Source organism: Megalops cyprinoides, chromosome 1 (assembly GCF_013368585.1).
Source record: "Megalops cyprinoides isolate fMegCyp1 chromosome 1, fMegCyp1.pri, whole genome shotgun sequence".
Taxonomy (NCBI): domain Eukaryota; kingdom Metazoa; phylum Chordata; class Actinopteri; order Elopiformes; family Megalopidae; genus Megalops; species Megalops cyprinoides.
The window spans coordinates 9,781,545-9,853,633 of NC_050583.1; the positions used below are offsets into that span (position 1 = coordinate 9,781,545).

A 72,089-nucleotide genomic window follows, 5' to 3' on the forward strand; every position below is an offset into this window, starting at 1 on the left:
CTTTTCGCTCTTTTTTTGTGAAATGTGAAAGGTCGAGTCTGCTCGATTTGATACTAGATGAAAAAAAAAAAACTCACTTGGAACTGCTTTATTGAACGAATAAAACAACAGACATCCTTCCTCACGATCTATGAAAGTGTAACCTTTTCAAGAGTTAGCAGTGGATTTTACTTCATTTCTTCAGAGGACTTATTTATTTTTGTGTTCTCATAATGTGGGGTATAATCAGCCATAGCAATTGGCTACTAGCTACCAGTGCTGGTTGAGGGGGTCTCCCAAAATGAAAATGTGGGATCCCCCTCCAGGACATATTGTAATATATTGAGTGTTTAGTGCCAAGGATGTATTCTGTGTGATCAAATATATTCTTTATTAGACTACAAAACGAACAAACAAACAAAAAAATCACTTGAAGGTGCTCTGGAGCGATCTATTGCTTTACTGCTCTGGGCAAAAATTTCAGGTAGAGGCAAGAATTTGAGGTGACCTGATGATTAAAAAAACATTATTTTCTAAATAAAAAAATGAAATTGAAATGACTATTGCTATGGTGCATTTCTTTGAAACAAAATGCTGACTGATGCCCTTCAAAACTGGTCACATACCATTTTATTGCTGAACCTGTTATAATAGCAGTTATACACTGTGCAAGTTGGTACTCAAAATCTGTTTCCTTCAAACCCAATGCAATGTACATTTGTCTTACAGAGGCATACACATATAACTTCTTATCACTCGAACACTGCAAAGTCAGTCACTGTCAATATTTCAGTATTGCAATGCTCCTGACACACGTGGCCTTCATCTACGTGCCCTCTCCTGTATATGTTTGGGTATACCTCTGTGTGTGTGTGTGTCTGTGTGTGTGTGCGTGCCTGCATGTTGGTGTGTGTGTATATGTGTGTGTGTGCATGTGAGCATGTGTGTTTGTGTGAGTGTGTATGTGTGTGTGTGCATTTGTGTGTGTGTGTGTGTGTGTGTTTGTGTGTGTGTGATCTCTGTGTGTTTGGTTTCTGGAGGTGGGGAGGATTTTAATTTTATTATAAAGACACAGGCACTGCAAAATTTCTGGTAATTTATCAGTGCGTATGCTACTTATGGTATGTGTTATTTCAGTAGGAAGGATACTGGGAGAAGAACAGCACCCTACATGATGATGGTAAGTTTATGGTGCTGGAGATGAGAGGTGGATATAATAAGGATGTGCCCATGCAGGTGGTACAATGATTCAACATGTCAACAGTGTGGCATAGTGGTAAGAAGCAGGGCTTGTAACCAATGGGTTGCTCATTCGATTCCTCACTAAGTAAGGTAAGGTAAATGACAATAATGTACTGTCTGGTGCCTGTTGTAAAATCCAATTGCATTTTATTAATTCTGTGTCTGCCTTTTTACCTACAGACACCATGTATTATATTATATTATATTGTTTTAAATATGACCACACTGTGGCTTTGCCTATGCCCATTAAATCCAATGTCTAGGCCTATGACCTCTTTCATATTCTTTCATGACTGTCCATGTTATGACGTAAAAAGTTGAAACCTAACAGTTCCCATGCAAAAGAAATTAGGTCATATAAAGACAGATAAAAAGAACCATTATATAGCGGATTAAGAATAGCAGACGTTAGCATTTGCAGTTAGCACGCATATAACGTAGCCGCCATGTTATAGCAGAGAAAAAAGAAATTCTCTCGTCAATTTGTCGTTTTTTAAAGACTATAGGGAGACGGTAAACGAGAGACTGAGTTGAACGAAACCAGTATGTTCACTAATTAGACAAGTTTTGTACTGGATGGGTTTTATTTAAACACCGACTTTAATTGCATGTTTTGTGTGTGAATTCCAGAGAGAGGGCTGTGCTTACATCGTTGATGTAATTGAAGAATGCCGGGGATTTTCTCGTAAATGCACATTTGGAATCGTTTTTAACCAAGTAAATGAATGAACATATAGAGACTAGCAGTTGAAATAAACGCATGGAAGCATTTGCCTGTGCTCTGAGACCGTAGTTGAAGTGCAAAGAAAAATAACAAACAGCAACAACATCATCAAATTTACAATAATTATGACAATACACCATGATAATCGGGGCTTCAGGTGTGTCGTTAACTGAACAACAATGATTATAAAATTATTGATACAAATGCATTTTTCCTGGTGTTCGTAGGCCGTTGATAAAAGGTGACATGCTTACGTTTGACCCTTGCTGGTTGACCATGTGTTGAGTGAATGTGAACAACCCAAAAGAAAAAAAAAAAAAGATGCTGAGGCTTTTATCCCGTCTCCAGTGCGCCACATTGACTGCAGGCAATAAATTGTGTCCTGTGGCTTTAAAAGAGCGAAGGGGTGGCGATTTCACAACCAAGAGAGAGCAGGAATAAAGCTACAGCTTAGTGCGCCATCACACCGCAGCGCGGACGGACGTCGCCAGAATTGAACTGCGAGGTTGAACGGTCGATTGTAAATTCACTCCGCATGCGTTCAGTAATCGCTGCTTCGTCAAAAAGATAAACAAACTGGGGTCACATATTCCCGAAATTACTTTGTAGTCGCTATTAATCGTGCTAGCTATCTGGAGTTGTTAGCCAAGGATTTACAAAACCACTAATACGAACTTGTTTAATACCCCGGAGCACAAGAAGAAAAGAACATTTTGTGAGTGCAACTGGCCAGCTGCGTACTGGGGTTATTTGTTGAAGAATCCCGCCGTCAGGATTACTGCCGAAAAGAAGGTAAATGAAACCTGGTGTTGCTGTTACAGTTTAATGTCACGCTCTGCTGTGGGCTAGAGGGTGTCCGAAACCGCAGTTGAACTTCATGATAGGAGCGCGGTGGAAGTGCACACCAGACGTGCGCATCCATTGCTTATTTTCTTATTATTTTGTGTGCTCTCTTCGGCAAACAGTTTTGTTTTCATAAGAGTTTTGTTCTGTTTTTTGTGTTGTGGTACGATACATTTTTGTTGTATCCGGATCACATGTCGGCTCTTGGCTTGGTACCCCAGCGCACTTTCAAATAGGTTCTGCACAATAAAACGGAGCCCGGAGGTTTTGTTCGTGAAAGAAAAGAGCATTTCGTTCAGGTTCGAATACCACAACATCCCAGCCACCCTGTAACAATGAACGTCTCGCATTCTCTCTTAGAAGGGAGTGCCTTTGGTCCGCATGCTGGTAGCAAGTAACTCTTATATTGTGCCCTTAAAAGCTCGTTTTTATTCATGGTGCGTTTTGGCTACATCTCGGGTCCTTGTGCATTGAGGCTTTTGTTGTGCGTGTAGAATTTTCGTCCCGTGTGTTTGATATGGTGGCATTCGGCCGGCTGTTTTTGATGATGCTGATGAACATCAGTTCTTTCGGGGGGTCAACTCTTATTGTTCTCTCGCATCGTCGGGAAATTTCCGTCACTGTCGCATACGTGTGGGGCTGTCCAACAATAACGCGGGCAGCGTGTGGCCTGATACTCAGCGAGGTGAATTATGGGGTGTTTTAGTCTCGATCTTGAGTTATAGTTTATATATTAAATGCGCCGCCCCGTCTCCCCAGTTACTTTTTGTGTTGTGGAAGAGTGCGTTCATGGAGGCAGAAAATACGCTCGCGTCAGTCAGCGTTGCATGTCTATTGTTACGCTGCCAGCCCCAAATTTCGAGTGCGAGCGAGGTCTACAGTACCACTCTTGTTTTGCATCGTGCGTTATGAAAGCAAGGCTGCGGCCACAGAAAGAAATTAGCACAACAATCGAGCCGGGTGTTCGCATTTCACCCGTCTGCCTTTGTGTTATGCATTTCGGGACGTCGCTAGCTCTTTGCAGGGATGCGGTGATGTTTTCTTTAAAGTTATTTTCAGGGCTCAAAAAAAAAAAAAAAAACGAGCATCACATTGTATACCGAACGTCCCGTTTGAATGTCCCAGCCACCACTCTGGCATTTCGGTAACCGCGCCATAAGAGTGGGGACAACCGTGCTTCGTCATCGTACCTGATTCAACGCTGGGATCAGGTTCACTGTATTAAGGCCAGTCCTTTCTTGAATAGTTAGCCAGCCTGGCTCAAGGCATGTACTTGATTCATTCACATGCAAGGTAATCTCCAAATGGTGTCTGGGTTTGTTTGTATGGGTGGGTGGTGATTTGGGGGGGGGGTCTAATTCGGGGCTTGTTGTTCCCCTCCTTTGATGTGCCTGCCTGTCATTGATGCTGCCAGCTAATTGGTTAATGGGGGGGACATTGGGACCTACAGTGGGGGCCCACAGGGCAGAGAAGCTGAGGATGGCTCATTAAAAAAAGTGGAGCAGCTATAAAGTTAATGGGCGCACCGTTAGCTGTTTGCACAGGGACAAAAGACCCTGCTTCGCTGAGCCCAGCAATTTGAAGCCGAGTGGTGAGAGAAGTGGGGTCTGAAATACTAGACTTTTTTTTTTTTTTTAAGTGACAAAATGGGCTGCAAGGGGAGTACTGACTGTCATTCAGGGGGAAAGTATGTTTCTCCTTGTACAGAAAGACCGCCTGCATGAAGGAAGTTTTAAGGGGGGAAGAAGAGACAGCAAGCTGTAGTCTATTTTTGAACTGCCTTTCGGCGGATTATAGTTCAGAAAAAAAACGGCTGTTTTCATCAGTTTTTCTCTACCGTCTTTCAGAAGCTCTTGGCCTGTATCTGCTTTATTGGTGGGTCATTCCTCTGTGCACAGAAATACCTTATTAGTGCTTCAGGGTGCAGCAGGCCTGAGTGAGTGAGTGTGTGTGGTTGATGGTCTGTCAGGCATGTTTATTTGTAGATTTCAGGCCCTAAAGGCACCCATTGGGATTTACCGCCATGTTTAAAAGGAGATAAGGCAGCAGCAACGCAGCAGTCCTAAGCTCACGCGGTCAGACAAATGACCACAGTTTGGGGAGAACAGATGGCTGAGTGTTTTGTCAATGTCTGTTCAATGGAAGAACGGCACACAGGTCAGCAACGGCAAACAGTGTACGCACAGACGCACACACACACACACTCTCAGGCACACACGCACAGACATGGACGTGCGTGTTATTGGGATCCTTAGTTGCGACGCTTGCATTTTTTTTTTTTCTTTTCTTGGAAGGGGATTGGGGTTGAACATTAACAAAGTTCTGCCGGATCAGATGGCGCACAGAGCGTTGGTGGAACACCGCTGACCTCACACAACCAGAGGGAGAAATTCATAAGAGCGTAAAGGAACACAGAGGGGTGGCAGTGTAGCATAGTGGTGATGAGCAGGGTTTGTAACCGAAACGTTGCTGGTTCCATTCCTCGCCGGGGCACTGCAGTTGTACCCTTCGGTATTGCCTCAGTAAATATCCAGCTGTATAAATGGATTAAAAAAATTGTAACCTATGTAAGCTGCTCTGGAGAAGAGCATCAGCTAAAGAGCTATATGTAATGTAATGGAAGAACCAACAGATGAACCCAGAGAGGGGCCTTCATCTTGCCTGCCACTGCTTAACCACTTTTTCGAGAAAGTTTAAACAAAGTCTCACAGTATGTCTCATATACTGCCTGCTGTAGTCAGATGAGTGGAACGGGTTTCTGACACACACACACACACACACACACTCTCTCTGTCACACACACGCTGTCTCTCTCAGCACCGTGCCAGTCAAATTGCGGCCTGTTTTCCAGTCCATTAGCGATATGCCCTGAGTCTGTTTTCATAAACCTGGCATTCCCCCTGTACTGTATAGCGCTGTGTCGCGTACGCTCGGTGAGCTGGACTTGGCTTCACGCGTCATTACTTTGAAGGTAGGCTGCGTCATTTCCCTTTGCTGTTTGTTCTGTTCGCTGACTGCACTTGCTGCTGCGTTGTCAAACGCTAACCAATAACCTGCAATCATTGCCGGATTCCTGTTATCATTCATTTTTTTTTTTAAATAACAGGGAGCAGCATGAGCTGATCTTAAAAAAAAAAAAAATAAATAAATAACAAACCAGTGTAGGTGCACATTCACTCGCTTCATGTCCTGGCCTGCTTCGAGACGTCATTGTTATGAGTTGTCTCGTTTTGTTATGGAGACAGAGTTTGACCTTCGACCCCGAGCCCTCAGCAGACACAAGACTCGGCTCTGTTAACAGCGGCCCCTGTGTATCTCCGGCCGACCTCCGTGAACCTGGGGGGTCACCGCCTGCCATTTAGCAGACTAAACAAACCCCCCGACACCCAGAGATTATGGAGACGTGCAAACCGCAGGCAAACACCGCAGCGCTATCTCCGCCGAGGGCTTCCTACCGCCGTGAATAAAGGATTTGTGTTTTCCTTCTAAAGGACGGGCCAGGGGGAGATTTGGGACAAGGTCAGACTCAGCCTGCGGTTAGGTCTCCTGCTAGACCAATACCTCTGGCTGCTGCGCCCCTCTCTCTCTCTCTCTTTCTCTCTTTTTCCTCTCCTTCGCTCCATCTCTCCCTCCCTGTGCCTCTCTCTCTCTTTCTCTCCCTCTGTCTCTCCCTCCCTCCATCTCCAACTCCCTCCATCTCCATCTCTCTCTGTCTCTCTCTCTCTCTCTCTCTCTCTCTCTCTCTCTCTCTCACACACACTCCATCTCTCCCTCCCTCCCTCTCTCTCTGTCTCACTAACGACCCGATCGCTGCCTATGAGCTGCATCAATACCCAGTCTTATTAAATATGACCAGGTGCTCCCTTGCGCTCTTCAGGCTCAGGTCACATGTTTAAGTAGCAGAGCGATGTTGCCAGTTACCCTTTCTGAAAGCTTTTCTCAATCCGCCGCCTCACAAAGGCTGCTGCTGCAGTCTCAGCCGGACGGCGTGCCAAGAAGTCTACCGAGGTACAGTAAAGACGGGAGCTGGCCGATCGCCCGGCAAAAGCTCCTCTGAGGTCACTGTGATGCAGTCTGAATTTCAGATTTTGGGGGGAGGGGGGTGCAGGGGTGCTGACTGGGACCTGCGGATGGGCTGTTTCTCATCAAAATGCTGAATTCGGTTAATTCCATCGTGGAAAGTCCGTGAGGAGTGTTGGCAAGGCCTCGTATGAATCCGGTCCCGGGAGACTCTGCGGAGTGAGTCAGTAGTTTCAGCTTGTAGTGGGTCAAACAGAAAGCGGATCATGTTGCTCGGGCCTGCTTTTACTATGGCCTGGAGGCTCGATTTGGCTTTCGCTGACTCCTGGCAGGGCCTCTTGAGGTGAAAGTACGCTTGGGTGTTTCAGTAGGTTGAACGTGGCCGCCGTTAAATAACAAACAGTAGAACCTACACGCCAGTGTCCTCAGGTTCGCGGTTTCTGGAAGGCAAACTGAGACGGCGTGCTTTTTCTGTGTAAACTGAGAAGAGGGAGCAGAGCAGATTTTGGCCGTCCTGCTGTTGGGCCCCCTAAGGTGAAAGGACGCCCCAGTCTGGCTCCTGCGGCGTCCTCACCTTGTCCGTTTTAGGTGGCCGTTTACGCGTTCTCGCGGTCGTCGCCGTGCCCCCCTCCTCCACAGGCCAGGAAATTCCAACATAAACTGTTTGCTTTTGCTGGAATTCTCTGTGTTGGAAAGGACAGTGACAGGGTGATGTTTGTACGTTAGGAAGGAGGGGGGTACAGGTTGGGGGGGTGGGGGTGGGGGTGTGAGGCGCGGAGCAGGGGTTTAGGGTTTCTGGAGGAGGTTAGCATGAGGAGAATGCGGGGTGATTATTTTAAGTGACCAACCAGGACAAGCTGATTACAAACCTTTTATAGGCTACGTGCCCACCACCACGGATCCTGGTTATGGAGCCTTGGCTTCAACTGACCAGGGCGTTGCATATTTGAACTTTACACATCGCTTCACAAAGCTGCAGTATTGTTGTGCTTTCATTATGCATGCGCGTCACATGCAAAGCAATTCATCAGAAGCTTGTTAACATTTTCATGCTTGTGTTTTCTGATTGAGTAGATAATTATTATGCAATAATCTCCTTAATGTGCAGGGGTCTGTGCCGTGCAAGTGTGAAGGATTGTGTTGTGCTTTAGGCCTAGGTCACTGAAATGCCTGGAATTATCCATATAAATAACCATACTCTGCCGTGCACCCTTGACCCTTTCCGGTCACGAGTTCAAAGCTATTACCCTTACCTACCTAACCCCTAACCCCCTTGCCCTAAATGCGTAAAAACCCTTTGGTGTGTTGAAACACAAAGATCTGTTGTAGGTCACTGGGTTTCTATTTTCTGCTTGAGCCCTTGGGTAATATTAGCTGTCTAAACCAGTAAGCCAGTAAAGAGAAGAGAGCGATCCGGTCAATCGGCCTGGTGTTACAGTCTCTCGTGTCTTTCTGTTGTTTATGGAGGTGTGGTGCGATCTATTTTATGGATTCCCCAGTGGAGAGATATTGTGCCGGGGACAATGACCGGATGCCCCTCTCTCACACGGTGAGCACATCCCTTTGAATTCGGGACGTCCCGCTGTCGGTTTTCAGACCCGCCTCACTGAGCCTTATTAAAACAATGGCTTCCTGGAAGAGGGGAAAGTTCGTCAAGTTTCAAGCGAAGAACCGTTCAGCGAGAAGGCCGAGCGTGTGAGAGCTGCCAGGTAATTTTTCTGAAACTTGACCGCATTCCTGCTCCCGCTGCTGATGGGCAGTAATCCCATGATCCTCTCTGGGCCCGTATTGTTTGCCTCAGGCTCTGAAACCCAAGTCCCGTGTGTTTGGAGGTTCGATGGATCATATTTCGCCCAGTTTTATCGAACCCTCTCCGCCCCCGAAGGCTCGTCATCTGATGCGCCGCGACTCGGAAACGCAGCCGATGTGGGCGGCGGAGTGGCCTGTCAGTCATTTGCATTCCTGCAATCTCAGGTCATGCGCTGGTTTCTGTTCATGAAATGCGACCAATACAGTGATTAGAAACCGGTTTGGCCAAATCTCTTGTGAAACTGCAGTTTGTAGTATAACAACCTGCTAGGCTATGCATTCCTGCCTTCTGCATGAGCGCATTATTCTATTTTAGGTACACAGTAATATGTATCGATTTTGAACATTCCCGTTCAGCTAGGCTTCTGTATTTCAGAATGGCTCGTTTTGAGGTATCGAGCTCTCTGGGCTGCTGGTATGGTATGTCTTCGTAATGACAGTGTCATCAGCGTACAGGAACAATTTTTTTTTTTTTTTTGAAAGCAGTGAGACCAGTTTTGAGAGAGCCGTTTCAAAGCGTGGAAGCTTTGAAAAGAGGCATTTTTTTCTGCAGTGATTGTTGTTTTTCTGAGGGTGATTTGTACGCTTTTCCTGACGGTTCCAGAACCTCGAGCCAGGTTTCTGTTGGACCATCCTCTCGTTTCTTTCCTCCACCCTTCTGTCAGCTGAGGCACCTGGCCCATCCATCTGAACCTCGGTGATGTCAACAACCGAGCAACACCCTTGTGTTTCGGAACGTTCCTCATAGCTACCGTCTGACTCAGCGTTGCTATCGAACAAGGTATTTGAAAATCGAGTTCTCGGCTGGCCTCACGGTTCATGCCGTTCACCCCCACGAGCTACGGGGTGTCACCTCTCGGGGGTTTCGGGGTGGTGCTGCGAAACGCCTGGAAGGATGCCATCCAGCTCTGTAACGTGAGTAGAGCTCTGAGGCCTGTTCGTGTTTGGTCTCTGAATGCGTGTCTTTGGTCCCGGTCTAGCTCTGCTCTCTTGCCCCCTGTAGCTGCTGCTTTCCCGCCCAGTTGAGCAGCTGCCTGCCCTGTTGCCTATTGTCGTGGTGCTGTTTTCTCACCCTCTCGCCCAGGGTAACAGTGCTTTCCTCTTTTAATGGATGCAGAGCTGCTACTCCCTTGCCTGGTTTAGACCTGCTGCTGCTCTCTCAACCAGCCTAACTGTACTTCCTCTAGCTCATCACGGTGCTGCTTTTCTCTCTCTCAGCCTTTGTCTGGGGTTGCCGGTTCGATTCCCTGCTGGGGCACTGCTGTTGTACCCCTATGTAAAGTGCTTAATCCAGAATTGCCTCAGTAAATATCCAATGGTGACCTTGGCAAGATGTAAACATAAATCAGCATTCTTTTGTGAATATCACCCCTCTCTGTTGCTCCGGCTCCAGCCACTGAGATTAACCATTAACTGGACCCGCTGCAGGGAGCTAGCTCCTGTTTGTCCGCCGGTTGCACAACACGTCTCTGTTTTTATGTGATTCATCGCAAAAGTGCATACAATCGCACGCATGGACGGACAGACACACGCTGTCGGAGTGCTGGACCAGCCCTGTTAAAACCCAGCGGTTCTTTCCTGTTCTTCCTCTCCCGGTGCGTGTCCGGGAGCAGGTGGACGTGCTGCCGTACCCGAGCAGAGCACCGTCCCAGGGGAGCCCACATCACGAACAGGGGCCCGCAGTCTGGGAGCAAAGGCACAGTGACACCATACTCCCAGCGCTCCATCAAAGCCCTGTGCTGCTTGCCCTGGTTTCGGCCTGCTTTGTCCCGACTTCCCCTGTGTGCGTCAGGGACTCTTGAAAGCCGCCCCACTCTTGGGGTATACTCTGACCGCGCGGATAAAGGCCGCACCGGCCCATCAGGTCCCCCGCGGTCCCCCCCCGAACCCGATAGCGGAGCCTCCCTGGGCGTGGCGAGCCCTTTGTCGTGCGGATTTCCTGCCTTCTTTGTTTCAGGCTTCTCACCGATTCGCGCTTGTTGTTGAACTAGCTGTGATCTCGAGGCTCTCGCCTGTTGTCTTCGGTTCCGCTCCTTTGTCGTGGCCCCCAGGACGAGCAGGGTGCCGGCCTTGAGAACGTCAACGGCGGAGGGGACACCTGGGGACAGCGGCCTCATTGACCCTGAAGTGGGTGGAGCTACCATGCACCAATCGTAATGTTTTGTCATGTAGGACAGTCCTCACTGGTTCAGATGGGCCAGTGACTGACAGCAGCTGGTAGCTGCCGGTAGGTATTGCGAGTTCTTGAAACCACATTTTCCCATCAATAAAAGATGGTGGGGGAATTACAACTGTGATTACAGGGAGGAGCACCAGGCAGCTCGATGGCACTGTGCCTGCTCAATGCACCCGAACAGGACTGTCAACAGTGTCAAATGATTTGTGGAGCTGTTGATGGACTTTGAGATCATACGCACACACACACACACACACACACACACACACACACACACACACACACACACACATAGGTGCAAAGGCGTGCCTCATATGCGGTGCGCAGCTCCTCTGAAGCGGAGTTCCGTCTTGGCTGCTGTCGTCTGTGAACGCAAGGTGGTCTCCCGGATAGCGAACCTGTTTGTTGACTGCGGTGCTGAATGGGAAAATAGAGGGAGGTAAACGGACGATAAGGTAAGCAGACTGTGGTGTACGTCAGTAAGGAGACCTGAATGCCGTGTACAGGAGTCACGGCGTCTTTGCTGATAAGGAGACTACACTGACTACAGTTACACGCCAGCATCATGCATTAGCACTACAGCAAAGCAACATGCCAGCCTTGATAATGAAGCATTATCAAGGTTATTTTCCTTTCTTGTGTTAACTCCTTTGTGAGGGGAAAAAAAAAAGAAACCACCTCTGGCTTTCAGTTTGGAAACTGATATGTTGTGAGAGGATCGTATGTGTGAGAGGAGCAGGTGGCAGTGTAGCATAGCGGTAAGGAGCAGGGCTTATAATCGGACGGTTGCTGGTTCAGTTCCCTGCTGGGGCCCTGCCGTTGTCCCGTTGGTCAAGGTACTTAACACACAATTGCCTCAGTAAATTTCCAGCTGTATAAATGAATAACATGACAAAACTTCAACCTATGTCAGTCCCTCTGGATAAGAGTAAGATAAATGTAATGTAAAAGATAAGGTCACAATCCAAGTTGGATATACCATGTTAGTTTTTCCAAATGGAAGGGTTACAGAAAAGCTAGGAGGTGTGTGCGCGCATGTGCATTTGCGTGTGTGTGTGTGTGTGTGTGTGTGTGCATGTGAGACAATATCTGTCTTTGTAATGCAGTTACTGCAGGGCACCATCATATCAGCAGAGTTTTAGTCTTAATCCTTTGTGAAAGAAGCGTGTCTTTGTACGCGACGCAGGAAGCGACAGTGGGAGCCGTGGTATGCAAACTCCTCGGCCGCGTGTTTACAGTGCACAGGTTGTGGGGGCTGGCCCCTCGCTCGGCAGTGTAAACGTACTCAGCCATCTGATATGGTGGAGGAAGTCCTTTGATCCCTTGTTCAGCAGCTGTCTCATCTGACCTGTCTTCCTCACAGCAGCTCAGCTGCAGAGCTCCCAGTGTTCTCTCTCTCCCTCCTCCAGGAGATCCCAGATCTGCGGAGATTTCCGGTGTCACTTTCCGAGATATCTCCTGTTTCTCTTCCAGCCTGTATTTTTGATTGTGAAACCGTGGTGGAGATGCCAGCCCACCCGCTGTAGTTCGTGGTGTCTGCCGATGAAGTTAGCCAGGCTGTAGATGAGCAAATGATCTGATCTTACTAATGTCTGCCATCCTGTAGATTACCGTGATGCAGTTCACAGCTCCATCCTCAACCTGTGAGGTCAGCATGGTGAAAATAACAAACTTTGTATTTTTATCAATTAAGACACCGTGAAGGACCTTGCAGCTGCATGCATCTTTCGCACTAACTCAGCACAGCTCAGCTCTCTTTAATGTTAGGCAGAATTGTGCAAGGTTAGGGAAGCAACTAGCTTATCCAGTTGCCTGAATGACATTCAAGCGCCAGAAGTCCCTACATTTATGTCTGGTGACAGATTCTTAAAGATGTCTTTTTCGCATGCTATCCTTTGATCGACGGTGACTCATCACCATTTGCCACCTTTGGAGAGCAGCGCAGAGCTGAATTTGCTGGACACTGCTTGTGTACCAAAGAACAAGTTGTCTCAGACCTTGTGTTATTGAGTCTCCCCTGCCCTAACAGGGGTAGGAGACCTCTCTGTTACGCCAGTGCCACTGTCAGAGACCTTCGGCTGCCAGCGGAAGATCTGGCCAGGCTAATGGCGGGCGGGGACACCTGGAGGCTTCAGGTGACTCGGATCCCCGCTGCGGCCGAAGGATGACGATGATGACGGCGATCCTACGACGCAGCTGGGTATTTACCGAAGATACTTCCATACTGGTTCCTTCGAGGGTCCCGCAACAGTGGCCCGGCCGGGATTCAAACCGGTAACCTTCTGGTTAGGAGTGCGGTTCCCGAGCCGTCTCTGCACGCTGCCACCGTCCTGCTGGAGCGCAAACCCACGTGTGTGTTTTCCCGGCGTCGAGACACCGCTCTCGTGTCAGTCACTCGGGTGTAGACAGATGTTTTAATCTGGTTCTGCTTGTGAACCGTGATTAACAGTGTGCAGCCGGTGCATTGTGCTTGAAAGGAACATTTCCATTTTAATGTCGGATTGAATAATTAATACTCTCCCGAGAGCACCAATTAGGAAGCCTTTCATTTACATCCAGTGGCTTAGTGTAAATTTCACAACAAAGGCTTCTGCCTGTGAGCGTGTGTGTGTGTGTGTGTGTGTGTGTGTGTGTGTGTGTGTGTGTGTGTGTGTGTGTGTGTGTGTGTGTATATGTGACAGAGAACATGAGTGACAGTGCCCGTCAGGCTCATCAGAAATAAAACTCTGCCTGACCTTCCCCTGTCGGAGTGTCTCCCTCCCCGCGCCCTCCCTTTCCTGTGTGAGCACGCCTGTCACGCCCATTCCTCCTCCCTTCCCATGATGCTCTCTGTCGGGCAGGCTGACCCCCCCCTCCGCCGTGGGCAAGGCGTGTGTGCGTTTTCTGTCAGCTGTAACTGCTGTGTCGGCAGAGTGAGCGCTGCCCTCTGCTACCCTGGTATCAGACGCTTATCTTTGTGGTGATTTGGCACATTTTTTCCCCCCTGGGCTGCGCTCTGCACTGAGCTGGTGAGGGTATAGCTCTCTCTCTCCCTCTCTTTGTCTCTCTCTCTCTCTTACTTTTTATTTCTCTGTCTCCTTTTCACTGTAGGTCTCTCTCTTTGATTCTGCCCTGCTTTCTCTCTCTCTCTGTCTATGGCTCCTTTTCTTTCTATGTGTCTCTCTGTCTTGCTTTCTCCTTCTCTCTATTTTTCTGCCCCTCTCTCCCTTTCATTCATCTGCTACTCTCTCTGTCTCTTTCTGTCTGTTTCTCTGCTTCTCTTTCTCTACTTCTCTGTCTCTCTGTTTCTCTCTCTCTCTCTCTCTCTGTCTCTCTTTCGCTCTGTCTCTGTCTCTCTCTCTCTGTCTCTCTGTCTCTCTCTCTTTCTCTCTGTCTGTCTTTCTCATATCAGTTGGAATGAGCTTTACAGGAGTATTGTTCTCCTCTGTGCCATGCCCTCTCCATGTACACAGTCATCAGGGAGGGGTGTGAGGACCAGGTCGGGGGACTCCCTGCACCCCTTCCCCTTCATCTCCTGAGCAAACGCATAGAGAAAAGCGTGAGGATTCTCACGGGAGCCGGGGCTTCAGACACAATGTGTCCTCTGTAACCGCCCCCCCACCCCCACCCCCACCCCTTTGGTGTTTCAAGAGGGCTAATGAGGTTTGGGAACATTCCAGAACATTTTGGACGACCGGCACTATCCCATGCCCCTCCATCCTCCAAAGCGGTACTTTGCGCCCCTCTCAGTGTGCGTTTCCCAGAATTCCAGGGAGGTGCCTCCCACGCCTCTGTGTGGGCAGGGCTCCGGTGGGGGGGTTGGGTGTCTCCGGTCGGCCCCACGCGGGGATGGGCGGGGCCGCTGGCGGCGGCAGGAGGAACGCCTGCGGGGAATCCCGGCGGGATAAAAACTTAATCGCCCGCTTGATTACCGGTTTGGTGGAATTTCCTGGCCGCGTGTGGCGCAGGTCCTCGCCCCGCCATTCAGAGGCTCACGCTACATCGGGCACAGGGAGAATAACAGCCACGGCGAGGAAATAAACACAGGATCGAAACGCCGGTGCAATTACGCTGTCAGCAGCGTTCGTGGAAGGGTGCTGTCTTTGAAAGAGCATTTCAGACTTACACAAATAGACCTCCCTGGCAAGGTGAGCCGCTGTAGGTTGTTAGAGATGTCACTGATTATCAGGCAGAACACACTGAGGTGAAACTGAGATTAAGAAAGGTGGTGTTTAGAACAGGACAAGGGATGTGAGACCCCCCCCCTACACAAACACACACACACACACACTCACTCACTCACACTCACACTCTCACTCACTCACACGCACGCACAGACCCGCTGGGTTTATTTTCCCCGGTGAACACACGCTGGGTAATCCCCCTGCGGTTGGTTTTGTGGTTGGCAGCAGTGGGGTGTCACTTGGAGGCCTGTCAGAGGGGCGTGCGGCTCTTTACCTTCCTGCTGCGGGGCGTATCGACTCAAAAGGTTGCTGGTTCAATTCCCCACTGGGACACTGCTGCTGTACCCTTGGGCAAGGTACTTAACCCACAATTGCCTCAGTAAATATCCAGCTGTATAAATAGATAACATTGTAAAAAAAAAAACTAACTTATGTAAGTCGCTCTGGATAAGAGCATCTGCTAAATGCCTGTAATGTAACGGTAATGTAATGATTCGAAAGTTACTCCTTGTCCTCCACATCCCCTACGGGGACAGAAGGCAGGGAGCAGAGCATATCTCTGCATCCGCTAATGTCAGAGCGTGGCATGTCTGGGGGGTGTGTGTTTGCAGGAAATGTCACACGTCACCCTGTTCCCTCGTTCGGGGGCAGCAGGCACAACGTCTTGCTCCCGGGCTGTTCTTTCTGCATGGAAACACTCGTTTGTTTTTTTTGTTTTTGGTTTGTTTTGTTCCCCTCTTGGCTTCATCCTCCTCCTCTCCCTTCTTCTCCCTGCCTGTTCCCTCGCCGAGTTCCTCCTAACCTTAAGAGCCTGTTGTTCTCCCTCCAGCAGACGTCATCCCTGTTTAATTGCCTTTGTCTTTTCCTTCTCGAGGATTAGGCCTCATTTCCCTCCCATATTTATTAAGTGTTTACACAGGGATTGTGTGTTCGGCACACGGCTGCTCATTGCTAGAATGATGCCTGTTTTGGTGTTGTCTCGAAACTAGTTCACACCGCACTGTGGGTCACGCTGGGGCTACACTGGGTACGGACAGGCCGACACGCACCACAGCTGACTGCAAAGGTGCGCTGAAGGAGGCGACCGGAGACCCCCCCCCCCCCCCCCCAGGAGCCCTGCCCACACGAAGGCACTGGAGGCACCTCCCTGGAATTCTGAGAAACACACACAGAGTGGAGCGCAAACATTTTCTCTGTACAATTAAGTGCCAGGAAATGACACGTCTAAAGGTTCTGTTGACCCCATGTTGTGGTCAGAGCGCAGAACGCAGGCCGACTCACCACCCTCGGTCATCTCCAGGCTAGCTGCAGTTCAGCCCGTCCCAAAGACTCTTAGTGATTGTAATCATCTTGAAGGAGCTTTTTTTTTTCTGCCTTTGATGGAGACTACTCCAAACTCTGGCTTCTTAGTAACAGATGTTTGATAGAAATGAATTTCAAAGGAAATGATGCTTTGTGTTACGCCACATGTTTATCCTTAAATTAGCCCTGGTGATTCCGTCCAGATCCCTTTCTTTCCATTGGAAGGTTTGTTAGGAGTGGGATGCAGTGCAAGGATGGTGGAACGGAACCAAACCTGAATGTTAGTTAGCCGTCAACCCTAGATTTAGGGCCGCATTTGAAATACAGAGATTAATGTCTTTTAAATATGTAAATACTTGGCAGTGTTTCTTTTTAATAACTTGTTATTGTTGGAAAGTAGTTGCATTATGCGCATACGTCACGTCACTTCACAGGCTGTGGCATCACAGCTCACCCTCCTGTCACTTAATCCGCTCCTGCGTTGGCGTCGTTTGGTCGTCGGGTTGTTCGGTCACGTCGCCTGCGGGCTCTGTACATTTGCCTGCGGGGGGGGGGGGGGGGAATCTGTCTCTCATCGCCGCAAGTGAACACCCATCTGAACACCAGCCTCTAACAGCCAGACTGACAGGAACAGGAGAAACGGGTTGTTATTGTGGTGAGTTATGTGTTCGGAGTGGAATGAGGATCTGATTTTTTTTTTTCCTTTGTTACGGACAGATTCTGGTTTTCCTCAAGAGGGATCATACGGTATTACTGTAAGATGAGCTGCAATCGGGTGACAAGGACATCAAGATCACTAAGCCTCACTCACACTGAATGTGGATAGCAGTGAGAAGTTTTGGATCCTGAAAGGTGTGGGTTTCAGACCCAGCTGGACTACTGTAGTTACTATTGGGAGGAATTTCTTTAGTGACTATGCAGAAGTATAATTGGATGGCATATTAACTGTAAGATACAAACAGTATGCCACCTCAGCTTGAAAAGAAATGACTGTTTCACAGATTCACAAAGTGAAGCAGTTCCATAGACTGGGATGAAAGAATGGCAAAATTTGGGAGGGGGGGTGTGAAAAGGAAATTTGACCTCGTTTTGTGTTTCTGATTAAAGCTGTTACCACTGTCGGGATGAATAAAGCACTCCGTGGGACTGAGGTAGATGAGTCATTCAGTATGCATGAGGCCAAATCTCTCCCTTTCTCTAGCTCTGAATGAGGGGCTTTGATCTTGAGGTACAATGAGAGAGGTGTTGTCACGCAGGGCTTTGTTTAGCAGGGAATGCGGGTAACTGCTTCACATGGTGCTGTCAGGTGAGAGAAGAGGGTGGATAATGAGCTTGGCACTGTAGGGGGGTGTGAGGTGACGTGGGCTTGGGGTGGGGGGGGTGTTGCAGGTAACACATTCGCAGTGAGGTGTGAGGCAAGGAGGCCGTTGTAGCTGAGTAACGAGGACGCTCGCAACGCAGGGTCCGATGACGGCAGGGGAGTGGACGTTGTGGTTTAATTTTGTATCAACCCTGTGGCAGATGTACCGGTGAGTGACCCCTCCCTGACCCTCAAAGTCAACTTCAAATACCACAACATTACCAAGATGACAAAAGCCATTTCATCACCTGTTCAGGGTCGCAAATGGGTACAAAACCAACAACAGTGACATTAACAATAATCATCAGCTATAAAGGAAAAACACAAATGACCCCCCCCCCCCCCCCCCCCCCCCCTTACTACCCATAATCCGTCAGGCAGTGACAGGTGGACACACCTGACTGGCAGATTCACGGTTCGCTCCTCTGCTTAAAGGTAGGATTGGAGTGTAATCACGGTCTGAGAGGATATTAGGTCGGTGTATTTGGGTTTCAATTTTTAAAAAAACATAATCCTCCCTTATACCTCCTCTTCTGAGCAGGATAACAAGTGCATCTGTGTGTCTCTGGTCACCAGCTTTTCTTAGGATTTCTTGGTATTTACCCTGTTCAGTAGCTTAGCTTTGTAAGGGGATGTGAAAGTGTCTTCCCTTCTCCTGGCCTAGTGTGGCGTCCCACTGAGTGGACCAGCCCTGTCTCTTGCTCTTCCTTCAGACTGTTGACCGTCAGAAATGAACTCGGATCTCCAGGAGAGTCCCGGTGAATTCATGGAAAATATTCAAATCTGATTCAGGTGTGCCTGCTGGTGAAAACCACGGTTCGTCCAGGACTTGATATGCAGGCAAATCTGTCCAGGACGGGACGGGAATTCCTACACCCCCCCCCCCCCCCCCCCCCCGTGGACTCTTTATACCACGCCACCTGGTTATCGTCAGTGTCGTTGACAGGTAATCAAACGACTGTTCCCCCTGCGTCCTCCCAGTTTGGATTGGTTACATCAGGGCAGGAAGCATTCTGCATGCGGCTAACTGAGGCTCCATGCGGTGCGATCATTCAGCGTTCTCTCTATGTGGTGGTCCGTGACAATGACAGGAAGGAAATCCTAATGGCCTGCACTTCACTGAAGGACAGACAGCGTTACTACATCACACTAAGCTAAAAGGAGGACGGCGTTTACAGAATACGCAAAACTAAATAAAAGAAGGTGTTACCGGAACACACTGTGCTACACTGGTATAAGCAGAATGCGCTGTATTAATACAACGAGGGTTAGAAGAGAACATTATGCTAACAGGAAAAAAAGACATTACTAGAATATACTACACTTGTCATTTCGCCGATCCTCTTATCCTGAGGGACTTACGTAGGTTACAGTTTTACATGTTACCCATTTATACAGCTAGATATTTACTGAGGCAATTTTGGGTTAAGTGCCTTGCCCAAGTGGGGAATCGAACCTGCAACCGTTCGGTTGCAAGCCCTGCTCCATACCACTACAGCACATTGCCTCCTAGGTAATGGTAATAAGTACACCAATAAGGAATGAATTCACAGAAGACACGGGTCATCAGAGCTGAGTGAAACCGCCCGGTCTGGAGGTGAAACGAGACCAACGCAAGCTTGAGCCAAACTTCTGACCCCACTGCAGCTCCAATATGTTTCTACTGCATTACTCACAACCAGAGCTGAGGCACATGGCATGTGACCGACCACTGGCATCTGCCCAGACGGGGGTGGCTGCTTGCCTGTAGCCCAGGGCTCAGCACCCCCTCAGGATAATGACTGCCTCTGAGTGTGTGCCCTGGTGGTGTTCTCCCGTCTCCCTTCCATGTTTATCTTTCTCGGTGTCTTAATACTGACAGTGACCGCAGCAGTGGGGGTTAAGCAGCTTGCTGGCTGCCAACAGCTCATTTGTAAGTAGGCCAGCGCCAGTAGTGTTAGCTGGTTGCACTGACACGGATCAGCGCAAGACATGTGAAGTCAACCTGGAACCTTAAGTTAGGCAGCCTGGTTCCAGCTCTACGGTAGGGAAGGGGTAAATGAGCCAGCCTGGTTCCAGCTCTACAACAGGAAAGGGATATAAATGCAGCCAGCTTAGTTCCAGCTCTGCAGTGGGGAAGACTGTAATGAGTTAGTCTGGTTACATCTCTAAACTGGGAAAGGGGTATAATTGCCCAGCCTGGTTCCAGCTCTACAGTAGGGAAGGGATATAATGAGCCATCTTAGTTCCAGCTCTGCAGTGGGGAAGACTGTAATGAGTTAGTCTGGTTACATCTCTAAACTGGGAAAGGGGTATAATAATTGCCCAGCCTGGTTCCAGGGGCGCGGGTCATTCGGGGAGACATGGGAGGGTCGGATCAGTCGGATCAGGGGTGTGGAGGTAGGGGGTGGAGTTCTCATGCTGTATATTCTTAGCGGCATGTGTATAAGCTTCTGCCCACGTTGACGCAGCTGTTACGTAAAGCACTTTTAGAGAGGCCGAGGGGAAGCGCTCGCTTGCATCACCGATTCTGAATTAGTTTAAAATTAAACCGCAGTTGCAGGGCCAGAAAGGTGCTGACACGCAGCGAGATTGCTCCCGGCTGTCCCTTTCACAAAGCCGGCTTCACTTCAGAGCGAAAGAGGGCGGAGGAAGAGATACCATGGCAACCGTACGCTTGTGCCTGTGGGCGGGGCTGCCAGGGAGACAGGGGGTAGCTGGGAACGTCGGACGGTCACGCTGCCCTGAGTCCTGGGATAAAAGGAAGTGAAAGTTGGCGCAGGTGTCGTGTGCGTTACAGGTTAAGCGACAGAGATAAGTCCCCGTTAATGATTCATGCACTGGCTATGTGCCTCCCGGGTAGTTGCAACGTGAGAGCGGTGTTGTGTTAACCGTCACTCTCTGTGTTGCACGGGCTCCAAACCAAAAGCAAAAACCCACCACGCTTACCCCCTCCTCGGGGACTGTTTCCATTGGACAGGGTTCTGTCGAAACGGGGCCGTGCGGGGAACTGGTGTGGTGTGGTGTGGCGGCCGCCTACCAGGCCGTGGCCGTAGCGGAATTTCAGGAGAAAACGAGTGCGGAAGTGTGCTGTCAGCTCTGCGTAGGACGACAGAGATGGAATCTAGCCCCGGGCTATGTGATATCGAGCTCGGTGCGGGGTGCGTGTTGTGGGAATCGATATCCCCGATGGCCTCCGCTGTGTGCACAGAAAGCTCGCACAAAGGGAGCCGTTTTTCTCCCCGTTAGCCATATCAATGTGACAGAGCTGGGGCCGCGCATCAGTGTGTCAGAACTGTCCGTCGTACAGCTCGGACGGAAGCTAGGGCCTGCTGTTCGCAGCTGAAATGACGAGGCGTCGGGCTCTTTGTGGCGGTGTCATTTCAGCGGCCTAGCCTAGCGTGGTGTCTTTAGAGGGGGCATGAGGCATTTGTCCCAAGTGTCACTGGCAGGAACCGGTCGCTGAACCGCTTGGTTGGTGGCGTTGGCCAGCTTTACATTCTAGCTGGCTCGTTCAGTCTTTGTTTTCACAGTCAAGACACACATTCACATGAACAAAGCTGATCTCGCACAGAGAATCACACATGCACTCACACGCGCGCACACACACACACACACACAAACTCTATAAAGAGATTCACTGAAGCCCAGAGAGAAAAGAGAAAGTGTTTCACAGGCCTGTTTCAGAAGTCTAAAACCATGTGACCCGGACCCTGAGGGTTATCCTCTTCTCTGTGAATTTTAACCGCCCTGCCATGGACTCAGGACTTCCCACTATAATGTCAGACTGCAGTAGAGGGAGACTGTAATATGCAGGTTCAGGGCTTCAGTAAGCTCAGGTCAGATTAATGTGGAGGGAGAGGCGAACATGCATGTTCAGGGCTGCACTGTGCTACAGTGAAGCCCTGCTCTCTGGATGCTATAAGCGCTGGTGGAGAAGGCATGGGCTTACCTTTGTGTTTAGTTCCACATCGTTCAATCTGTTTAACTGTGTGTTTGTGTGTGTGTGTGTGTGTGTGTGTGTGTGTGTGTGTGTGTGCTTGCAAATGTGAGTGTGTTGCATCTGATAGTAGTCTGAGAACCGGAAGGCTCTGGAAACAAAAGAGGTCTGTGATGCAACATGTTGCATTAATTTTAATGAGCCTGTCAGAGCTCCCTTTGTTCGTGTGAGTGCGCACACGCACTGACACATTAACATGCAGGCTGTGGGGGTTGGCTGTGGGCGGGAAGGCGGTGGGGGGGGATATGCAAAGGCCTGCTGAATTATGGAAGTCTCTGTCACAAAGCTCAGCAGGCCCACGTTTGCTACGGAGGCATTGGCAAGTAAGGGCGAGGAGACAGGAAGTGCAGGGGAGGAGCTCCCTGACGTTATGAATTGCTGATATTCGAGGTCTCCCAGGCCAACCCAGCACGCACTGAGATTACCTTTGTGCTGCTTGCTGTGGAGGTGGCTTCTGTTGACCTTGCCATGCTCCGTTGCTGAGGAATTCAGGTCATGCCTTAGGGACTTGGTAAAATGACTTGGATAGATTTGAAGCTTTGGTATAATGCATGACACGCAGCAGGAAATTACAAGAAGCAGCGGTCTGTGTGCGCGGTGTGTGCTGTGTGTGCTGTGCTGTGTGTGCGTGGTGTGTGTGTGTGTGTGCGTGGTGTGTGTGTGCGTGGTGTGTGTGTGCGTGGTGTGTGTGCTGTGTGTGTGTGTGTGTGTGTGTGTGTGTGTGTGTGTGTGTGTGTGTGTGTGTGTGTGTGCGTGCACGGACTGGTGTCAGGTCACAGTCTCTGGAGAAGTCGTACCTGCATGCAGGTACCAACATGGAATGCTTCCCGCTCTCTGTCAGCAGGCCTGTTAGTCCACACCCGGTGTCTGTCCCAGCCTCCTGGGCGGGTGCCTGTCCTTTCCTGTGGCTCTCCTCAGAGCAGCTGTGTGAGGTGACCTTTAAAGGCTCAGACCATATTTCCTGTGTCTTTTTCACATCAGGTCTTGTGGTTTAGGCCTCCTTTACTACGTGCAGTAGCGGGTCACACTTAAGTGCCTTACCTCAGCCAACATACTGCCTCTGTTTCTTAGATTGTGCCGTGTAATTGGTGTAATCCAATCAGTCCTTTTTAGATGTGCTGTTTTTAAGAAAGAGCTAAAAGGCGAGCGCTCTTTAATGAACCCTTTGACCGTAACTTCAGCGTCCCGGTCAAATATTTGCGGAGTGCCCATTCATTCATTGTTGGTGACGGCGTTTTCCTCGCTTGTGTGTAAATGAGGATTCTTCGGCGTGGAGGCGGGGCACAGCAGAGCCATGTGAACCGGGCGGGGGGGGGGGGGGGGGATTATATCAACTTATTCAATAAGGAGTTTAAACCCGCAGCAGAGGAGGGAGCGTGAAGTTCTCCACAGGGACGCTCTGTCCTTTGAAAGCGGGCTGGCTTATCATTTATCAACCCCCCCCCAAGCTCTTCTCAGCGCAACAGTTGCTTTTTTGAATTCAATGGCCCCCTTGTTGTGGGCCGTGTAAATATTTTCGAGGGTGACGCTGCTCTGGAATATTGTTGTCTGAAGCCCATTCATCGAGGGGGGGAGGCGTGCACGCACACACATACAAAGCAGCGGCTTCTACTTCAGCTCGCTGGAATGCGGAGAGGGCCTTTTGGCTGCTGCCGTTGCCATTGTTACGGTGCGCCGAGATCTGTGACATCATTTCCTAAAATACAGTGATTTAGCAATATGGCATTTCGTGGCCTTCGTAGGTCAGCGTGCAGAATTTCCAGTGACGAGTTGTGAATAGATATTTGTCATGTAAGAAGAATGTGCGGGAGATGTGTGTGTTCAGTGTAAAAGCTGGAGAAGTTTGTTTAAAGTGTGTGTTAAAGGCCTCCACACACCAACCACACGGCACTACATAAGGAATGACTGGCGATCATGGGACAGATTACCATTCATTGATGCTAGGCAGGACTTATTGTATAGGCTGCTCAGGATAAGAGTGTCTGCTGAATAACAATAATGTGAAGACACGGTAGACACATCCACTCCGAGTCTTTGGAGGGAGGAAAATTCATCTGGAAGGAACTGAAGTAGCTTTTTTGTTTTACATTACATTAGGTTACAATTTTTTACGTTTTCCATTTACCCATTTAAACAGCTGGATATTTACCGAGGCAATCTTGGGATAAGTACCTTGCCCCAAAGGTCCAGCATCAGTGCCCCAGCGGGGAATTGAACTGGCAACCTTTCGATTATGAGTCCTACTCATTACCACTACACCACATTTCCACCCATATACTCCTAACAATACAATTCAAGGAGAATTGAGAGGAAACTTTGTCAGCTTTAGGGGAAACTTTGTCCATTTATGCTTTGCGTACAGCAGTAGGGCTGCTGAGTACTGTGGAGAAAATGAATAGCCTAATAGGAACAAGTACCAGAATGGGAACCCTGTATGTGACATAATAGCCTAAGCAGGGAATGCAAATTGGTGTAAGAGATCCTTTGGAATTTAGCTTGACTGCATGTCCATTTAACCATGTAATTTTAGACCAGTCTGTACATTTTTTGAACAACTCTGTGTAACCTCCCCTCCATTTTAAGAGTCAATGCTCAGTGTTGTGTGTGCTGTTTCTGGGACAATATTTAGTTCACCGCACCCTCCCGCTGTTTTATTGGCCCAATGGTTAATTGATGTTTTCCACGGGCCAACGCAGTTTCAGCTTGTAGAATTAGGGGAGGCTGCTTCACATCCCACTTGCACAGCAGACCGGGCAATCTTCTGGGCCTGTAGTCGGTCCAGTCTGCACAGTGTTTGAGTGTCTGGGACAGGCGGAGTACGGCCTTCAGTTTTCAGAAAGGTTTTACATTACATTACATTACATTACATTATTTAGCAGATGCTTTTATCCACAGCGGCTTACATCGGTTAGTTTTTACAATGGTATCCATTTATACAGCTGGATATTTATTGAGGCAATTGTGGGTTCCCCTGCTCAATGGTATAGCAGCAGCACCGGAATTGAACCGGCAACCTTTTGGTTACGAGTCCTGCTCCTTAGCCGCTGTGCTACACTGCCGCCCTATTAAGTCCCAGGTTTTATTAAGCAGCCAGTCTCCCTGGTCCCAGAATAGGCCCTGATACAAAGCAGCCTCCGTCTTACCCATTAGCAGGGCAGGGAAGCGCACTGAAGAGAAACAGAGATCCTCGTAAGAGGTTTCTGATGTCCCCCTCAGGCGGGTCAGAGACCTGGCAGACTCACAGAGGCTGAGGAAGGCGCGGAGGCGGGGAGCGAGCGAGCAGCCCGAGCTCTTGACGACGTACTGCCCCGGAGCGGGACGACTCGGTACACCCCGTATGGTGTGTGAAAAGAGATGTGAGTCCATGCCAGAGAAATGCCCTGGCTCCTCATTCCCTGCCTAACACAGCTGGACGTGATGGGGTACATATTGTGAGTCTGTGGGTTACGCAACTTGTTAGAGAAGGGAAGCGGGCTTTGGGGGGGACGGGGGGTGGGGGGGGGTGGTCTCCCGGGAAACGAGGGGGACCTGCTGATGAGAAATCCTGGTCCATTTCATATTCGGCGTTCGGTTCGCCTTCCGAGCGGCATTGGGAAAGGGAGAATGACCCTCTTAACGTGAGGGGAATGTGTTCCGGTGGCCCCCTTTCACTACATCAGAGGAATTCTTGCTTCCAGAGGGAACTTGGAGAGGCTGAAGGACTCCTGTGACCCCCTCGCTTTTTTTTCACTCCTTCAGCATAATGGCTTGCCCTCTTCGCCCCGTATTCCTCTCGTTTTTCTGATCTTGGAAATAAAGGATTCTGAGCAGGGCTGCTGGGTACTGACAAAGAGCAGGCCTGTTTTTCCACTCTCCCTCCCTCTCTCCCTGTCCCTCCCTGTCCCTCCTTCACCCCCTCTTTTTCTCCTTCTCCCTCTCCTCCTCCCTCCTCCCTCCTTCTCCCTCTCTCCTTCTAGTTCTCCCTGTGTCCCTTCCTCTCCCTCTTCTTCACCCTCTCTCCATCTCTTTCCCTCTGCTTCTCCCATTCTCTCTCCCTCTCCCCCCTCCGTCTCTCCTTCTCCCTTTCTCTTTCTCCTTCTCCCCCTCTCTCTCCTTCTCCTCTCTCTATCCTCTCTCCTACTTCTCTCCCTCTCCCTTCTCCCTCACTCTCTCTCCCCCTCTGACTCCCTCTCTCCTTCCCTCTCTTTCTGTCCCCCTCTGTCTCCCTCCCTCTCTTCGATAATACCAAGCCCTCATAGCTCTGATTCCAGCACAGATTGAAACGCCATTAGCTCATAGCAGTCCAAGTGCGTTCTGTCAGAAAACTTTGGCAGCTCGTGAAAGGTCTAAATATTTGATCGCGGTCCACAGTTTACTTCTGCGGTTGAAGTGCATCTGTCATCTCGGTCGTGTACGCCACGCACAGCCCCCAGTCACAACGAAAGGCTGCAGAGTTTCACCGATCCTTCTGTGAGAGACAGGAATGATATGGCAGACTGGCATTCTCTCAGCTTTTTTCCACTCGGCCTGCCAAAATGTGACGAGCCAAGTCTGCATCTTTGTGCTGTCCGACGTGCTCTTATATTTCTCCTGACTTGTTTCTCCTCTTCCCTCTCTCTCTCTCTCTCTCTCTGCAGGCTGAGGGCTGGATGTCTGGACCCGCAGATCAGGGCTGGCGTTCTGAAGTACTGCGATGGCTGTGATGTCTGTGTACCTGGATATGCGTGTACCTTGACGACCTGCTGATTCTCTCCCCGCGTCGACCCGAACGCTCAAGAGGCGAAACTTTTTGCGAATTTCTCAGTCCGGTTCTCTCGGTGACGGCGCAACACTTTTTATTTTTTTTTTTTAAACCCTTTCCGCGGAGCGTGAGCAAGAGCCGAGAGGATGCCGATCCTCAAGCAACTGGTGTCAGGGTCGTCCCAGTCCAAGCGACGATCCCGGGCCGACCTGACGGCCGAGATGATCAGCGCCCCGCTGGGGGACTTCCGGCACACCATGCACGTGGGGCGTGGCGGCGACGCTTTCGGGGACACCTCCTTCCTCAGCAGCCGCTCCGGGGAGCCCCCCCGGGAAGCCGAGGCGCAGCCCGGCTCGCCGGGGCCCAAACCAGGCCTGCTGTCCCGCACCTTCCGGAGCAGCAAGCGCTCGCAGTCCGTCAACCGGGCCGACAGCAAGCGCGACAACAACAACGCGCTGGCCCCGCCCACGGGCTCGCCCGCCTTCGTTAAGAACGCCGTGTCCCTGCCCCACCTCAACGACGGGGACGAGGGGAGGGGCGGCGCCCGGGTGCCCAAGAGCCTCTCCTCCAGTCCGCTGAAGAAGGGGCCCGATGCCGACGCCAAGCCTGCCAACGGGGCGGCGGCGGCGGCCGGCGGTACCGCCCGCGACCCGGAGCTGGATGAGCGGAGCTTCGGGGAGCTGACAGACCTGCCCCCCTCGGCGGGGCCCCGCGGGGGCGGCGGGATGAAGCATGCCGAGTCTATCATGTCCTTCCACATCGACCTGGGCCCGTCCATGCTGGGGGACATCTTGAGCGTGATGGACAAGAAGGCGTGGGACGATGACGACCTGGGCTATGAGGAGGGCAAGAACAGCGAGGGCCGCGCCTCCCCACCCCTCAGCCCCCCCGGCGAGGGAGACGACGAGGAGGAGGAGGAAGAGGAGGACGACAGCGGGCTGCTCCAGCCGCCTCCCACCCGCCCTCCCCGGGCCACGGATCCCGGGAACCACACCACCGGGCCCTACACCCTGGAGCCGCGATCCCGCCACCACCACCACCTGGACAGCTGCTCCGTGTCCAGCGCGGGATCCGCCGCCCTGGAGGAGAAACCACTCGGCCAGCTGCAGGGGGGGGACTCGGACAGCGCCAAGTTCAGTTCGCCGCAGGGGGAGGACGAGAAAGATTTCTCCTTCATGGATGAGGACGACGACGAGATTCGAGTGTAAAGGAGGACCCAAAAAAAAGAAAAAAAGAAAAAAGCGAGCGTGGCAGAAGGTTCTAGAAATGAGCAGCGTTGAGGACTTGTGTAAAGAGAAGCCCCGGCAGGCTCCAAGGGGCCGAATGGAAACTGTGGCCCTACGGAAGAATCCGATTTTAGCCCCCTGAAATTAAAACGATTGTTCCATGAGTTATATGTAGCAGTACCGAATTCCAGTGCTTTCCTCAACAGGATAGAAGGGAGAGCCTGATACCAGTAAAGGAACACAAGCCTCATACTCTACATAAAACGCTCATGGGCAGAGTGCCAGCATCACTGCAGTTCTGGCTCTCCTAGGGCTTGGGTTCACCCACCGGGTTACATGTCATAGACTGTTAAATCTCAGTCCACTCCAGCTGCTTTCTCTGTGTCCTCGGAGCAGCTTTGTGCTGGAACGAAAGGCCGCCTTTCCCAGAATGCCCCTGTCGTCATGTTTAAAGGATTGTCTCATCGCCTCTCTCACTGTTGGTTTCATTACTCCCATGATTGGAGGGACTGGTATGTCGCAAAAGCAGCAGTTTTAAGACTTAGCAGAGAGCGTGCGTGACCTACTTCTATTCTCTTTTGTCTTTTTTTGTATGTTTTTTTTTTTTTGTTGTTTTTGTAAAACAGGAATTTTTGGATTTGTATGTGTGTGTGTGTGTGTGTGTGTGTGTGTGTTCCTCTCAGCATTACGGCCCCACATACCACCCTCCGAGATGTTTGTTGAAGGGTTGCGGGATCTCCCTGAAGATACAGAGCAGTGGTGACATACCATCCCTGTCACCACAGCCGAACGCATGGAGTGGTAATGTCTGCGCCTAGCAGCTGCTTCTCAAACCCCCCCCCCCCCACCCTTTCACCACTGGGCGTGAGGCAGGCGGGAGGTGAAAGGGAAAGGGGGGGGGTTTCGGGTGAGGTCGCAGGCTGATCAGCAGTTTCCCACAGTCAGAGAAACGAGAGAGTGAGTTGTACGAGTCCCACACAACCAGACGCTTTTAGACAGGAAGCAGCGAGTTGGTGTGTGTGTGTGTGTGTGTGTGTGCGTGTGTGTGTGTGTTTGGAGAGATTCACATAGACCTTGGCTGCAAGTCTTTCTTCTCTATTCAGTCTTTTGAGATTCAGTCTTATCTCCAATAACACACAATTGTAGGTTCCTGTATTCATACTTTCATCTTTGGCTCTTTTATGTACATACTGTTGTTAAGTTACTAGTGGTTAATGTGGTGGAAATTTATGGTTTACCATTGCTACTGTCTGTCCTCTCCCTAACCTGATCACCTGGCAGGATTTGAAGAAAAACTGAGGATTATACCACATGCATTCTGGGAATCTGAGTCCTTGGCTACGCCCAGCTTCATTGGCATGCACAAGGCATTGCCTACAAGGGAACCCAAAACAAAACTCACCAATTGTCCTGCACCATAACATCTGGTTTTAGGGATTCTTTTTTCTTCAGTGTCTATGGATTATTATTTCTGTGAACCGTATTGTCTAAGGTACTCAACACTTCAACTCCAGCCTTACCCTACAAGAGGACTGGAGTTCAAGATGTGAAGGGACTTTGAACCTGTGTGTGTATAAGCACATGGCCATCTGTGGTTCAAGTGAACATACCTCTCACGGAACCACAGGGACACCAGATTCACTTGGACCTTATTGGCTGCAACCACATGGTGCCAGTGCTTTGATAACATAACACCCTAAAACGCTAACTTTTGTAAAGGTTTACACGAGGATTTAAGCTGTACATTTTGATTGTTTTTGTTCTCTTTCTCTTTTCCTTTTCCAGTTGTAAAACATAAGACAAAGGAAGCAAACTAACTTTTAAAAAAATGTGGCCTTTCTCAGCACCTTGAAATAGCGCCCTCTCTGGTAGAGCTAATACTGGGGCTCAGGATGGTAATGCGGTGAGGAATACAGGTATGTAGTGTGTCTGTCACAGAACGCCGGTAAGTGCAGGTTTGCAGAGAGGAAGAGTGAAGTTTGAGGAGGAGGAGGGGCCCAGTCGGGATACTAGCCATGCAAGGCAGCGCTCCTCCAATTAGGTGACCCCTTGGTTGTGCTCCTTTGCCGCTGCAGAGCCAGAGCCAAGGGCGGCTGGCTAGGTACAGCACAATGGATTTTGTATTGTGTTACCCACAACAGGCGCACCTGAAGCACACCGTGTCCCGCGGAATGCTGGAGTCTGCTCAGATTGAGGTGACTGCCTGGGCTGACCGCGGGAAAAAAAATCAATATAATAACATATATGTTACACAATAACAAAAACTATGCTGAATATTTCTCTTGTTTACCTCTGGCTCTGAGCTGTGATCGGTAATACTGGTGTGCTCCTTGGTTTCCTCTTTGTTGATCTCCTCAGTAGGAGTTTTTTAGTCTGGTTCTAGCTCTGTAGTGGAAAAAGGGTATACTGAGCCAGCCAGGCTCCAGCTGTGTAGTGGAAAAAGGGCTATAATGAGCCAGCCTGGTTCCAGCAGGGCTTCCATAGCATAAGGGGTAGCGGTCTTTGCTGTGTTACTTTTCTCTCCTGCTCAGTGGATGTTCTCACACAGAACATTGAGCCGAGAGACAGGAAAAACCTGCCTGCTCTGCTGCTTTTAGCCCGGATTATTGCAAATTTATGGCCGGCCCCTCGCTTTGAGAGGAAGTTAACATTGATCAGGGAGAGATGAGGGAGATTTGTCATTCCCTGTGTTTTCTGGCCCATGGCTGCAGATCCCTCCGTGTTGGGGACTCGGGTGCCTCCTCCGCTTTCCAACAGTGCCTGGGTGCCAAAAGCAAGTAGGTTTGAGATGAGGGATTCTCCCGATATGCTGCTCTTCTCCACATACTAGTCTCATCATTGACTCTCTGCACCAATCGCAGTAGGGGCCAAGGGCTCAGCGCTGCATCAGCCAATGAGTAAAACATCACACTACAAGCCCATATTGGGGGGGGGGGGTGTTGTTTACAAGGAAAAGTGTTGGCTGGCGAGCAGAGAAAGGGGATGACCTTCGGCTGTCAAAGTGTGGGGCGCCCCTAACGAGGGCCAAGGTTCGAGCAGAGGAGCATGCTGGGACAGGTTTCGTCACAGGGTCAATAGTCAGGGAGCGAAGTGAGCTTATGTAGAGATGGTAATATGGTTGTTTAAAATACGGCCATGGATGTCGTGCAGTGAGTGTAAAAAAAAAAGACTGAAAAAATGTGCCAAATGCGTGGGTGTCTTCAGCTTTTCTTTCATGTCACCTCAATCCTCTGTTGTACAAAGCCGTCATTAGTCTGGGACTGTGTTAAACGCACTAATATGGGTTTAAACAGGGAGAGGGGAGGGCAAGGGCTCGATGTGTCAGCGATTCGGCGGCGACGCTAATGTTTCCGAGCCTGCAGTTAATTTGCGCAGAGACATTAGAAAGGTAAATCCCTGTAATCGCTCTGTAATTGTAATTAAAAGAATGGAGAGAGCGGCAAACGCATTGTATTATGGAAATTACTCACAAATTGGGTACGTACGTAAGCCTTTTTTCATTTTCTTAATTAAAACTCCAGCTCATTTGTAGTTCATAACTTGTTTGATGGAGTTCAGGGTAGAATGAACTGTGGGAGGGATAGGGGGAGGGGGAAAAAAACTCATCCGTACTCTGTACTGACCGCACTGCACTTTTGGGGGGGGGGGGGGGAAGAGTACAGTGTGTTGTGCGTTTGAACAGGATCGGACGGAGGGTCTTATTTATTCTGTGACATCACTGCATCGGCACATTCAATAGTGACTTCTGCTTTTGCTATGCAAGTTAACTTTATACCCTGCTGTCTGTGTAACAGCGGTAGAACCATGACTGGTGGCACCATTGTAACACTATGGGGAAAGATTCACTTACAGTAAGCTGTCTGAATGCCCACTCCAGTGCCTGCGGTTTATGTGAAAAGGTGTGAAAGATTGGGAGAAAAAAAATGAAAATGCGGATAAGAAGATTTGAAACCTTTTCAACTGTAGATTATTATTTTTTTTCTTTTTCTGTGGCTGTTTTATGCCAAATACGGGATGTTACCTCTCCCTGTTTTCTCTCTCTCTGACTCTGTATAAAAATATATATTCCTTCTTTACTTTTCCTCTTCCAAATAACAGCTATATTTTTCAATAAAAGGAAAAACTGGTAATATTAAACTGTGAGAGGCAGAGTCGTTCATTGGGTGCACTCCCTCTTCCTGGGGTTGCGTCTGTCACTGTGGGAAGACCGTTTCATTGTAAAATGCTTACATGCGTCATTTTGTGTTTGAATGAATAACAGTAATTTGAATGCTAAGCATGCCCAAGGCCAGGCTTACCCTCACTATAGGTGTTTCTCGTGTGTTGACAGACGGGTTCTTTTGGTTCTTTTTTTTTTTAACCTTTCCTTTTCTTTTTCTTTAGTCCTGGGATGATTTACAAAAAGAAATGTGATATTGCGCTGGTATTTCCTAAGCTGATTTTTATGCTGCGTAAAAAAAAAAAAAAAAACACTCACAAAACCCTGTCATGTCTTATGACTGTAGTCATGATGAATTGGCTCTGGAGAACAAATGTGCAGAGAGGCAGGGAGGTATTGGCAGAGGCACTGTTTTTTTTTTTTTTCCCCCCTCTACCGGCTTTAACAGCAGAGGAGGAGTTGTGAAGACTGCCGCAGGGGAAGCTGGGAAAAAATGAAGAGGGCGAGGGAGGCCACGCTGGCCCGTTTGTGCCGTCTCATGAATAGCGCTGGGTGATTTCCCTGACTAAGAGGCCTTCCGATGATTCACGGCTTTAGTTTCCTCTCGGCTCTTATCTCCCCTGCAGCACAGCTGTGCCTGTAATCAGCGGAGAGGTGTAAGCGGGTTTTATCTGTGTGAGAGATGGCGGGTGGGTGGAGGGAGGTTTCCACTGCAGATGAGCCCATTTGCATGCTGGGAGGTGGAGGTCTGAGCCACGTGGATGCCAGGTGTTCCATTGTGAAGGTGAGTGTACTGAATACACACACACACACACACACACACACACACACACACACACACAGCGTGCGTCTGCTCTGCAAATCTCCCGGGTCAAAAGGCCTCTCTGACAGCCCTCGGCCACGTGCCTGCTCTCACTCTCCCAACACAACAGCCCTGTTACCACCCACAGAAGCAGCCGCACTGAACAGACCAGGGCTGGAGTTAATATCCACCCCGCTCCTGCTCGTCAGATGGGCCGCAACTGGGATTCGACTCCTCACCAGGTCCTGAGTAAGAACGTCAAAACTGCGGGTGTATACCAGGAGTCCGAATTTGGTGTGACAGGAGGTTGAGGAGTGGTGAAAACTATGAAAGTGATACCTCGTTTTGTATTTTGTTTTTTTGCCCTTCTTCTCCGTCCCTCATTCATCCCGTCCCTCTCCTCCCTGCGGTCGATATCCATCTGGGCCAAACTATCCAGTTGTGGGGGGGGCAGGGGGTGCCCGCCAGGCCGCAGTACAGTGCCCTCTTTGTGAGGGCCAGGGATGTGGCTGAGAACAGTTTGCGTTGTGTGCGGTGTGAGAAGAGAGTACATATTGTGGAGAGGAAGAACAAGGAGTTTTGACCCGGAGAACAATGGAAGCCATGTTCTGCCGGTTAGTGTGTGGGTTGGCAGTGGTTGGGGAGTGTGGGAGTGGGGAGTGTGGGGTGGGGGTGTGGCCGAGCTGGACCTACAACTCTGTTTTCCTGTAAATACGAGGCACATGTTCTCCTTCAGGCCAGTTGTGCCTGGAGCCACAGGCTCCTTCTTCTGCAAACGCATTTGTCAGTTTTATCTCGGTTCATTTCTGCAAACTTGTTAATTCACTTCTGCAATCTGTAAGTCTGTTAATTAGACTACAATGATTACATTATGTCATTGTTACAATAGATGCGGTTATCCAGAGTGACTTACATAGGCTACAGTTTTATTCATTTCTACAGTTGGATATTTACTGAGATTAGGTAGGTTACGTACCTTGCGCAAGGGTACAACAGCAGTGCCCCAGTGGGGAATGGAACCAGGTTATCCAGGTTACATTTTCTTACATGTTACCCATTTATATGGTTGGATATTTCCTGAGCCAATTCTGGGTTAAGTACCTTGCCCAAGGGTACAACAGCAGTGCCCCAGTGGGGGAATTGAACAGGCAGGTTGCGAGTCCTACTCCTTACTGCTATGCCACACTAACCCCCCCCCCCCCCCCCTCCCTCCACCTTTTAGGTCCATGATATTCCCCCATGTAGCCCTCTGAGATGTGCTCATGCCCTTTCTGTCCCTCCCACAAACATCAGTGTTTGTAAGAGACTAGTCTGAAAATGCCCTTGCAGCAGCTGTACTTGGACCCAAGGGGTGACCGTTGGAGGGAAGTGAGGGGGCTGGTGGGGGGGGGGGGGGGGGGGGGGTGGATGAGGCAGCGTTAGGTGTCCTTTTGTGTCGCGGGGACAGTTGAATGCAAACGAAATGTGGCAAGCTCTCACGGGGGCCGGCCTACGACAATAGAGCCCGCAGGGGCCCAGAAAGGGGCCTATTGTGGGTACGTTGCCTGACAATGCTGTCTGCGGGGGGAAGGGGGATGGGGAGACAGAACATCCCCCCCGCACCTCGTCCCAGCCCGCCTGCGGCTCTCCTAATCCAGGCCATCGGGCTGGAACTGACCATCCGCAGGACGGCTATCCTGCTCCAGGCGTGCTGTCAGCATTGAGCAGCATGCTTGCCATGTTAGCTATTTTTACCCACAGTGCTTTTCCCTCTGCCTCTCAGAACATCTGTTTGGTTCGGTGCTCCCATTTAGAGATCCTGTACGTGTCACCGCTATGCTATGCACTCTGGTGTAAATAAGCCCCTCAGATTGATTTATTTTCATGAACACAAATCAAAGTGGAGCAAGTCTGCATATTATGTGATTTATTTCCCCCCTGTCCAGGACGGCTCACTTTAATAGCTTGCACTTTAAATATGGCTGTTTTACATGGTTTGGTATGTACAGGGGCAATTCATATCAGGTACAGTGCTAGAGGGTCCCACAGCCCAACTGAGAACTAACCCCGTGACCGCCAGGTAACAGTTTGCTAACTGTAGTACATTATTGTCATTTAGCAGATGCTCTTATCCATAGCGATTTACAGTCATCACAGTTTTTACACGTTATCCACTTATACAGCTGGATATTTACTGAGGCAATTCTGGGACAAGTACTTTGCCCAAGGGTACAGCAGCAGTGCCCCCCGCAGGGAATCAAACCAGCAACCTTTTGGTCACGAGCCCTGCTCCTTACCGCTGTGCTGCACATTATTATTATTACTACTATCATTATTATTGATAGCACAACTTAATCTAGAGAACATGGTGTTAATAGTCTCTCTCCTTCTGAACTTTGGCCCATAATCCAGTTTGCGTGTACAGTCATTGAGTTCTGGACTGCATGCTATGGTGGGCATGGCCACCAAGGTAGTCGCTGGGGAATGCCACCTTCAACTGTAATTCCACTTATGACCACAGGGGGCTCTAAGGTGTCACTCTTCCCTTTGTCAGCGCACAGGTACAAAATCCACAGGTGTGCTTGCAGTGATTGCTTCATGATTGCAACCATCCACCCGAAATTTGAAACAATATCTTAACTCACTCCATGCATGTATACGGTTGCTAGTTTATACGAAGCAGGTATGGGCATTTTTTTTTCAAACGCCTTCTGTAAAACTGGCATTGATAACTTCTTCAGATTTCTTTAGAAATAAGCTACTGACGCATGTTTCTGACTGTTTCTGAATTCATAATAACTAAAAACGCATCTTTAACTGCATCCACATTTAAAATATAACATGCCAGCAAAAGAGAGCAGTTTTCCTTTTTTGTTGTTTTAGTACAATGATCGGAACCCGTGCTTCTTTTGCTAACATATCTCATAACATTTGCTTAACAGCTGGTCGTAACCAGGTATACAATACATTTTAATGTTACATATTTTTTCTTTATTTTACGCATTGTATAATTTATGGTCAATTCAACATCTGGGACTTCACCGAGAGCATGAAATGGATGTAACGCAAGTCTATATATAACAGCTGTGTATGACGCAAGCAGAAAGCCCAGTACATCTAGACGCCACTTATCCACTCAGATGCCCCATTTTGAGTTTCGGACCCTCGCCAGCCAGGCATCCTTACCTCTCTCCCCTTGTCCAGCTCCCAGCCAGCTGCAACACCAGCAGAACACCGCCATTATCGCGCTGGCCTCGGAAACGGACGGGTGTAGGTTTGATTCCCAATTGAGGCGTCGCTGTTGGCGCCCTTAAATAAGGCGCTGAACCTCAAGTACTGCCGTAAACATCCAGCTGTTTGAATGGGTGACACGTGAACTGTATTTAAATCCCCTTCTCCCCCGCATAAATGCACCTGCTAAGCAAATAAATAAAGTACTGTATTGTACACGCGTTGATAGAGCTCCAGGTAACCCTCCGTGGGTCTCTTTTTTTGCTGCTGGCAGGAAGCAAAGCCAATCAATTCTGTTTTCACATCCGCGGACTGCAGGGGACTGGACGAAAGAGGCTCATTGGCATTGAGAGCTTTATTAGAGGGGGACAATGAACCGCCCGATGGAAGCTCTTTGCGAATTGAAAGCTCTGAATTGCAGAGCGGAGCCAAATTGCATCCATTCCTCCCGGTGCCGTTTTCCTAGTGCAATGCAAGCAGTTAATGCGATGCACCTGCTGTTTGAGTGTTTTAATCAGAACGGGCAAGCTGCGCCGGGCGGAATGGCACCTCTCTCCGGACGCATAATGGGATAAGCAGCCAAATCTGATTTAAACTCTAAATTTAGACAACATAACATTTTACGGTTGGTCATGGTTAACGACACCGCGGTTGGCTTTTCATTTTTGTGTTATTTTTTTGTTCAGGTTTTCCGGTAATGCACCCACAGCAGAGCGAATGTTCTAAGCTCACCGTGAAACTTATTTCAGGACCCATTGCGGGTATGCTGACGAGACTGTGATGTTAGTCTTTGTGTATGGAAGCGTGTGAGAGTGAATGAATGGATGAAAGAACGTGTGAACCCTGTAAGAATCCGTACGTGTCAGTATAAGAATGATAAGCCACTTGGAAACCACAGTTCGAGAACACTGATATCACAAGATCAGGAACGTTGTCTGAAATAAGTTCCCCGCTTCGCACCCCGGTTACTCAGAATCTGCTGGTAATAAGTTCCATGAATTTAAGAGCTGCGGATTTGCCACACTTCATTATCACCGGCCCTTTGCTGCCATCTAGTGTCCATTAATGCACATCGCTGCCTGCAGACAACTGGCTTCATTGGCGCGTGTGATGCTGACATTTCGGAACATCTGTCGAGTTCAACCTGCTGTTCATGTCTACGGTAAATTCACTTTTCACTGGATTTTTGGTGGCCAAAAAATAAGCAGCACTTTCTTAAATGCGTCTTCCATAATTAAGATGAAACTGCAATGACGTTGGAGGGCGTTAAATAACGATCTTTCTTTTATAGGAAGCTCCGTCCATGGGCTTTTTTTCTTTTTTTTAACTGCTCCAGTTCTCCAATTTCGACCCGACAACGGAAATCTGCGAGTCAATCAATCCCATCACCGCAAGGTTGACTGAGCTAGCCGCATTTGCAGAGCTGGCTCGGTTTGATGCGACCCGAGGCTGGCGCGCCTTTGCCTAGGGCACTTTCATTTGCGGGCCACTTTGCTCCGGTCAAAGCCGAAAATTAGTTGCAGAAACTGGATACGTACACAATTTACTGTAGGTGGGGGTTGCAGAGAGCCGCACGTATCACTCTGCGCCAGGTTTAAATCACTTGCACATACACGAGAGCCAGTTGTACTCCTGTCATTATTCTGAGTGGTTTTTTATGAGTTCTGTGAAGCTTCACTGTTATTTATCCGTAATATATTTAAAAAAACAAGAAAGATTTAGACTCCACCATATAGTATACAGACAAATGGAGATTTCTATTTTGCTTATGTTTTGGGTCCATATAAAATGCAAGATGCAATAAACTACTGTTTAAAATCAATATTGGTGGACCAACTGAACATCTATCATACGCTCAGGCCCATAGTCCCCTGGTTGGATTTTGCAGGTTGAATAAACAATCTATGAAACTCCTCTCTCTCATAGTGGATCACACTGTTAATCTCCCATTTATGTGGTCAAATAGTCCCTCACTCAAGCACACAACACTCACATGCCCCCCTGGGATCATTCAATAGCATGCAATGTAGGCTATACCAACACACAGGCTAGCTCTCTCACTCACCCAGAGGCACAAGCAAACCCATAATCAATCAGTAGTTTACTCTCTCTCTCAATTCAATTCAATTCTATTCAATTCAAGAAAGCTTTATTGGCATGAACGTTCTAACAACATTATTGCCAAAAGCCACATACACACACACACTGTAGCTGCCATCAGAGTCAGTTATACTGTTTAAGTTCATTTCATAATTTTGAGTTAAAAAATAAGAATTATTTACGTTAATAAAGGAATATATTTTTGTTAATTCATATAGATGTAATTAAAAGGTACACAGACACACACAGAAATAAATGTTTAAACGGGAATCTGCATAGTGTTTACATAGCGGAACTAATGTTCTATTGTCGCAGTAGCGTCGGGTTGTTTTGTTTTTCACACACATTTTCACCTGACCATGCTTGAGAGGCAGAGTATCGTTCCGTGTGGATAGTCCGGTGCAAGAGAGGACATTGAAGTCACGTTACTTTATTGTTAATGTAAATGAAGACTGGAGTCAAGTTTCCTTTTACCTCCCTGTAGTTAATGCGGCCAATGAGGTATGTACATTTATTTATAATATATTCGGTGAAAGTGCTGTGTAACGCCAAGATAATTTTATGTTTATGTTTATGTTTGTTTATTTATTCAGTTCTTACGACATTTTCCACGGCGTGTTGATAATATGGAGGTGGAAAATAAATGCCTGTAACCAGAGGAACGCCTTGTGTCGATGATTAACTGAACGGGAGCGACACACACACACACTCACACACACAAAAAGAAGAAGAAGAAAAAAGAAAAAGGGACAATTATGTTGAACAGAATTGGAATGTTATCACAGAACAGGACAATTCTAATAATAATCACAGACAGAAATGGGGTTGGTGTTTTGTTATGTTCTCTCTCTCTCTCTCTCTCTCTTCTATCCTCTCTCCTCTCTCTCTCTCTCGCTTGCTCGCTCATTCCCCTTCGAGTTGTCGTGGTTGCCGAAGGGAGAGACCGGGGTCTTTCAGCACAGCATACTGAAGAAATTAACTGCAGAACGCCAGGTGTGTGGGGGTTAATTTAATTTTTCAGTGAGGGCTGGCCAACACCAGCTGCTGCACAGAAAAAGTTATCTTGCATTTACTGTACTGGGTGTAGCTGTATTCTCCAGATGACGAAGTGATATTTGCTCATAGACATTGCTTGCCATTACTTTAAACCGTGTAAACTTTAAACCAATTAATGCCAACTGTTGGTATTAAACTGAACAAGCTGTTCAAATTATAAAAGGCAAAAATTAATATCTAGGTACTTAAATTGTCCTCTGTGATAATGGTCTGTCACCACTGCTAACTGACAGTGGAAAATATTATTATGTTATTATATTCATATTGTTATGTGTTATTATTTTGTGTAATTACTTATAAAAGACGTGCAACTGATAATGGTGTTACTTATGAATTTATCTGCAAGTACGTGTTACAGAAAAATAAAGCAATAAAGTTTGCAAAGCAGCAGAATGATCAAATCAGCTTAATCTTTCTGAGACAGAACTGGGGGAAACATCCACTGAAATGCCAGCATGGACATCCCAAACATAACGGGCTTTATGAGCCAAACAAAAACACAAATGATGTATCATTCAGCCCTAACTCTGACAAAAGGCTGGCGGTGGTAAACGAATAAAACAAGCTCAGAATTTACGAAGACTGTGAGACAGAGACTTTGACAAAGTACTTTAAACGCTAAAGCACTGAGGACATTTTCATTGGTCGCATATCATTTAAAACCAGATTTTTGCGGAAGGTAAAGCACAATTTGAAACAAAAAAGATGAGGTTACAGGAGCATCACACCCATAGATCTGGTGGGAGCTGAATACACTTGACCTCTTTGAAGACATTACTTTATGTTCATATTGTATTATTTTGTCATCTGCATTGGCAACGTTCTTGTCAAGATGCCTTCTGTCCTGTAGCTCAAATTTTTTGCATTATCCAGTAGTACAGCTGGATCTTCATAGCGGTGAGTCAGGATAAGCACAAAAGCTCCAGTAGTACTTTCAGAGGCAGGAGGGAAAAAAACCTGCAGGTTTCTGAGCACTTCCGGAACCACTGCTCCATAACTTAAAATAGCACTGAATCTCCGCTACAGCACTGCGTGAAATAGTCAGTACTGTGGATTACATTGCCTGATAACATTAGAAAGGCTGCCTTCATCCAGTTTCAAATTACTTTTAAAGACTTACCTTTTTTGACTTACTCTTAATGTGGTGCGGTTCTTTTTATTTGACTGCAGATGTTCTGGTGTTTTTGTCTTCCCAGTTTTTTTTTCATATAATTGCATTTATGTATTTTAAACTATGCAATTTTGGAAATGGTTTTGAATGTCATATACTGAAAACTGTTTCATGAATAAGGTTATTATAATTCTGTCTTGTCTTGGTGGACCCAGGATATAATGGCAGAGAACAGTACCCATCCCCAGTTGTTCCCCTCTGCATCCCTAGCCTGCTGTACCCAGAACAGTCATGGCACATCAGTGGTCAAACACCAGCAGGAGGGCTGGACACCCAAACAGTTCTCAGATCAGATCAGTGCTGATCTCTTGTCTCATGGTTCTGCCACTGTTCTGATGCATTTGGTCATTCAGACGTGATTCAAGTGCAAATGCTGTGTGGTCCATCATTGCCTGAGCAATACTTCCTGTTGTTTTTTTCACTGCCCTGTTCCATTCCTATGTGTACAACCCTAGGCTCTCCCTAGCAACCATTACTCACTCACGCATATACATCTACCTTCAAGAGATGATGTAAGATACATTTCAGTCAATTCTGAATTTTATTAGCCACAAATAATAATCAGCTGTGACAGAACAAGAGAGTGGCAGGCATTTGGCTACATATTCCCCATACAAAATTGCCTCTACAACAAGATGTGACATTTATGAACACATGAAGAGCACATTAAATATGTAACTGGTTATGGATATATACCATAGGCAGGTTGGGTTTAACACCAACAACCCAAAGAGAGGTTTATTTACATATAGTAAAAGAGCTTGAAACTATCTGTACTGCTTATACAACGGCTATTTAAACATTCAAATAATTCCATTCTTAACATTTAACATGTTTATGATTGTCTGACCCCCTGCAAAATGATAGCAGTTTCTTTTGAAAAGTAAAATAAAATCCTAAAAAAAAAAAAAAAGTAATAAAATCCTAATTAAGTTGCAACCTGCTTAGGTGAAGCGTGGACTCACAGGGTAGATGATGGACAGTTTATCGGTGAATTTAAATTACCATTTTGTCCATCCCCTACGATGCATCTACAGCATATGAGCTTATTAAGTATTCCAAAAGTGCAGCAGAACTGAACACCCCCCCCCCCCCCCCCCCCCAAAAAAAAAGAAAACAGATTAAATAGATCCTCAGGAAGGAAAAGAGAGGAAACAGATAAACAAACAGAAAACCATGAACAATGCAAAGTCAATGAATAACAAAGACAATGCAATGGATGTTCATTTAAACCCATTATGTATGTAAGGACCTACTGTCTGTGATGTACCTCGTTAGTCCTGTGTCCTCCGTCAGTCTATGACTTTGGGAAACACCTGTTGTAGCTGTTAAGAAACAGCATCACATCAACATTCTCAGGCTCCAGCTGACTTCGCCTGAGGCTGAGGACTTTGCCAGCCTTTGAGGAAGCTTGTGCAGGAGGGACCGAGCTGGAAACGATCCCAAGGTACTTGCGAGCGACCCTGTGAAGATGTGGGAATTTCTCCATTTTGCTCCTCCACCAAGTCAGAGGATTCTCCTTTATTGGGATTGTCTTTTCAGCTGCGTACCTCTTCAGTTCTTCTTCGCACTTGGACTGTCTTTCTAAGGGTGCCCACACACTACATGGGCGGTCATCCGTAGAGGCAGTGGCCTTGATGTTCGATTGACATGTTAAGCCCAGGGTTTGCATGTCTTTGATGAGTCTGTCATTGTGCTTATCGACGATGTTCTTGGGAAGCATGTTTTTAAATCTTGCATCCAAGAATGTGCTAGCCGCTAGCCTATAGTTGTCTTCAATGTCTACTGAGCGTATTGCACAATGTTTTTTCAGAAGGTTTGCAAACGTATTCTCTTCCTTTTGTGTAAGGTCTTGTATTTGTTGTGGTAGGAGTCTCATGAGAGGAATGATGTCGGAACCAGACGTGAAATTTTCCGCTGACATCTCACTCGTTGCGCTTGAAAAAGGTTGAAGAGCTGACACAACCTTTCTGATTTTTGACATTTCGCGCTCGTTCAAGCAGAGAGTGTCCTCACCTCCGTGGGAGAGCACACTGTCGATTGCCTCGTGATTCTGCAAAAGTGTCTGCAGCATGCAGAATGTGGAATTCCACTTGGAGTCCAAGTTTTTCGGTAGCTGAAGCTGAGGTAGCTTCAAGGGAGCTGGAAACTGTTTGAGTCTGCTCGTAGCTTTAGTGCTGCTGTGGAGGAACCTCACAATGCCATTGCATTTCTTCTGGAGTGTTTCTAAAGCCGGGTCTCCGTTCAGGGCATCGGCGAACACCTGGTCCAGAATATTGGCAAAGCACGGGATGTGTTTCCAACCTGCACTTTCAAGCGAATGTGAAATCTTAGACCTGTCTGTAACCACAACATGGACCTTTTCTTTTATGTTCCAATCCTTGGAAATTCTTATCAGTTGGTCAACAAAGTCTTCTCCTGTCTGCCCTGCAGAGAACTCCATCGATTCCAACACGTGGGACTTCAGCTCCCAGTTACGGTCGATGTAGTGGCAACGTACTGTCAAGAAGGTATCTGCGGCTCTTGTCCATGACTCTAATGTCAGAACAATGTCACTCACATCATCCAGGGAAGCTTTCACTTTCTGCTTTGCTTGTTCATGCAGCTGGACAAGATCAAAGCGCAGGGATTCTATTCCTCTCGGAATACTGTAGCCGGGATTCATGCTTCTCATGAATTTCCTGAACCCGACGCCTTCGATAATAGATAGTGGCAGAAGGTCGGTTACGATCATTGTTATAAACGGGTTTAGATTTGGTGTTACTCCTGAAGCTTCATCTGAAACAGATAAGCACGAGAAAAGTTAGATTGGGAGAGCTTGTGCTTGTTAATGAATAAGAAACTTTTGTCTAAGAATTCTCATGTTCTACAAGAATTACCCGGTGGTGAGGGCAAAATGCTCAGTCAAAAGAAAGGGCAATCGTGCATTATCACACTGTTCAGAGTCTTTGATGTTCTGATCACTTTAACAGCCCTGTGATTAGACTCTGCCTGAGTAACTGTTCAGCTATACAACATTACATTACATTACATCACATCACACTGCATTTAGCAGACGCTCTTATCCCGAGTGACTTCCAGCACAATGGAACATAAACATATCCAAGTGTATCCACACATGGATAAAACTGTAACCTACGTAAGTATCTCTGGGTACGAGAATCTGCTGAGCGACTAAATGCAAATTATGAACAGCCTTTAGACCTAGTGTTGTTGATTTCACATCAAGATTTATAACAGGTTCTCATTTTTATGGCATGTGATTTGAAAAGTTACAGTTAATGTCTTATTGTGTCTTTATTGAAGGAACAAACAACAGTTAGGCTCTCACAATTCAGAAATGGTTCCCTAAACACCATACTGCCCATTAACCCTTAATGTTGCCAACTGCAGGTTGCCAACACTCATGGTTGATGAGGGATTGTGGTCATATTGCAACATATTTAGCAGAATATTCTGTAAATGTTTTATAGCTGTCAAAACCCAAAATGTAGGGATTCATAACCAATTCATAGATATACAGTGGTCAGGTAATTTGTATTAGACAACATCCATCGAGTCTTTTTGTATTTGTGGCACATTTGTACAGTCAATAATGAGTCCTTATATAATTTCAAGACAAGTCCAGTCTGAGATGGTAGTTTTGCTGTTTGATGTCGTGGAAACAATCACAAATACTCCTCACCATCTGGCACTGAAGAACACGATGTCATGTTTTGCTGAAGTGATTGGCTCCTGCCATACCTCTCCATTGACTTGTGACCACTGGGGACAGTGTCGCCCTCAGATTTCACTGTAACATAGAAGACTTTCAAACAATGTTCAACAGATACATTTTCCATACAAATGAGTATAGTTCTGTGTGAACATTAATGGCATGCAGCGAGGATGCATCGTACCTCTTGTGAGCTTTGGTTTTTTATCTGGAGTTTCATCATGAGGCTGTCCTTTTGTCGAAGAGGTATTTCCTTTGAAAGACCAAATTTTTGTATATCAAACAAAACTTCCATGAATAGAAAATCAGAGCTTTTTCTGGAGAAAATTGGACATGAGGTGGGCTGTCATTCCACCATTGTGATTGATATCACAAAAATATCTTATTGTATTTGAAAGAATCTCCCAAACTTCTTTTCCTCCAAACTTGACCCATACACGTGTGGAACAATCCAAGATTAGTGGGTGGAGTGCTTTGTATTTACCTGTAATGCCTGCTCAGTTTTGATTTTGTTGATGAACCACTATCCTCTTTTGATCTTAAACAGTTTTATGGAGAAATCATCATTTCTGCAGTAAATCCCCCACTACTGACATTTTACAGTTATATGTATTTTCTATTAGTGTTCCGTATGAAGTGTGAAAGGTTAAAATGCGGGACATAGGTCAGTTTGAGGTTTGACTCAGGGCTTTGCACATAATGGTAAAACACTGTACCAAGCTTTGCGGAGGAAAAATTCCACAAATTCCTCACCAACTGGTGTTGAAGAACGTGCTGTGATGTTTTGATGGAGAGACTGGTTCCCATGGAACTTCCTATTTGGCTGGTGACCACCGGGGGCAGTCTCGTCCGCAAACGTCACTGTAACATAGAAGACCGTTTGAAACAGCATCCGAGACATATTTTCATGAAAAGGAGTTTCGTTCTAAGTGAATATGAGTGGATTACACCTGGGTTGTGTCATACATCTGGTCATCTTCTGTGTTTTATGTGGAGCTGCATCATGAGTCCATGCTTGGGTTGAATGGATAGAAGGAGAAATGTCTGCAAAACAAACAAAAGTTAACCAGAGGAAAGTCAGGAATGTTATTGTGCAGAAACATTACATTATTGTCCTTTAGCAGATGCTCTTTTCCAGAGTGACTTACATAGGCTACAGTTTTATCCATTTGCATAGCCTGATATTTACTGAGGTAGGTTAAGTACCTTACCCAAGGGCACAACAGCAGTGCCCCAGCTGGGAATTGAACCAGCAACCTTCTGGTTATGAGCCCTGCTCCTTATCATTACACCACACTGCTGGTCGCAACAGGCTTTTAAAAGAACAGATGTGGGTCGGGTCTCCAGCTAAGCAAGCAGCTGTCAGCTGGTATTGATAAGCCAGTGTCAGACAGTGGAGTTTGCTGCCTTGATGAACTAGCAACTGATTAGTGGATGATGTTGTGCAGAAATGCAATGAATAAAAAAGAGATTGATGTATTTATGGTAATCTGTCAACAAAGTGAGAACTAATTCTGTTGCAGTGGTATGCAGTACTTAATGTGGTTATTGTAATATCTGAGAGAAAAAACAGCATTTTGATCATTTCAACAGAATCATTTCATCTGAATTTGTATTTGAACACAAATACTCCTCACCAGCTGGCCTATATATACCAGAAGGCAATATAATACCCTTCTCATGGAACTGGCTCTCGCTGACATTGGATCTCCTCCTGTTATATCCCTTCCCTGGGGGGTGACCACCGGGGGCGCTGTTTCCTGCATACCTCGCTGTGAGGTGGACACGTGTTACAAACATCATATTATGTTACGTTATTACCATTTAGCAGATATTAAATGATAAACGACAATTTAGCAGGCACTCTTACCCAGGGCAACTTATACAGGTTGCAATTTTTACATGTTATGCATTTATACAGCTAAATGATTATGGAAGCAAGTCTGGATTAAGTACCTCGCCCAATGTCACAGCGGCAGTGGGGAATGGAACCGGCAACCTTCTGGTTACAAGCCCTGCTCCTTTTCCACTATGTTACACTAAATTATCCTCTTTGTGAATATTGATAGATTACACCAGGGGTGTGTCATACCTCTCAGGCTGTTTCGTTTTGTATGTGGAGGTTCACCGTGAAGTCGCGCTAGGGTTGAATGAATTCGGCTACGGAAAGGATTAAATCCTGTGTAGCAAACAAAACTTTCATCAGTAGAAAATCAGGGACTTTTATAAGGTGAAAAGAAAAACAATGGGGTGGACATAAATGTGAAAATATTCACAAGAATCCCTTGTTTCCAAATATTCTAAAAATCTGTCAGATCTGGCCCATTATACAGGTAGGTCTGGATACAGTCCCATCCCCCCTGTTATACAAACACCTAAAAAAAATATTTTAAATATTTTATGGAAAAAAGTTAGTGTCTCTTCCAGGAAGAGGTTTTTGACAAACTAATGACGCATCAGATCTTACAGATAAACATTAATTTACATGACACACATGCAAACTCAGACTGTCCTGCCCTTTGATGCTGTGAGCACTATATTGACCTTGACCGTGTAGTTTCATGCATCAGTAACACTGGGAAATGGTCAAAAGTATTTACAAATACAGATGTCAGATAGTGTGGCACTCATGGTTAAACTTCACATCAGTGAATGTCAATGGAGAAGGCATACAGACGCAGGTGGAGTCTCTGTCTAAAGAAGCAGAGGGCAGGTGATATTAATACGCCAGTGTCAGACAGTGGGGTTTACTGGCTGGATGAAGTGCTTATTGGATCAGGATGTGTCCAAGTTCTATAAACCTATGGACAGATCCATTACTGGCAGCAACCAATTGACTGTAACCCATTAACAAAATGATAGCAGATTTGGTCACAGTGATATGCAGTGATAAATCACGGTGATTGAAAAGTTTTTTAAGTTATGAAGTCAGAAGCCTAAACCAGACAGTGAAATTTGAGCAGGTCTGGCTGAATGAATCATTGTTGTCCCCCCCGCCCACCTCACCCTCAGGCAGCTAACTTATTTGCATAAGTTTCATAACGAGAATGGATTTCCTGTTTCTGTTCCAGTAATTTAAAATAAAGAATTGATTTCAAATGCACCTTCCTCTTAAAGTCATTATCTATGAAGGCCAAGACTAGCCTATATTTGCAATTAATCAGTAGAATCACTGGAGTTATTGTCTCTTTACACAAATACCCTGACAACAGACTGAGGACAGAATAGAGAAGTTACGAACACACCTGACCTGACCCAAAAACAGCGTTTGTACAGATAGAAAATCATTTGCACACTGTGTTTATTTTCACATAAAGGTATGTTAACTCAACAGAAACTGCAGTGGATATTATGTGAGAAGATTAAAAGTACTCACTGTAATTGCTCCTTTTCCAAGACATTCCCCAAGACTTATTAGCAGTAAGTTTTCTCTTCAGTGGTGTCCCGGCACAAAAAAGGATTAGTGGGTGGTGAAAGTGCAGATACTGCAAGAATAGAAAACATACATGAATGCATTGTATGAAAAGTATTGGACGAGAAAAAAGAGCAATTGTTAGCACAAGAACAACAGCTAAGAAAAATTATTGCACAAAAGCCAGCTGTTGAAACCAAACAGGGTCTTTGCCATAGAGTTGCTGATCAGAATATATGAAATCACATGCATTTGCAAATCTCCAAAAAGTAGTTGATAGATCCAAGGAGCAAACAAATAAGCATCAGAAGATTATCGATTTTAAGCTTCATCGCTGTATTTCACGTATCTCCACATACCTGCTTGAAACCCTCTGTCTGGCTTTCTGCTGAGCTATCAGTACAGTGTCAGGTTGAGGGGCTGCCTTTGTACTACAGCTCTGGTTTCAGTTGTGACAAAACGAAAGTAAACACTCGATTGTGGAATTCCTGGAACGGGTGTAACTGCCTGTGGGCATAATATGGGTTTTAAATGTGTTTCGTTTTTCGGGGGTATGTGTGTGTGTGTGTTTGTAAGCTCAGGTCTGTCTGGACTTGTTTCACCGAAAGAATGTTTTATCCTGGTATCAATGAAAGCGTGTAATGATCGGCCACAATAGCAATCCAATTATATCTTCACTGTCTCATGCATGGGTGTTGTTGGTCAGGTCAGCTACATCCTGCTCCCAGGATGGACCAGCTAGTGCTGTTCTACTGATCTCAGTGCAGGCAGCATTTGTTCCAAAAGGCAACTGTCTTTCAGGCCTTTACAAATTCTCTTTGACTTGTAGGGCCTCCCATACATTCATGCTTAAAGTGTATCGTGTGTTCAGTAAGGCAGCAGTGTAAGTAGAGTGGGAAGGAGCAGGACTCATAACGAGAGGTTGTCGGTTTGATTCCCCGCTGGGCCACCGCTGCTGTAGCCTTGGGCAAGGTACTTAGCACAAGTCTTAGCACAACAGACGGGAGAAATGAATAGATCTGATGGGAGCTGACTACACTTGACCTCTTTGAAGACAAAGAGGTTGTATTTTGTCATCTGCATTGGCGATGTTCTTCTCAAGCTGACTTCGTTCCTGTAGCTCATTTTTTTTTTTTTTGCATTATCCATTAATACAGCTGGATCTTCATAGCAGTGAGTCAGGATAAGCACAAAAGCTCCAGTAGTACTTTCAGAGGCAGGAGGAAAAAAAACCTGCAGGTTTCTGAGCACTTCCGGAACCACTGCTCCATAACTTAAAATAGCACCGAATCTCCGCTACAGCACTGTGTGAAATAATCAGTACTGTGGATTACATTGCCTGATAACATTAGAAAGACTCATCCAGTTTCAAATTACCTTTAAAGACTTACCTTTTTGACTTACTTTTAATGTAGTGCGGTTCTTTTATTTGACTGCAGATGTTCTGGTGTTTTTGTCTTCCTGGTTCTTCATATAATTGCATGTATGTATTTTATGCTTTTATTTTTTTGCAATTTTAGAAATGACTTTTAGAAATGAGTGTCATATACTGTCATATAATGTCATATATACAACTCTTTTATGAATAAGGTTATTATAATTTTGTCTTGTCTTGCTGGACCCAGGATATAATGGCAGAGAACAGTACCCATCCCCAGTTGTTCCCCTCTGCATCCCTAGCCTACTGTACCCAGAACAGTCATTGCACATCAGTGGTCAAACACCAGCAGGAGGGCTGGACACCCAAACAGTTCTCAGATCAGATCAGTGCTGATCTCTTGTCTCATGGTTCTGCCACTGTTCTGGTGCAGTTGGTCATTCAGATGTCATTCAAGTGCAAATGCTGTGTGGTCCATCATTGCCTGAGCAATACTTCCTGTGGTTTTTCACTGCCCTGTTCCATTCCTATGTGTACAACCCTAGGCTCTCCCTAGCAACCATTACTCACTCACGCATTTACATCTACCTTCAAGAGATGATGTAAGATACATTTCAGTCAATTCTGAATTTTATTAGCCACAAATCATTTCAGCCGTGACAGTCAAGAACAAGTCAGTCAGTTTCAGTTAAAAGCTATCGGAAGATGAAGGCATAGATGAAAGCACACTGGCAAACAGGCATTTGGCTACAGCTTTCCCATACAAAACTGCCTTTATGAACACACAACGAGTACATGAAATATGTAACTGGTTATGGATATACCTATTGGGTTTAATGCCAACAACCCTAAAAGGGGTTTATTGTCATAGAACAAAAGAGCTTGAAATGATCTGTACTGCTTACACAATCACTATTTTATCATAAAAATCAGCATTGAAATAATTCCGAACTGGACTGCAACCTCTTTAACTGAAGCGTGGACTCAAGAGTAGATAGTGGTAATACAGTATATCAATGAAATTTACATTTACTTATTTAGCAGATGCTTTTATCTAAAGCGACTTAAAAAAAAGTGCATACAGCAAGTATAGCGACAGTACAGGGACAGGATGTGTACAGTTCCACAATGAGACAGTTCTCAGCTGAGAGCAAAGTCTGTTTGAGGACACAGTACTATCAGATTTGTACAATTACAGCCTATAGGGCAACTAATACGATACACCTTCAAACGGCAAACTTCAACAACAAGCAATTGTGTGCTGGGTCAGTCCAGGTAGAGTCTGAAGAGGTGCGTCTTCAGGCCCCGTCTGAAGGAATGGGGTGAAGGAGCTTACTATTAAGCCCAGCCCAGCCAGCCCAAGTTTAAAGCATTGAATCTGAATTGGCTTTGGTCCTCTACCACACATCTACCACACATCTATGGGCTTATTAAATATCCAAAAGTACAGCAGAACTGAATATAGCCTCCAAATGAAAAAAGGAGAAATAAATCCTACTAAAACCAAAGAAAGGTAAAGAGAGGAAACAGATAAACAAATTAAAAAAAAAAAAAACAAACTCACAAAATCAGTAAATAACCAGCAGTGAAATGGATCTCCATTTAAACCCATTATGGTGTAAGGACCTACTGTCCGTGATGTACTTCATTTGTCTTGTGTCAGTCTACAGCTTTGGGAAAAATCCATAATAGCTATTAAGAAACAGCATCATATCAACATTTTTAGGCTCCAACTGACTTCGCCTGAGGCTGAGGACTTTGCCAGCCTTTGAGAAAGCTTGTGCAGGAGGGACGGAGGTGGATGCAATCCCAAGATACTTGCGAGCGACCCTGTGAAGATTTGGAAAGTCCTTCACTCTGAACCTCCACCAAGCCAGAGGATTCCCGCGCCTTGGGATTGACTTTTCGGCACCATATCGGCACTGCTCATCCGCCAGTTCAGACTGTCTTTCCAACGGTGCCCACAATCCATCTGAGCAATCATCTGTTGATGCAAGAGTCTGCATCTCTCGGATGAGACTACCCTTGAAGCATTTTTCGATGACTGTCTTGTCAAGTAGGTTTTTGAATCTCATGTCCAAGACTGTGCTAGCTGCCAGCGTCTGGTTTTGCTCGATATTCGCAGAACGCTGTTCGCATTCTGCCCTCAGGAGTTGCGCTACTCTGTTACCTTTTCTTTCCAGCGCTCCCATCTTTTGCTGCAGGAGTTTCATGAGGGGAATTATGCTGGACACGGAGAAGATCCCCTCAGCTGACATCTCACTCGTTGCCTCTTCGAATGGCTGAAGAGCTGACACAGTGTTAGCGATTTCTGATAGCTCATGTTCGTTCAGACAGAGAGTGCTCTCGCCCACGCGCATGAGTGCGTCGTTGATTTCCCGATGTTGCTCCAACAGTGTCTGCAGAGCGTACAGTGTGGATTTCCAGCTGATTTCGGAGTCTTGCAGCAGTTGGTATTCAGGCAGCTTCCCGGGATCTTGAAACTCTTTGGCATTGTGGTGTAGGAACCCAACAATATTGCTGCATTTTTTCTGCAGGGTTGCAAGATCCACGTTTTTCTTCAGGGCATCTCTGAACATTGCATCCAAAAAATGGGCAAAACATGTGATGCGTTTCCACCCAATTCTTGAAAGCGCATCTGTAAAGTTTGACCTGTCTGTAACCACAAAGTGGACCTTTTCTTTAATCTTCCATTCACTTGAAATTCTTTCCAGTTGGACAACAATGTTGTCTCCTTGATGTTGGCCAACGAATTTTGTTTCCAGCACGTAGGACTTCCGCTCCCAATTGCTGTCAATGTAGTGGCAACGTACTGTCTGTAGGGGGGTCTGCAGCTCTTTTCCAGCACTCTAATGTCAGGACGATGTCACTCACTTTCTCCAAGGAAGCTTTCAGTTCCAGCTTTGCTTGTTCATGAAGCTGAATTAGTTCTGAGTGTAGCGAATGTATCCCTTTCGGAATACCATAGCCGGGATTCACGCCTCTCACGAATTTCCGGAACCCGGCACCCTCGATAATAGATAGTGGTAAAAGATCAGTCACGATCATTGTTATCAATGGTTTTGGATGAAGGAGGGCTGTTGAAGGGCCAGCTGAAAGTAATAAACACAAGAAGTTAGTCTGTGATTGTTAATGATTAGAACTATATCCATGTACTGCATGAATCATACAGTGCTGAGAACAATATTGAGTGCTTTATTACTGTTCAGAATCATTGAGGCTGGTTTATATTCGGTCCACCTACTGAGGTTGCAAGCAGTAATGTGCAATGGTCACATCAATATATGGATTACACTCTTATCGTTTTTGCCTGCCGCCTTGCTACGTTCGCCTGATTGCCTGCCTGTCCGGTTCCCGACCCTGCCTGCTCCGGTTCCCGATCCTCGTTCTGTCCACGGACTGCCTTCCGGTTTTCGACCCTGCCCGTTTCTGATTTGCGATCTGCCTGACGATTTCATTAAAGACGCTTGGAACCCGAAACTCCCGTGGTCCGCGCCTGAGTCCTTGCCTGAGCCCTGACAGTACGAACTAGCCATCATGGACTCAGCGGACCTACCCCAGCTGCGGGCTGCACTGGAGCTGCAGGGCACGTTGTTGGGGGGCCACCAAAGCCAGTTGGAAACTATCGGCCAGTCCCTGGAGGGATTCGCAGCCAGCCTTGCCAACATCACGTCTCAGCTACAGCAGTTGCAGCTGAGCCAGGATAACCGCCCGCGGCAGCTCCCCCATCTGCTCCACCTGTACCCCCGAACCGGGAGCCCCGTCTGCCACCTCCCGAGTCATACACTGGGAATCCGGGAACCAGTCGGTCGTTCCTCTCCCAGTGCTCCCTGGTTTTTGAACTGCAGCCTTCCACGTTTCCCACAGACCGGGCGAGGATCGCCTATGTCATTACCCTGCTGACGGGACGTGCCAGGGAGTGGGGCACTGCGGTCTGGGACGCCGGCGTCCCTTTCTGCTATTCCTTCGCGGCCTTTGCGGAGGAGATGAAGAGACAGACATGGTTGCGAGGCTGCGAGGGAGATGCTCATGATTCGCCAGGGGCGTCGGTCAGTGTCAGACTTTGCTATTGACTTCCGCACTCTTGCTGCCTCCAGCGGCTGGAATACGGAGGCTCAGTACGACGCTTTTCTCCACGGCCTTACAGAGTCCATCAAGGATGAGCTGGCCACCCGGGAACTGCCGGCCAGCTTTGACGCCGGCAGTGGCGTCTGGCTATCCGGGTCGACCAGCGCCTGTCGCAGCGGCGCTGGGAGAGAGGAGCCAGTGAACTGCCGAGCCCCTCTCGAGAACAACTGCCCACGCCAGTTGTGCGTAGCCCTGCTATTCCGCCGCCTGCTTCCCCGGAGCTGATGCAGGGCGACCGCACTCGCCTGACTCGCCTGTCCCCTGCCGAGCGACAGAGGAGGATCAGCGCCGGGGCCTGCCTGTACTGCGGGCAGTCAGGGCATTTTGTGGCGACCTGCCCGGTAAAAGGCCAGCGCTCACCCGTAGCAAGGGGAGTACAGGTGAGCGTGACCCCCTTAAGCCAGTCCCCTGAAGTCCACCCTCTTTTTTCGGCCACTCTGCTCATCGGGGGTCAGCCCCACGCTGTCTCGGTGCTACTCGATTCGGGGGCCGACGGGAGTTTCATCGATGCCGGCCTGGCGGCCCGATTGCAGCTGCCCCATATCCTGCTGCACACGCCGCTAGAAGCCCACGCCATCACCGGGGCCGCATCACTCACGCCACCCCCCCTGTGAGCTTCCTCATCTCCGGTAACCATCGCGAGGAGATTGTTTTACACATATTTGACACCCCACAAGCTTCCGTGGTCCTGGGCCATCCCTGGCTAGTCCGGCACAACCCCCATATTGACTGGCAGGGCAACAAGATTCTGGGCTGGAGCCCATTCTGCCACTCCCACTGTCTTTGCGATGCTCTGGCTCCTGTGTTGCTGGACGCCCCCTCGCCCGAGGAATTCCCGGATCTGTCTGCAGTGCCGCTGGAGTACCTGGACTTGAAGCCGGTCTTCAGTAAGTCCCGCGCCACCTTGCTTCCTCCGCATCGCCCCTACGACTGTGCGATCGACCTCCTGCCCGGCTCCTCACCCCCAAGGGGGGCCTGTACTCCCTGTCCCCGCCAGAGAGGGAGGCCATGGATCGCTACATCCGGGAGTCCTTAGCTGCCGGGATCATCCGCCCATCCTCCTCGCCTGCCGGGGCTGGATTTTTCTTCGTTGGGAAGAAGGATGGCTCCCTCCGTCCCAGCATTGATTACCGGGGTCTCAACGCCATCACCGTCAAGAAACGCTACCCCCTACCGCTCCTGCCCACTGCTTTCGAGTCGCTGCAAGGGGCCACCGTCTTTACTAAACTCGACCTCCGCAACACCTACTGCCTGATCCGTATCCGTGAGGGAGACGAGTGGAAGACGGCCTTCAACACTCCTTCCGGGCACTATGAATATTCAGTCATGCCGTTCGGGTTAACAAATGCCCCAGCTATATTTCAGTCACTAGTAAACGATGTCCTCCGGGACATGCTGAACCAGTATGTGTTCGTTTACCTGGACGACATACTCGTCTTCTCCCGTTCCTTGCCCGAACACGTGCAAGGATGTCCGTCGGGTTCTCCAGCGCCTGCTGGAGAATCACCTGTATGTCAAAGCAGAGAAATGCAAATTCCATCGGGACACCGTCTCTTTCCTGGGTTTTGTGATCTCAGCGGGAAACATCCAAATGGACCAGCAGAAGGTGCGAGCTGTAGAGGAGTGGCCTCGTCCCACTTCCCGTCAAGAGCTGCAGCGCTTCCTCGGCTTTGCAAATTTTTACCGCCGCTTCATTCGGAATTACAGCACGATAGCGGCTCCCCTCACTGCTTTGACATCTGTCAACAGGGCATTTACCTTGTCCCTGGGAGCCGAGGAGGCGTTCCGCAACCTGAAGGGCCGCTTCACTTCAGCGCCCATTCTGACCCAGCCCGACGCTTCGGACGTGGGAGTGGGGGCCGTCCTGTCACAGCGCTCGGCCACCGACAGCAAACTCCACCCCTGCGCTTACTTCTCCCATCACCTCTCGCCCACGGAGCGCAATTACGACATCGGCGATCGGGAGCTACTAGCAGTTAAACTGGCACTGGAGGAGTGGAGGCATTGGCTGGAGGGGGCGAAGACGCCGTTCCTGGTGTGGACTGATCATAAGAACTTGGAATATATCAGGTCGGCTAAGCGTCTGAACCCCCGACAGGCCCGCTGGTCCCTGCTTTTTTCCCGGTTCGACTTTACTCTGTCCTACCGACCGGGAACCAAGAATGGGAAACCCGACGCCCTGTCTTGCCAGTTCGCGCCAGCAGACCAGACCCCAGAACCCAGCACCATATTACCTGCCTGATGCGTGGTTGCAGCGGCACAATGGGACATCGAAACCATCGTCCACGCTGCTCTCCGGACCGAACCGGGCCCTAGCTCCTGTCCCCCTAATCGCCTCTTTGTTCCTCGTTTATGTCCGCTCTCAGGTCCTGCAACGGGGGCACTCGTCCAGACTCGCCTGCCATCCCGGCGCCCGAGGTATGGCGGCATTCATCAGTCGGCGGTTCTGGTGGCCCACCATTAAAGAGGCCGTCCGCAGCTTCGTTTCTGCCTGCTCGGTCTGCGCCCGGAATAAGACATCTAACCAGCCGCCCGCTGGCCTGCTGCAACCCCTGCCAGTTCCCTGACGACCCTGGTCCCACATCACGCTGGATTTCATCACCGGTCTGCCCTCATCTGACGGTAACACCGTTGATGGTAACACTGACGGTAACACAACATCGTTGATCGGTTTTCCAAGTCCGTCCACTTCGTCCCACTCCCAAAACTCCCCTCTGCCAGAGAAACCGCCCAACTGCTTATACACCACGTGTTCCGGCTGCATGGGCTGCCCACAGACGTGGTGTCCGACCGGGGCCCCCAGTTCACCACTCACTTCTGGAGGGCTTTTTGCAGGCTGCTGGGCGCCACGGTCAGTTTGTCATCCGGGTTCCACCCCCAGTCCAACAGCCAGTCCGAGCAGGCGAACCAGCAACTGGAGACCTTGCTGCGGTGTCCCACCTCCCAGGAGCCGTCAGCATGGAGCCAGCAACTGCCCTGGGTAGAATATGCCATTATCTCCCTGCCCTCATCGTCGTCGGGACTGTCCCCTTTCCAGTGCTGTCTAGGTTACCAGCGCCCCCTGTTCCCAGCCCAGGAGGAGGAGGTTGGCGTCCCCTTGGCAGCTGCTTTCATCCGGCGATGTCGCCGCACCTGGAGACGCGCACGGCTCACCCTGCTTCGCTCCTCATGTAAAGCAGCTCGCCGATCGCCGCCGTTCCAAAGCCCCCCGCTATAGCCTGGGTCAGCAGGTGTGGCTCTCCACGAGGGTCAGCAGGTGTGGCTCTCCACTAGGGACTGTGGCTCTCCACTAGGGACCCTCTCACTAGGGACGATGAAGCTCACACCTCGCTTCATCGTCCCCTTTCCTATTGCCAAGGTGATTGGGTCCGCAGCGGTTCGGCTCAAGCTCCCGCTCTCGCCTGATCGACGGAGCAGAGGCTTACACCGTTTCGTCCCCGCCGTTTTCTTCTGTCTGCGTGTTTCTCGTTTTCGACCCTGCTCGTATCCTGACCTCGTTTTTGCCTGCCACCTTGCTACGTTCGCCTGATTGCCTGCCTGTCCGGTTCCCGACCCTGCCTGCTCCGGTTCCCGATCCTCGTTCTGTCCACGGACTGCCTTCCGGTTTTCGACCCTGCCCGTTTCTGATTTGCGATCTGCCTGACGATTTCATTAAAGACGCTTGGAACCCAAAGCTCCCGTGGTCCGCGCCTGAGTCCTTGCCTGAGCCCTGACAGCCCCTTTGATGTCATTGAGTGGTAAAATGCTGAAGCTTAGTGAAGGAAAAATCACAAATACTCCTCACCATCTGGTCTTGAGGAACACGCTGCAATGTTTTGCTGAGAAGACTGATGCCTTTGCTTCCACCTCATTGGCCGGTGACTACAGGGGGCATTGTTGTCCTCAGACTTCACTGTAACATAGAAGACTATTTCAAACAGCATTCGAGACACATTTTCATACAAAGGAGTTTCGTTCTGTGTGAATATGAATGGATTACACCAGTGTTGTGTCATATCTCTGGTCATCTTCTGTGTTTTATGTGAAGCTTGGTCATTAGGCCTGTCGCAAAGGTCTGCAGTGTTTAACATGATTGTTGTAACACTGAAAGACCAAACAACAGCACTTTGATAACTTGATTTGATAATTTGATCTGAATTTGTAATTGAACAAACATGCTTTTGGTTACAAGTCCTGCTCCTTACCACTATGCTACACTGCCACCCCTTCAAAAGGTGCATTTCCATACAAAGTCCTCTGTGTGAATATTGATAAATTACATCAGGTGTGTGTCATACTTCTCTTTTGTCTTTTATGAGGAGGTTCGTCAAGAGGTTCCATTGGGGTTGAATGGGGTTGGGTACGACCACGGAAAGAACAAAACCCTGTGTAACAAACAAAACTTTCATCAGTAGGAAATCAGAGAAAAAATGGGGTGGAGTTTTGTTACATTGTTTTGGCTGCTATCACAAAAATGTGAAAATATTCACAAGAATCCCTTGTTTCCAAATATTCTAAACATCCATAAAATCTGGCCCATTATATAGATATATTTGGATACAGTCCAATAACCCATTATACAAAAACCTAACTAAGAAAAAAAAATACTATTTAGCATATTTTAGAAATTACAAAGAAAAGTCATTGTCTCTTCCAGGAAGAGGTCTTTGTACCTGCAAACTAGTGAAACATCAGATCTTACAGATAAGCATTAATTTGTGTGGTGCACATGCAAACTCAGACTGTCCTGCCTTTTGAAGCTGTGAGCACTATATTGACCTTGACCGTGTAGTTTCATGCATCAGTAACACTGGGAAATGGTCAAAAGTATTTACAAATACAGATGTCAGATAGTGTGGCACTCATGGTTAAACTTCACATCAGTGAATGTCAATGGAGAAGGCATACAGCTGCAGGTGGAGTCTCTGTCTAAAGAAGCAGAGGGCAGGTGATATTAATACGCCAGTGTCAGACAGTGGGGTTTACTGGCTGGATGAAGTGCTTATTGGATCAGGATGTGTCCAAGTTCTATAAACCTATGGACAGATCCATTACTGGCAGCAACCAATTGACTGTAACCCATTAACAAAATGATAGCAGATTTGGTCACAGAGATATGCAGTGATAAATCACGGTGATTGAAAAGTTTTTTAAGTTATGAAGTCAGAAGCCTAAACCGGACAGTGAAATTTGAGCAGGTCTGGCTGAATGAATCATTGTTGTCCCCCCCGCCCACCTCACCCTCAAGCAGCTAACTTATTTGCATATGTTTAATAACGAGAACGGATTTCCTGTTCCTGTTCCAGTAATTTAAAATAAAGAATTGATTTCAAATGCACCTTCCTCTTAAAGTCATTATCTATGAAGGCCAAGACTAGCCTATATTTGCAATTAATCAGTAGAATCACTGGAGTTATTGTCTCTTTACACAGACACCCTGACAACAGACTGAGGACAGAATAGAGAAGTTACGAACACACCTGACCTGTCTGTAATTTTGTACAGTTTGTTGTTCACAGTTTTGATCAGGTTGACATCTACTCAGGAGCTATGAGAAAAAGGTTTTTTCTTTTTTTGCTACATCTACTGTCTTCACTGGCCAACACAGAAACTTAACATTATCATATCAGGGGTTAAACAGGTGAATGACCAGAATTAATAGGTGCGCTAAACAAATCCTAGGTTAGCAGTAAGAACTCATGAAATATTGATATCACGGTATTATGTCTTTAAAACTTAATATGTTATTCTCAGACTTGCCTTTTAAAAGACTGATTGCAAAAACAGCGTTTGTACAGATAGAAAATCGTTTGCACATTGTGTTTATTTTCACATAAAGGTATGTTAACTCAACAGAAACTGCAGTGGATATTATGTGAGAAGATTAAAAGTACTCACTGTAATTGCCCCTTTTCCAAGACATTTCCCAAGACTTATTAGCAGTAAGTTTTCTCTTCTGTGGTGTCCCGGCACAAAAAAAGGGATTAGTGGGTGGTGAAAGTGCAGATGCTGCAAGAATAGAAAACATACATGAATGCATTGTATGAAAAGTATTGGACGAGAAAAAAGAGCAATTGTTAGCACAAGAACAACAGCTAAGAAAAATTCTTGCACAAAAGCCAGCTGTTGAAACCAAACAGGGTCTTTGCCATAGAGTTGCTGATCAGAATATATGAAATCACATGCATTTGCAAATCTCCAAAAAGTAGTTGATAGATCCAAGGAGCAAACAAATAAGCATCAGAAGATTATCGATTTTAAGCTTCATCGCTGTATTTCACGTATCTCCACATACCTGCTTGAAACCCTCTGTCTGGCTTTCTGCTGAGCTATCAGAACAGTGTCAGGGTGAGGGGCTGCCTTTGTACTACAGCTCTGGTTTCAGTTGTGACAAAACGAAAGTAAACACTCGATTGTGGAATTCCTGGAACGGGTGTAACTGCCTGTGGGCATAATATGGGTTTTAAATGTGTTTCGTTTTTCGGGGGTATGTGTGTGTGTGTGTTTGTAAGCTCAGGTCTGTCTGGACTTGTTTCACCGAAAGAATGTTTTATCCTGGTATCAATGAAAGCGTGTAATGATCGGCCACAATAGCAATCCAATTATATCTTCACTGTCTCATGCATGGGTGTTGTTGGTCAGGTCAGCTACATCCTGCTCCCAGGATGGACCAGCTAGTGCTGTTCTACTGATCTCAGTGCAGGCAGCATTTGTTCCGAAAGGCAACTGTCTTTCAGGCCTTTACAAATTCTCTTTGACTTGTAGGGCCTCCCATACATTCATGCTTAAAGTGTATCGTGTGTTCAGTAAGGCAGCAGTGTAAGTAGAGCGGGAAGGAGCAGGACTCATAACGAGAGGTTGTCGGTTTGATTCCCCGCTGGGCCACCGCTGCTGTACCCTTGGGCAAGGTACTTAGCACAAGTCTTAGCACAGCAGACTGGAGAAATGAATAGATCTGACGGGAGCTGACTACACTTGACCTCTTTGAAGACAAAGAGGTTGCATTTTGTCATCTGCATTGGCGATGTTCTTCTCAAGCTGACTTCGTTCCTGTAGCTCATTTTTTTTTTTTTTGCATTATCCATTAACACAGCTGGATCTTCATAGCAGTGAGTCAGGATAAGCACAAAAGCTCCAGTAGTACTTTCAGAGGCAGGAGGAAAAAAAACCTGCAGGTTTCTGAGCACTTCCGGAACCACTGCTCCATAACTTAAAATAGCACCGAATCTCCGCTACAGCACTGTGTGAAATAATCAGTACTGTGGATTACATTGCCTGATAACATTAGAAAGACTCATCCAGTTTCAAATTACCTTTAAAGACTTACCTTTTTGACTTACTTTTAATGTAGTGCGGTTCTTTTATTTGACTGCAGATGTTCTGGTGTTTTTGTCTTCCTGGTTCTTCATATAATTGCATGTATGTATTTTATGCTTTTATTTTTTTGCAATTTTAGAAATGACTTTTAGAAATGAGTGTCATATACTGTCATATAATGTCATATATACAACTCTTTTATGAATAAGGTTATTATAATTCTGTCTTGTCTTGGTGGACCCAGGATATAATGGCAGAGAACAGTACCCATCCCCAGTTGTTCCCCTCTGCATCCCTAGCCTACTGTACCCAGAACAGTCATTGCACATCAGTGGTCAAACACCAGCAGGAGGGCTGGACACCCAAACAGTTCTCAGATCAGATCAGTGCTGATCTCTTGTCTCATGGTTCTGCCACTGTTCTGATGCAGTTGGTCATTCAGATGTCATTCAAGTGCAAATGCCGTGTGGTCCATCATTGCCTGAGCAATACTTCCTGTTGTGTTTCACTGCCCTGTTCTATTCCTATGTGTACAATCCTAGGCTCTCCCTAGCAACCATTACTCACTCACGCATACACATCTACCTTCAAGAGATGATGTAAGATACATTTCAGTCAATTCTGAATTTTATTAGCCACAAATCATTTCAGCCGTGACAGTCAAGAACAAGTCAGTCAGTTTCAGTTAAAAGCTATTGGAAGATGAAGGCATAGATGAAAGCACACTGGCAAACAGGCATTTGGCTACAGCTTTCCCATACAAAACTGCCTTTATGAACACACAACGAGTACATGAAATATGTAACTGGTTATGGATATACCTATTGGGTTTAATGCCAACAACCCTAAAAGGGGTTTATTGTCATAGAACAAAAGAGCTTGAAATGATCTGTACTGCTTACACAATCACTATTTTATCATAAAAATCAGCATTGAAATAATTCCAAACTGGACTGCAACCTCTTTAACTGAAGTGTGGACTCAAGAGTAGATAGTGGTAATACAGTATATCAATGGAATTTACATTTACATTTATTTATTTAGCAGATGCTTTTATCCAAAGCGACTTACAAAAGTGCATACAGTAAGTATAGCGACAGTACGGGGACAGGATGTGTACAGCTCCACAATGAGACAGTTCTCAGCTGAGAGCAAGGTCTGTTTGGGGACACAGTACTATCAGATTTGTACAATTACAGCCTATAGGGCAACTAATACAATACACCTTCAAACAGCAAACTTCAACAACTTCAAACGGCGCAATGAGCATCAGGGTAAAGGCGGCAACAAGAAAAAATTTAAAAAGCACAATTTAAAAAGCACAGCAATTTACGACAGTACTGATTGGGGGGGGCAGCAATTGTGTGCTGGGTCAGTCCAGGTAGAGTCTGAAGAGGTGTGTCTTCAGGCCCCGTCTGAAGGAATGGGGTGAAGGAGCTTACTATTAAGCCCAGCCCAGCCAGCCCAAGTTTAAAGCATTGAATCTGAATTGGCTTTGGTCCTCTACCACACATCTACCACACATCTATGGGCTTATTAAATATTCCAAAAGTACAGCAGAACTGAATATAGCCTCCAAATGAAAAAAGGAGAAATAAATCCTACTAAAACCAAAGAAAGGTAAAGAGAGGAAACAGATAAACAAATTAAAAAAAAAAAAACAAAGTCACAAAGTCAGTAAATAACCAGCAGTGAAATGGATCTCCATTTAAACCCATTATGGTGTAAGGACCTACTGTCCGTGATGTACTTCATTTGTCTTGTGTCAGTCTACAGCTTTGGGAAAAATCCATAATAGCTATTAAGAAACAGCATCATATCAACATTTTTAGGCTCCAACTGACTTCGCCTGAGGCTGAGGACTTTGCCAGCCTTTGAGAAAGCTTGTGCAGGAGGGACGGAGGTGGATGCAATCCCAAGATACTTGCGCGCGACCCTGTGAAGATTTGGAAAGTCCTTCACTCTGAACCTCCACCAAGCCAGAGGATTCCCGCGCCTTGGGATTGACTTTTCGGCACCATATCGGCACTGCTCATCCGCCAGTTCAGACTGTCTTTCCAACGGTGCCCACAATCCATCTGAGCAATCATCTGTTGATGCAAGAGTCTGCATCTCTCGGATGAGACTACCCTTGAAGCATTTTTCGATGACTGTCTTGTCAAGTAGGTTTTTGAATCTCACGTCCAAGACTGTGCTAGCTGCCAGCGTCTGGTTTTGCTCGATATTCGCAGAACGCTGTTCGCATTCTGCCCTCAGGAGTCGCGCTACTCCGTTACCTTTTCTTTCCAGCGCTCCCATCTTTTGCTGCAGGAGTTTCATGAGGGGAATTATGCTGGACACGGTGACGATCCCCTCAGCTGACATCTCACTCGTTGCCTCTTCGAATGGCTGAAGAGCTGACACAGTGTTAGCGATTTCTGATAGCTCATGTTCGTTCAGACAGAGAGTGCTCTCACCCACGCGCATGAGTGCGTCGTTGATTTCCCGATGTTGCTCCAACAGTGTCTGCAGAGCGTACAGTGTGGAATTCCAGCTGATTTCGGAGTCTTGCAGCAGTTGGTATTCAGGCAGCTTCCCGGGATCTTGAAACTCTTTGGCATTGTGGTGTAGGAACCCGACAATATTGCTGCATTTTTTCTGCAGGGTTGCAAGATCCACGTTTTTCTTCAGGGCATCTCTGAACATTGCATCCAAAAAATGGGCAAAACATGTGATGCGTTTCCACCCAATTCTTGAAAGCGCATCTGTAAAGTTTGACCTGTCTGTAACCACAAAGTGGACCTTTTCTTTAATCTTCCATTCACTTGAAATTCTTTCCAGTTGGACAACAATGTTGTCTCCTTGATGTTGGCCAACGAATTTTGTTTCCAGCACGTAGGACTTCCGCTCCCAATTGCTGTCAATGTAGTGGCAACGTACTGTCAGGAAGGGGTCTGCAGCTCTTTTCCAGCACTCTAATGTCAGGACGATGTCACTCACTTTCTCCAAGGAAGCTTTCAGTTCCAGCTTTGCTTGTTCATGAAGCTGAATTAGTTCTGAGTGTAGCGAATGTATCCCTTTCGGAATACCATAGCCGGGATTCACGCCTCTCACGAATTTCCGGAACCCGGCACCCTCGATAATAGATAGTGGTAAAAGATCAGTCACGATCATTGTTATCAATGGTTTTGGATGAAGGAGGGCTGTTGAAGGGCCAGCTGAAAGTAATAAACACAAGAAGTTAGTCTGTGATTGTTAATGATTAGAACTATATCCATGTACTGCATGAATCATACAGTGCTGAGAGCAATATTGAGTGCTTTATTACTGTTCAGAATCATTGAGGCTGGTTTATATTCGGTCCACCTACTGAGGTTGCAAGCAGTAATGTGCAATGGTCACATCAATATATGGATTACACTCTTATCGTTTTTGCCTGCCGCCTTGCTACGTTCGCCTGATTGCCTGTCTGTCCGGTTCCCGACCCTGCCTGCTCCGGTTCCCGATCCTCGTTCTGTCCACGGACTGCCTTCCGGTTTTCGACCCTGCCCGTTTCTGATTTGCGATCTGCCTGACGATTTCATTAAAGACGCTTGGAACCCGAAACTCCCGTGGTCCGCGCCTGAGTCCTTGCCTGAGCCCTGACAGTACGAACTAGCCATCATGGACTCAGCGGACCTACCCCAGCTGCGGGCTGCACTGGAGCTGCAGGGCACGTTGTTGGGGGGCCACCAAAGCCAGTTGGAAACTATCGGCCAGTCCCTGGAGGGATTCGCAGCCAGCCTTGCCAACATCACGTCTCAGCTACAGCAGTTGCAGCTGAGCCAGGATAACCGCCCGCGGCAGCTCCCCCATCTGCTCCACCTGTACCCCCGAACCGGGAGCCCCGTCTGCCACCTCCCGAGTCATAAACTGGGAATCCGGGAACCAGTCGGTCGTTCCTCTCCCAGTGCTCCCTGGTTTTTGAACTGCAGCCTTCCACGTTTCCCACAGACCGGGCGAGGATCGCCTATGTCATTACCCTGCTGACGGGACGTGCCAGGGAGTGGGGCACTGCGGTCTGGGACGCCGGCGTCCCTTTCTGCTATTCCTTCGCGGCCTTTGCGGAGGAGATGAAGAGACAGACATGGTCGCGAGGCTGCGAGGGAGATGCTCATGATTCGCCAGGGGCGTCGGTCAGTGTCAGACTTTGCTATTGACTTCCGCACTCTCGCTGCCTCCAGCGGCTGGAATACGGAGGCTCAGTACGACGCTTTTCTCCACGGCCTTACAGAGTCCATCAAGGATGAGCTGGCCACCCGGGAACTGCCGGCCAGCTTTGACGCCGGCAGTGGCGTCTGGCTATCCGGGTCGACCAGCGCCTGTCGCAGCGGCGCTGGGAGAGAGGAGCCAGTGAACTGCCGAGCCCCTCTCGAGAACAACTGCCCACGCCAGTTGTGCGTAGCCCTGCTATTCCGCCGCCTGCTTCCCCGGAGCTGATGCAGGGCGACCGCACTCGCCTGACTCGCCTGTCCCCTGCCGAGCGACAGAGGAGGATCAGCGCCGGGGCCTGCCTGTACTGCGGGCAGTCAGGGCATTTTGTGGCGACCTGCCCGGTAAAAGGCCAGCGCTCACCCGTAGCAAGGGGAGTACAGGTGAGCGTGACCCCCTTAAGCCAGTCCCCTGAAGTCCACCCTCTTTTTTCGGCCACTCTGCTCATCGGGGGTCAGCCCCACGCTGTCTCGGTGCTACTCGATTCGGGGGCCGACGGGAGTTTCATCGATGCCGGCCTGGCGGCCCGATTGCAGCTGCCCCATATCCTGCTGCACACGCCGCTAGAAGCCCACGCCATCACCGGGGCCGCATCACTCACGCCACCCCCCCTGTGAGCTTCCTCATCTCCGGTAACCATCGCGAGGAGATTGTTTTACACATATTTGACACCCCACAAGCTTCCGTGGTCCTGGGCCATCCCTGGCTAGTCCGGCACAACCCCCATATTGACTGGCAGGGCAACAAGATTCTGGGCTGGAGCCCATTCTGCCACTCCCACTGTCTTTGCGATGCTCTGGCTCCTGTGTTGCTGGACGCCCCCTCGCCTGAGGAATTCCCGGATCTGTCTGCAGTGCCGCTGGAGTACCTGGACTTGAAGCCGGTCTTCAGTAAGTCCCGCGCCACCTTGCTTCCTCCGCATCGCCCCTACGACTGTGCGATCGACCTCCTGCCCGGCTCCTCACCCCCAAGGGGGGCCTGTACTCCCTGTCCCCGCCAGAGAGGGAGGCCATGGATCGCTACATCTGGGAGTCCTTAGCTGCCGGGATCATCCGCCCATCCTCCTCGCCTGCCGGGGCTGGATTTTTCTTCGTTGGGAAGAAGGATGGCTCCCTCCGTCCCAGCATTGATTACCGGGGTCTCAACGCCATCACCGTCAAGAAACGCTACCCCCTACCGCTCCTGCCCACTGCTTTCGAGTCGCTGCAAGGGGCCACCGTCTTTACTAAACTCGACCTCCGCAACACCTACTGCCTGATCCGTATCCGTGAGGGAGACGAGTGGAAGACGGCCTTCAACACTCCTTCCGGGCACTATGAATATTCAGTCATGCCGTTCGGGTTAACAAATGCCCCAGCTATATTTCAGTCACTAGTAAACGATGTCCTCCGGGACATGCTGAACCAGTATGTGTTCGTTTACCTGGACGACATACTCGTCTTCTCCCGTTCCTTGCCCGAACACGTGCAAGGATGTCCGTCGGGTTCTCCAGCGCCTGCTGGAGAATCACCTGTATGTCAAAGCAGAGAAATGCAAATTCCATCGGGACACCGTCTCTTTCCTGGGTTTTGTGATCTCAGCGGGAAACATCCAAATGGACCAGCAGAAGGTGCGAGCTGTAGAGGAGTGGCCTCGTCCCACTTCCCGTCAAGAGCTGCAGCGCTTCCTCGGCTTTGCAAATTTTTACCGCCGCTTCATTCGGAATTACAGCACGATAGCGGCTCCCCTCACTGCTTTGACATCTGTCAACAGGGCATTTACCTGGTCCCTGGGAGCCGAGGAGGCGTTCCGCAACCTGAAGGGCCGCTTCACTTCAGTGCCCATTCTGACCCAGCCCGACGCTTCGGACGTGGGAGTGGGGGCCGTCCTGTCACAGCGCTCGGCCACCGACAGCAAACTCCACCCCTGCGCTTACTTCTCCCATCGCCTCTCGCCCACGGAGCGCAATTACGACATCGGCGATCGGGAGCTACTAGCAGTTAAACTGGCACTGGAGGAGTGGAGGCATTGGCTGGAGGGGGCGAAGACGCCGTTCCTGGTGTGGACCGATCATAAGAACTTGGAATATATCAGGTCGGCTAAGCGTCTGAACCCCCGACAGGCCCGCTGGTCCCTGCTTTTTTCCCGGTTCGACTTTACTCTGTCCTACCAACCGGGAACCAAGAATGGGAAACCCGACGCCCTGTCTTGCCAGTTCGCGCCAGCAGACCAGACCCCAGAACCCAGCACCATATTACCTGCCTGATGCGTGGTTGCAGCGGCACAATGGGACATCGAAACCATCGTCCACGCTGCTCTCCGGACCGAACCGGGCCCTAGCTCCTGTCCCCCTAATCGCCTCTTTGTTCCTCGTTTATGTCCGCTCTCAGGTCCTGCAACGGGGGCACTCGTCCAGACTCGCCTGCCATCCCGGCGCCCGAGGTACGGCGGCATTCATCAGTCGGCGGTTCTGGTGGCCCACCATTAAAGAGGCCGTCCGCAGCTTCGTTTCTGCCTGCTCGGTCTGCGCCCGGAATAAGACATCTAACCAGCCGCCCGCTGGCCTGCTGCAACCCCTGCCAGTTCCCTGACGACCCTGGTCCCACATCACGCTGGATTTCATCACCGGTCTGCCCTCATCTGACGGTAACACCGTTGATGGTAACACTGACGGTAACACAACATCGTTGATCGGTTTTCCAAGTCCGTCCACTTCGTCCCACTCCCAAAACTCCCCTCTGCCAGAGAAACCGCCCAACTGCTTATACACCACGTGTTCCGGCTGCATGGGCTGCCCACAGACGTGGTGTCCGACCGGGGCCCCCAGTTCACCACTCACTTCTGGAGGGCTTTTTGCAGGCTGCTGGGCGCCACGGTCAGTTTGTCATCCGGGTTCCACCCCCAGTCCAACAGCCAGTCCGAGCAGGCGAACCAGCAACTGGAGACCTTGCTGCGGTGTCCCACCTCCCAGGAGCCGTCAGCATGGAGCCAGCAACTGCCCTGGGTAGAATATAACATTATCTCCCTGCCCTCATCGTCGTCGGGACTGTCCCCTTTCCAGTGCTGTCTAGGTTACCAGCGCCCCCTGTTCCCAGCCCAGGAGGAGGAGGTCGGCGTCCCCTTGGCAGCTGCTTTCATCCGGCGATGTCGCCGCACCTGGAGACGCGCACGGCTCACCCTGCTTCGCTCCTCATGTAAAGCAGCTCGCCGATCGCCGCCGTTCCAAAGCCCCCCGCTATCGCCTGGGTCAGCGGGTGTGGCTCTCCACTAGGGATCTTCCCCTCAGGACGGATTCCCGCAAGCTCACACCTCGCTTCATCGTCCCCTTTCCTATTGCCAAGGTGATTGGGTCCGCAGCGGTTCGGCTCAAGCTCCCGCTCTCGCCTGATCGACGGAGCAGAGGCTTACACCGTTTCGTCCCCGCCGTTTTCTTCTGTCTGCGTGTTTCTCGTTTTCGACCCTGCTCGTATCCTGACCTCGTTTTTGCCTGCCGCCTTGCTACGTTCGCCTGATTGCCTGCCTGTCCGGTTCCCGACCCTGCCTGCTCCGGTTCCCGATCCTCGTTCTGTCCACGGACTGCCTTCCGGTTTTCGACCCTGCCCGTTTCTGATTTGCGATCTGCCTGACGATTTCATTAAAGACGCTTGGAACCCAAAGCTCCCGTGGTCCGCGCCTGAGTCCTTGCCTGAGCCCTGACAGCCCCTTTGATGTCATTGAGTGGTAAAATGCTGAAGCTTAGTGAAGGAAAAATCACAAATACTCCTCACCATCTGGTCTTGAGGAACACGCTGCAATGTTTTGCTGAGAAGACTGATGCCTTTGCTTCCACCTCATTGGCCGGTGACTACAGGGGGCATTGTTGTCCTCAGACTTCACTGTAACATAGAAGACTATTTCAAACAGCATTCGAGACACATTTTCATACAAAGGAGTTTCGTTCTGTGTGAATATGAATGGATTACACCAGTGTTGTGTCATATCTCTGGTCATCTTCTGTGTTTTATGTGAAGCTTGGTCATTAGGCCTGTCGCAAAGGTCTGCAGTGTTTAACATGATTGTTGTAACACTGAAAGACCAAACAACAGCACTTTGATAACTTGATCTGATAATTTGATCTGAATTTGTAATTGAACAAACATGCTTTTGGTTACAAGTCCTGCTCCTTACCACTATGCTACACTGCCACCCCTTCAAAAGGTGCATTTCCATACAAAGTCCTCTGTGTGAATATTGATAAATTACATCAGGTGTGTGTCATACTTCTCTTTTGTCTTTTATGAGGAGGTTCGTCAAGAGGTTCCATTGGGGTTGAATGGGGTTGGGTACGACCACGGAAAGAACGAAACCCTGTGTAACAAACAAAACTTTCATCAGTAGGAAATCAGAGAAAAAATGGGGTGGAGTTTTGTTACATTGTTTTGGCTGCTATCACAAAAATGTGAAAATATTCACAAGAATCCCTTGTTTCCAAATATTCTAAACATCCATAAAATCTGGCCCATTATATAGATATATTTGGATACAGTCCAATAACCCATTATACAAAAACCTAACTAAGAAAAAAAAATACTATTTAGCATATTTTAGAAATTACAAAGAAAAGTCATTGTCTCTTCCAGGAAGAGGTCTTTGTACCTGCAAACTAGTGAAACATCAGATCTTACAGATAAGCATTAATTTGTGTGGTGCACATGCAAACTCAGACTGTCCTGCCTTTTGAAGCTGTGAGCACTATATTGACCTTGACCGTGTAGTTTCATGCATCAGTAACACTGGGAAATGGTCAAAAGTATTTACAAATACAGATGTCAGATAGTGTGGCACTCATGGTTAAACTTCACATCAGTGAATGTCAATGGAGAAGGCATACAGACGCAGGTGGAGTCTCTGTCTAAAGAAGCAGAGGGCAGGTGATATTAATACGCCAGTGTCAGACAGTGGGGTTTACTGGCTGGATGAAGTGCTTATTGGATCAGGATGTGTCCAAGTTCTATAAACCTATGGACAGATCCATTACTGGCAGCAACCAATTGACTGTAACCCATTAACAAAATGATAGCAGATTTGGTCACAGTGATATGCAGTGATAAATCACGGTGATTGAAAAGTTTTCTAAGTTATGAAGTCAGAAACCTAAACCAGACAGTGAAATTTGAGCAGGGCCCGCTGAATGAATCATCTTTGCCCCACCCCCCCAACCCACCCTCAAGCAACTAATTTGCATAAGTTTCATAACGAGAATGGATGTCCTGTTTGTGTGTGTATCTATTGATTGATCTGTCTGTCATATAGATAGATAATATGTAATGCAGTAAAAATATATTTGTTTCATACAACATAGAATTATATTGAATTAACTTTGCACTAATTTATCAGACTTTTCTAGTAAGTGTTACAACTAATTGAGATTGGATCGGGACATTATTATATAGTAAGAACTCTTGAAATATTGATACCATGGTACTATGTATTTAAAACTTAATATGTTATTCTCAAACTTGCCTCTTAAAAGACTGATTGCAAAAACAGCGTTTGTACAGATAGAAAATTATTTGCACATTGTGTTTATTTTCACATAAAGGTATGTTAACTCAACAGAAACTGCAGTTGATATTATGTGAGAAGATTAAAAGTACTCACTGTAATTGCTCCTTTTCCAAGACATTCCCCAAGACTTATTAGCAGTAAGTTTTCTCTTCAGTGGTGTCCCGGCACAAAAAATGGATTAGTGAGTGGCGAAAGTGCAGATGCTGCAAGAATAGAAAACATACATAAATCCATTGTATAAAAAGTATTGGATGAGAAAAAAGAGCAATTGGTAGCACAAGAACAACAGCTAAGAAAAATTATTGCACAAAAGCCAGCTGTTGAAACCAAACAGGGTCTTTGCTATAGAGTTGCTGATCAGAATATATGAAATCACATGCATTTGCAAATCTCCAAAAAGTAGTTGTAGTAGTTGATAGATCCAAGGAGCAGACAAATAAGCATCAGAAGATTATCGATTTTAAGCTTCATCGCTGTATTTCACGTATCTCCACATACCTGCTTGAAACCCTCTGTCTGGCTTTCTGCTGAGCTATCAGAACAGTGTCAGGGTGAGGGGCTACCTTTGTACTACAGCTCTGGTTTCAGTTGTGACAAAACGAAAGTTAACACTCGATTGTGGGATTCCAAGAAAGGGTGTAACTGCCTTTGGGCATAATATGAGTTTTGTTTTTGGGGGTTTGTGTGTGTGTTTGTAAGCTCACACAGGTTTTCCTGCCCTTTGAAGCTGCGAACACTATATTGACCTTGACCACGAACACTATATTGACCTTGACCATGTTTCATGTATCAGTAAGACTGGGAAATGGTAAAAAAAGGAGTTTTTTTCCTTGTTTCACTACATCTGCTGTCTTCACTGGCAAACACAGAAATTTAACATTATTATAACAGGGGTTAAACAGGTGAATGGCTGGAATTAATAGGTGCGCTAAACAAATCCTAGGTTAGCAGTAAGAACTCTTGAAATTGATGTAATGGTACTATGTCTTAAAAACTTCATATGTTATTCACAAACTTGTCTCATAGATGTCAGATTGCAAATACAGCCTTTGTACAGACAGAAAATCATTTGTCCATTGTACAGTGGATGTAAAACTGTAAAACGTCTATACACCCTTATGAAATTGCAGGTTTTTGAAATGTAAAGACAGAAATAACAACAATGTAAATGTCAGACTTTTTTGCATCTTTAATGTAATATTGTTTAAAAAGTTCCTAATGATTAAGTCTTCTATCTTTCTCTGGATTTTTGTTCGTTGGAAGATCACATTACAGATGGAAGACTTTAAATGCTTGAAATTTGTTTCTTAGACAAATATTATCAGTGAAATTGAAATACATCTTTGGCTGCTGTGAAGAATCATCTAGAATATATGATAGTTTTCATTTGTTTAACAGTTTTTTGGTGACTGCATAATCCCATTATGTGTCATTTCACATTTTTGATGGCTTTACTATGATTATAAAATGTGGAAAACAGTGGGGTTGGGGTCTGGGTTAGCGCTAGGGTTGGAATCGGGTTTTGAATGAGATTTGGGTCAGGGTTAAGGCTGGGGTTGGGGTCAGGATTAGGGATGGAATTGGGGTCAGGATTAGGGATGGGGTTGGGTACAGGGTTAGGGCTGGGGTTGGAATCAGAATCTTGGATGGGAATTGGGTAAGGGTTAGGGATGCGGTTGGGGTCAGGGTTTTGGATGGGGTGGGGGTCAGGGTTAGTGATGGTTTTGGGTTAGCATTAGGGATGTGGTTTGAGACGTCATATCCAAAGTAGACAAATGTGCTTGTGATTGGACTGCATTTTTGGACCGATCATCCGTATATGGGACAGACAACTTCAGTGCTTGAGGACCTCAGAGCTTTCAAAGTGTATAACAGCCACAACCTTCAAAAAGACAGGAACCTAAAGGTTAATTTACTAGCTGTAACATAGCAAGTGTGGAACCAGGCAGACTGACAATAAAACCCAATACAAACAAATAGAATTCAGCACAGAGGTTACCACCACCAGTGTTATTTTATTTTGCATGCCAGTCTACTTCCAGTGATAGCAGTAAAGAAAAAAAAGAGAGGAACCCAGTCCTCCCCACAATGGGAAGGCCGACCACAAGTTCCCCCACACCTAGGTATGCAAAAACTAAAACAAAACAAACTAAAATAAACATGGTCGTGTTCCTGTCGGGTGAATTACGGTTTAAATTGTGCAGCACATTTTCAAACCACAGTATCCATATATTCCCGTTTGTGTCTTTTTTAATTAGTCAGCAGCTTTTTGTTCCCGACTATTTAAAAATCAGTTAAAAATGTGTTAATAACAATCTATCAGTTAATAGGAATATGTTTTTATCATGTAGGTATTCTGACAG

At 47.7% G+C, this 72,089-nt stretch overlaps 1 protein-coding gene and 1 long non-coding RNA gene across 2 annotated transcripts; one reads left to right on the forward strand and one right to left on the reverse strand.

The window, feature by feature from the left end:
- Window positions 1-2,413: 2,413 nt before the first annotated feature.
- On the forward strand, window positions 2,414-28,169 carry cdc42ep4b (CDC42 effector protein (Rho GTPase binding) 4b). The gene is made up of 2 exons (XM_036534853.1): window positions 2,414-2,737; window positions 26,214-28,169. Exon 2 carries the CDS (start codon window positions 26,464-26,466, stop codon window positions 27,523-27,525), a length of 1,062 nt encoding a protein of 353 aa, XP_036390746.1. The 5' UTR covers window positions 2,414-2,737; window positions 26,214-26,463; the 3' UTR covers window positions 27,526-28,169.
- Window positions 28,170-45,448: 17,279 nt separating this feature from the next.
- Window positions 45,449-47,199, reverse strand: LOC118774446. Its single transcript, XR_005004823.1, has 3 exons — window positions 47,133-47,199; window positions 45,849-45,935; window positions 45,449-45,528 (listed from the first exon to the last, which is right to left on the reverse strand). It is a non-coding gene; the product is annotated as an uncharacterized LOC118774446 (long non-coding RNA).
- Between the last annotated feature and the right edge of the window lie 24,890 nt (window positions 47,200-72,089).

Excerpts from the sequence above, each read along its gene's own strand:
- cdc42ep4b (XM_036534853.1), top strand. The coding sequence starts at position 26,464 with ATGCCGATCCTCAAGCAACTGGTGTCAGGGTCGTCCCAGTCCAAGCGA.